Source organism: Schistocerca piceifrons, chromosome 6 (genome assembly GCF_021461385.2).
Source record: "Schistocerca piceifrons isolate TAMUIC-IGC-003096 chromosome 6, iqSchPice1.1, whole genome shotgun sequence".
NCBI lineage: Eukaryota > Metazoa > Arthropoda > Insecta > Orthoptera > Acrididae > Schistocerca > Schistocerca piceifrons.
Window position 1 is genome coordinate 541,078,393 of NC_060143.1, and position 72,089 is coordinate 541,150,481.

Below are 72,089 nucleotides of genomic sequence, written 5' to 3' on the forward strand. Positions count from 1 at the left end.
ACATTAAGTATCCCGTTCCGCCCCGAGTTCCCCTATACAGCACATAAACGTGAACATTGCGCGTCACGCCCAGCCACTTGTTATTCCTACCACCGAACTGGACACGTACAAAGTGACTGCTTAAAAAGACAAAATTCCCCGGGTCACAATGTGAAACAATTGCGCACTGTTGCGCAAGTGCATGTTGTAAATTCAGAAGTGGTTGCTCCCTCAGAACAATAGTGTGTAGTTGGCTGGCTCTGAGCACTATGGGACTTAACATCTATGGTCATCAGTCCCCTAGAACTTAGAACTACTTAAACCTAACTAACCTAAGGACATCACACAACACCCAGCCATCACGAGACAGAGAAAATCCCTGACCCCGATGGGAATCGAACCCGGGAACCCGGGCGTGGGAAGCGAGAACGCTACCGTACGACCACGAGCTGCGGGCAGTGTGCAGTTATTCAGAAACCTAGTTTCCCTGTGCAACGTCTCTCTAGTAAATTGTATGATTGCAGGCCATACAGTAAAACTTCAATTAGATACAGGTGTATCAGTGTTCTTGTTAAACTATGAAACTTACGAATTGTTAGGCAAACCAAAACTGTCAATCTACAAATACACTTACAGCGTACAATGGGCGGGACATTCCAATGACAGAACACTTAACACTGCGGCCACGTATCAGAATCTGCAGAAGACAGTTTCCTTTCAAGTGCTACGCAGTAGACACTCCGTTAATATTTTTGGTCTTGACTTGTTCGACTTGTTGCGGCCAGTGTGCTAGCTGTATCACATTTCAATTCCAGTGACAGTGATGCCAAGCTCTGTGACGAATTTCAGGAATTGTTTGTTCATGGCGTAGGTAAAGCCAATAACTTTGAAGCGTACGTTGTGCTTAAAGACAACGCGCAGCCTCGCTTTTTCAAAGCACGTGCAGTGTCTATTGCACTCCGTGAACAGGTTGCAAAAGAACTGGCTCACTGGCAAGAAAATAGCATAATTGCCCTAATCTCTGCAAGTCAGTGGTCTTCCCCAGTGGTTTATGTTCGCAGACCTCAGGAAAAATTAGGATTTTTGCTGATTTCAAAGCCACTGTCATTCCTCAGACGGTTGTGGATACTTATCCATTGCCTCGCCCTGACAATCTCATGGATCGCTTAGGCGCAGTGTGGTGATATATAAATACACACACACACACACACATATATATATATATATATATATATATATATGTGTGTGTGTGTGTGTGTGTGTGTGTGTGGTTCAAATGGCTCTGAGCACTATTTTTTTTAACCTAAGGACATCACACACATCCATGCCCGAGGCAGGATTCGAACCTGCGACCGTAGCGGTCGTGCGGTTCCAGACTGTAGCGCCTTTAACCGCTCGGCCACTCTGGCCGGCATGTGTGTGTGTATTTATATATCACCACACTGCGCCTAAGCGATCCATGAGATTGTCAGGGCGAGGCAATGGATAAGTATCCATATATATATATATATATATATATATATATATATGGTGGGTGATAATATTACGTAAAATTGTAATTCACTTTTTCTGTTGTGGTACTTGATTTAAAGAGAAATGGTTGTCATTAGCATATCCAGCGTACAATGGCGCCTATCATCCATACAAGTATCGAAGACAAGAGCCCGAGTAACATGATGCAATGTCTTTTGTCTATTTCATTGACCAACACATATAAAATAAAGAAGGTTCGATATCATTATCTTTAGTTCTCTAGAAATAATTTCTTTATTTTTTTCAAATGTTAATGTTCGTTGCACAAAACACATCGCACTTTAACACTTCTAGCGTCACAAACGAATTATTCATCAGAATACAAAAACTCCATTTGCTTCTTTTAATAAATACATGTGGCATTCCGCCACAGCAGGTCGCTATTTTTCAAAAATTGACCTTTACGATGCCTACCTTGAGATTCCTCTTAACGAATCTTCGCAAAATGTGTTTGTCATCAATACGCATTTAGGACATGCTCCTCATACCACGATTGTACTGTCCTGGCTGTGTGAATGGGTGCATTATCGTCCTGAAATATGGCATCATTTGAATCATGGGATGCACCTGATCACCTAAAATGTTCGCATCATCGTTGGCTGCAACAAGGCCTTTGAGAGTAATGATGGGACCAGCAGAATACCGTGATATGGCCGCCCAACCATCATACTCCCACCTCCATGCTTAACTGTTATGCAGTCAGCATTGTAGGCTTCTTTTGGCGTTCTCGAGAAGTGAGCTACGGCCAATGTTGGAAATAACGAAAACATTGACTCGTCGGACCATATGACGTGTTTTCACTGATCAGCCGAACAGGATTTATGCTTCTGACACCATGTTTTACGCTTCTTTGCGATGGTTGTCACTAATAGTTTCGGTGTAGCAGCTCGTCCGTGAATATTCGCTTTATGGACTTCTCGGCGGACAGTGTCGATAGATATGGGGTCTCGAAGATGGCTATTGAGCTTTGCAGTCACTTTATCCGCTTTAGTTTTGTGTTGTTTTGACACAATTCGTGTTAGCGCACGACTATGTCTGTCATTTAGTTTTTATTTGCGCCCACTATTACGTTAACACGATGATGTCTTTCCATTTTTTGTGTAGGCTGTCGTTATTTTTGAAACAGTTGCTCTTGAAACGTTCAATAGGTTGGTCGTCTTGGTTACTGATGCTCCAGCTAATCGAGCCCCCACAATCTGCTGTCTTTGGAACTCTGTTAGGCCTTTCACTGCACGTTGACCTCGGCCTCTGAATGCGAATACGAAGTGTGCACTACTCGTAAACAACCTGCACTGATGCCTAGTCCGTACTGAACACGCACAGTCCAGCGCGACACGTGCCTTACCTGCGTTGTTGACCGTCAAACACAACAATTCCATTACTTCCACTGTTCACATTATTTTGCCTATCGCCTGTATGTTCACAGATTCCTGGCCTTCCCGGGCGACGCAACCAGAGAGCCGTGCATCAAGAGTGGGGTCAGGCGACGCTGTTGCCGGACCTCGAGCCGATGGACATCGATGCGACGCCGCATCCGTCCACTAGCGGACCTCCGGCGGCGCCTGCCATGCCACCCACCACCGCTGGTCAATCCCGCGCCGGAGCCTGCCGGAGGGCCTCCAGTCAGGAAGATCCCGTTGCTGATTCCGGCCATCAAGAAGATCTACATCTACATACATCCTCCGCAACCCACCATACGGTGCGTCGCGGAGGGTACCTCGTACCACAACTAGCATCTTCTCTCCCTGTTCCACTGCCAAACAGAACGAGGGAAAAATGACTGCCTATATGCCCTAATCTCTCTTATCTTATCTTTGTGGTCTTTCCGCGAAATGTAAGTTGGCGGCAGTAAAATTGTACTGCAGTCAGCCTCAAATGCTGGTTCTCTAAATTTCCTCAGTAGCGATTCACGAAAAGAACACCTCCTTTCCTCTAGAGACTCCCACCCGAGTTCCTGAAGCATTTCCGTAACACTCGCGTGATGAGCAAACCTACCAGTAACAAATCTAGCAGCCCGCCTCTGAATTGCCTCTATGTCCTCCCTCAATCCGATCTGATAGGGATCCCAAACGCTCGAGCAGTACTCAAGAATAGGTCGTATTATTGTTTTATAAGCGGTCTCCTTTACAGATTAACCACATCTTCCCGAAATTCTACCAATGAACTGAAGACGACTATCCGCCTTCCTCACAACTGCCATTACATGCTTGTCACACTTCATATCGCTCTGCAATGTTACGCCCAAATATTTAATCGATGTGACTATGTCAAGCGCTACACTACTAACGGAGTATTCAAACATTATAGGATTTTTTTTCCTATTCATCTGCATTAATTTACATTTATCTATATTTAGTTAGCTGCCATTCTTTACACCAATCACAAATCCTGTCCAAGTCATCTTGTATCCTCCTACAGTCACTCAACGGCGACACCTTACCGTACACCACAGCATCATCAGCAAACAGCCGCACATTGCTATCCACCCTATCCAAAAGATCATTTATGTAGATAGAAAACAACAGCGGACCTACCACACTTCCCTGGGGCACTCCAGATGATACCCTCACCTCCGATGAACACTCACCATCGAGGACAACGTAGTGGGTTCCATTACTTAAGAAGTCTTCGAGCCACTCACATAGTTGGGAACCAATCCCATATGCTCGTACTTTAGTTAGGAGTCTGCAGTGGGGCACCGAGTCAAACGCTTTCCGGAAGTCAAGGAATATGGCATCCGTCTGATACCCTTCATCCATGGTTCGCAAGATATCATGTGAAAAAAGGGCGAGTTGCGTTTCGCAGGAGCGTTGCTTTCTAAAGCCGTGCTGATGCATGGAAATTCATTATATTCGAGCTGAGAATATGTTCGAGAACCCTTGAACAAACCGATGTTAAGGATATTGGTCTGTAACTTTGAGGATCCGTCCTTCTACCCTTCTTATATACAGGCGTCACCTGCGCTTTTTTCCAGTCGCTCGGCACTTTACGTTGGGCAAGAGATTCGCGATAAATGCAAGCTAAGTAAGAAGCCAATGCAGTAGAGTACTCTCTGTAAAACCGAATTGGGATCCCATCAGGACCTGGCGATTTATTTATTTATGGGTTCTGGGACACACCTTCGGCGTCGTTTTTGGGTCGGTGTTTCCTCGCTGTCTCCTAACGGATGTCGGGGTGCGAGCGGCGACTCTGCATCGGCTACAACAACGGTCGCCTCTCCAACACTGATTCCAACACCGACGCCTCTCCCTCACCGACGGTATGGTGCTCGGCCGTACGTGATGACGTTGCGGCGGTTTGGAGGAGGGGGGGGGGGTGGCGGGGGGACGCGAAGAGTGCCGTGTCATCCGAACAAGATACAGCCAGGGCTCATAGGCGCCGACGTTTTTCGATACTGGCTTCCGGCACACTGCTCAGTACTTACAACCGAGCTCATTGAGCTGTATCAGGCCACGGAGTACATTCGGCGACACAGACTTTTCAATTGTGTCCTCTGCTCTGACTCTCTTAGCGTCCTTCAAAGTCTCTGTGCTCTGTACATGGCCCGTCCCTTAGTGCAATGGGTTCAGGAAAACTGTCACTCGATCAGTCTTGGTGGAGCCACTGTGATGTTTCTGTGGGTTCCTGGTCATGCCAGGAAACGAGGCTGCTGACGCTGCTTCCAAGGCTGCAGTCCTCGTACCTCAGCCCAGCAGTTCCTATGTTCCCTCCGGTGGTCTCTGTGTTGCCGTCTGTCAGGAGGTGGTGTCCCTTAGGCATCTCCATTGGTCCTCCCTTCAAGGGAACAAGCTCCGGATTATTAAGCCTCTCCCAGCGGCTTGGAAGACCTCCTCTCGGACCTCCCGCCGGGAGGAAGTCATTTTAAGTAGGCTGCGTATTGGGCACTGCCTCTTTAGCCATCGTCATTTGTTAAGTGACGCTCCCCCACCACTTTGTACACATTGCGCCCAAGTTTTAACTGTCAGACTCTTCCTGACGAAATGCCCATTTTTTAACCTTTTACGTTCCCACTTGGGCTTTCCGTCTGAGTTATGGGCCGTTTTCGGAAACGACGCGTGGGCTGTCGATCGCGTTTTATTTTTTAACCGTCAAAGCAATATGGCGAAGGCCATTAAATTTTTAGTTCTGGACCTCCGTTTCGGTATGGTGTCTTCTGCAGCACTTTCTCCACTTCCTTGTTTTTAGCTGTGGGATTGACGTATAGTCCTCCCCTCTGTCTTCGTGTTCTAAAGTTTTGGCTTGGTCGCATATGGCCCCAGTTGTTTTTGCGCCCTAAAACAAACAAACAAAAAGAAAGCCAGGGCAAAAGCACCACAGGCGCCAAGATGCTAGCTGGTTCCGGTGCCATAGAGACTCGCGCGCCTTCCACCAGCACCAAGGGCGGCGCTGAGGATGAAGGTGACTTCGCCTCGGCCAGTTGACGGCCGAGTGCAGTCCGCCAATGACCCGACGACAAAGGACAGAAGCCTACTCGGAAGACAGGAGAGCAGCTCTCTCCCACTTTGTTACAGACCATCGTCCAGGGCTGACTTACAAGGGGGAGCCACGACGTTTGGAACGCGGATTTACTGTAAACTTCTTACATTCGTAGTACTCCATGACGGCAACAAAATGTGTAAGCAGTAGCGCGTACTTCTCAAGCATTACTGAGAAAATCGCAAGATAATTTCTGTGCGTGGCCATTTTTACCATGAAGCGGCGGCAGCCGAGTGGTCGCCGGCACGGTAGCTCAGCGTGTTCGGTCAGAGGGTTTAACTGCCCTCTGTAATAAAAAACTGAGTTAATCGATTAACAACGAACTTAAACGGATGTCTTACGACGTCCGACCCGAGCAGAAGCAACGAACAAAATGAGATTAAAAAAAAAAAAAAGAAAGTGGTTAGCGTTCAACCCCCTTAATCACTGGATCGAGTCCGGTCCGTCTGTTCTTTTTTTTTATTTTCAACGCAATCATTTTCTTTAATATTTATATTAGAATTGATATAATGGCGAAAATACGTGAAATCGAATGAACTATTATTAAATTTACAATGTGGTTTGGCAGTCTACTAATTTTTACTATCACAAATAATGTAATATTCATAACTATCGACTAGTAAACGACCAAACGAATAAAGTGACACTGAAAATGTATGCTTGTCCGTGGTTTGAGAAATCCTTTATACCTGGAAGGAGCCCGAAACGACTTGTTACCTCCAAGTTTTGACCGGCGCAGACTGCTTTCGAAAGATGTACAACTAATTGTCGCTTTCGACATTACAAGTTACAGGATGGTATTTTTTGTAAAAAACATGGAAAACATAAACTTAAACGGCACCAGTAATACAAATAGTAAAGAAAATTACTGCGTTGCAAAAAAAGGTGACAAACGGAACTCGATCCAGCGGCTTGAACGCCAACTACTAAAAAAAAAAAAAAAAAAAAAAAAAAAATAATCGTTATCTATTGCTCATTGAATTTGTTCAGCGGCGCGGACGTCCGATGTCACCCATTCACTTTGTTCGTTGATTCGTTCGCTCAGTTTTTTTTTTTTTTGTTGTTGTTGTTGAAAAGGGTAGCTCACGCACTGACCGAACATGCTGAGCTACAGTGCCGGCCGGCATCACTCGGCTGCAGCCACTTCATGGTTAAAATGGCCACGCACAGATATGTATTTAACGACCGCAATTATCTTGCGATTTTCTCAGTAACGCTTGAGATGTACGCGCTACTGCTTACACATTTTGTTGTCCTCATGGAGTACTACGAATGTACGAAGTTTACTGTAAATCCTCGTTCCAAACGTTGTGGCCTCCCCTTGTTAGACGGGGAACGTCATTTAGTGGACTCTTAGAAGTGAACAGACAGTTGTTGTAAATGGCATTTGCTATGTTTACCTACGATTATTTGCACGTAGCCATTGAGGGCCTTTCTTGTGTTATATTACAAGCAGTGTTGCAGACTTCAATATCCAACTAGTCACAAAGATAAATAAACGTTTTACCTCGTTTGTGTGACTTCGTTACTAATTTGTTGGAGTGTTGTAGAACCTTCGTTCTACTATCGTGTCACCCGACCCAGGGGCATAGTTGTGTAATAGTGGCAGGGAAAAATTGTGTTAGCGGTGTACTGCACCAGAAGGCGTTTCACGAACTCACAAATTCGGCCTACCGTGACACCAGTGGCAACTCGGCATCCATAGGAGTACCGACGAGGCCTTTACGAAACTGGCGACGAGGGTTTACAAAAGAATGGACGTACAAAATTATATCATTTTACGACACATATTTCGGAAGGTATAAGGGAACGAGAAGATGAGAAGAGAGAGAGGGGAGGGGGCGAGAAGGGGGGAGGAGGAGGTGGACTAACGGAACTAAAATACGCACCAGGGCAACACGGTAATTGGGTAGTTAACATGATCGCTACATATAATGCTCGAGGTGTCGCCCACAATGTCAGTATTGGCTCTTGAGCAAAAAAGTTTGAAGACTTTAGTTATTGACCACCGATAATGCGGATTTGAATAGACAAAGCATGTTGGGTTACAAACAAGTAAAACATTGATATGTAGAAGACGGCATTTTTCTCATCTGCAGGGTGATGCAAATATTTTTATATGTTATTCCACAAATGAAACTAAAAATGTTCATATACACATAGGTCCGCAAATGTTTAGTTACGTAGTTAAGGCTAACAGAAGATTTCACCTGAAATTTAGCAACTTCGTTAATATGAAGCGACCGCAAAACTGTACGAGGTTGACGAAAGCACGATTTGCATGTATTTTGTTGTTAATCTAATAAAACATGTACCAGACGTATACATCCAGAGAAGCAAAGATTATTATACAAGTAAATTTGAGTACTTTCCGTTAAGAATGTAGAAACGTTTACGTCATTGTTGGCAACCGTCAATTACTTGTTTCAGTCGTTTCTTAACCTTGAAACGAATTAGTTTTCTGTATTGTTCAGTGAAGGGCCGGCCGCGATGGCCGAGGGGCTCTAATCGCTTCAGTCCGGAACCGCGCGACTGCTACGGTCGTAGGTTCGAATCCTGCCTTGGGCATGGATGTGTGTGATGCCCTTAGGTTAGTTAGGTTTAAGTAGTTCTAAGTTCTAGGGGACTGATGACCTCAGATGTGAAGTCCCATAGTGCTCAGAGCCATTTTTTGTTCAGCGAAAGAACATAATAACAACAGCACGTTTGAGTGAAGCCACATAGTAACTGTTGTAGATAATTTATGAAATAGGGATGCCTTTCAAATTTACGACACAGGAATACGCCGATGTGCTGTTTATTTATGGCCAATGTGATGGTAATGCTACGGCTGCAGTTAACGAATATCGCGTAAGTTATCCAACTCGGAGGATTCCGAATGCACGAACCATTAGCGGAGTACTTCGAATGTTACGGGAGACAGGTTCTCTACCTAGCGTTCATAATCAGTACGAGAGCTTGATACATGAAGACGAGGATATTATGGATGCTGAAACTTCCTGGCAGATTAAAACCGTGTGCCGGACCGAGACTCGAACTTGGGACCTTTGCCTTCCGCGGGCAAGTGCTCTACTGAGCTACCCATGCACGACTCACGCCCCGTCCTCAGAGCTTTACTTCTGCCAGTACCAAGGCAAAGGTCCCAAGTTCGAGTCTCGGTCCGGCACACAGTTTTAGTCTGCCAGGAAGTTTCATATCAGCGCAAACTCCGCTGCAGAGTGAAAGTCTCATTCTGGAAACTTCCCCCAGGCTGTGGCTAAGCCATGTCTCCGCAATATCCTGTCTTTCAGGAGTGCTAGTTCTGCGAGGTTCACAGGAGAGCTTCTGTAAAGTTTGGAAGGTAGGAGACGGGTACTGGCAGAAGTAAAGCTGTGAGGAGGGGACGTGAGTCGTGCTTGGGAAGCTCAGTTGGCAGAGCACTTGCCCGCAGAAGGCAAAGGTCCCAAGTTCGAGTCTCGGTGTGGCACACAGTTTTAATCTGCCAGGAAGTTTCATATCAGCGCACACTCTGCTGCAGAGTGAAAGTCTCATTATGGTTGCTATCTAACGTAGCCCGGGTATGGTCTGAAGCAAACCCACATCAACACTGCAACGTAGTTTCCAGGAGCGATTTAGCATAAATGTGTGGTGTAGTATAATCAAAACACATTTAATTGGACGATTCGTTTTCGCAGGACATCTAACTGGCGAGACGTACTTACAACTCCTTCAAGAAGAAATGTTCAAATGTGTGTGAAATCTTATGGGACTTAGGTGCTAAGGTCATCAGTCCCTAAGCTTACACACTACTTAACCTAAATTATCCTAAGGACAAACACGCACACCGACGCCCGAGGGAGGACTCGAACCTCCGCCGGGACCAGCAGCACAGTCGATGACTGCAGCGCCTGAGACCGCTCGGCTAATCCCGCGCGGCTTCAGGAAGAAATGCCCCGCTTTCTCGAAGATGTTCCAATTGCTACGCGACTTCAAATGTATTTTCAACATGACGGTGCGCCTACACATTTGACCAACGCCGTTAATACACATTTAAATGAACATTTTTCTCAGAATTGGATTGATCATGGTGCTACACGTCTGTGGCCACCCAGATCGTCCGATTTAACACCAATGGATTTTTGTGTTTGAGGATGGAAAATGCATAGTTTATGACGTGAGGCTTTACTTATTCGCATTATGAATGCAATAGACGAAATTAAGAACAATCCTGTGAAACTGAAAAGAGGAACAAAATCTGTTCATACACGTGTAGCTGAATGCATTTAACTCGGTGGAGGCATTTTTCAACATTTATTGTGAACGTACTGTATTCCTTAACACTGAGCTTTGTTTTTTCCGGTTTAACAAAAATTCACGTGTGCTATGGTATTAATACAAGCAGATTATCTGACACATTCATATAGTTTCACTAAACGTTGTTACTATCATTTTTTCAAAATTAAATTCTCTACAACTTCCGTTGAAAACTTTGTGCAATTGTCTGGAATTTAAAAAACAAATTGGGCCAAGTTGTTAGTAAATTAAAAATTTTATAGGATTACGTCTTTGCTTCTCTGGATGTTCTGGAAAACTACTGCAGATACACGTCTGGGTCATGTTTTATTAGATTCACCAGATCAATAACAACCAAATGAATGGAAATCGTGCTTTACTTTATCCTCGTACAGTTTTGCGATGGCTTCATATTAGCGAAGTTGCTAAATTCCAGGCAAAATGTTTCGTTAGCCGTAACTCCGTAACTAAACATTTGCGGACCTTTGTTTATATGAACTTTTTTCTTTGGTTTTACTTGTAGAATAACATATTAAAGTATTTGCATATCTCCTTGAATCGCCCTGTACATGATAAACATGGCTGCCATTGTTTCGATGTGAGCAGGGGCGATCGTCGCCGTTTCCGCTTTGGTCTCCAACGACCGTAACGCTCGCGTGACGGGGACAGCATTTTTCTATTGTTCGGAGGACCTCAGGAGCACCTTTAAAGCAGCGTCGAAAAAACCGCGAGCAATTTCGAAATGTCTCTATTTGTTCCGAGTTGGAAACAAGGCAGTACTTGCAAGGGCAGCAGCAATTCCGTCAGCGAGAGTGTTTCTACTGGAGGTCGCAGAGTGTGTATTATTTGCGGACAGGAAAAGTAAGATGACGAAACGCACGCGAACGGCAACCTGTGGGATAATTACTCGCGGAGAACATATGTGGGCGCAAAACCTGCCGGCAGTGTGTTGTCCGTCGTCCGGCGGAGAACTCGTCCGCTGCCTCCGTTGGAGCGACTCTTGAGGTCCCGAACAGCCCGGCGCCAGAGCAACCGTAAGCACCCCTCTCGTTCAGTAATATTCCTATACTTTTTTGGTGTTATTTTGCAGCACGTTTCATCACGCGTACCTTTAGTAACAGCAAAGCAAACCAACTTTTATTAACTGGTGTACTACTTTTCAAAGTGACAGACAGATGTCACTATGTTTGAACAGTCATCAAGTCACTGTGAACAGCAGCGGGAGCAACTACCAATCGTTCAGTACCTCGACAATAGAAACACGCTCCTCGATCGCGGAGCCGTTCGAGGACCGCTGTGTGAACTTCCTCACTGCCGGAAAATCGTCGCCTGCTGTGAATCAGTTCCTCGATCGCCTCGACATAGTCGTCTCTGGTTGAGATACCGATAGCTTTCCTTCCCGATCAGCGTCAAACACGGCTGTTTGGCCTCGCTCAAATTGTTGATACCAGTACACTACGGTTCGACGCGACACTGCATTTGGTCCGTATGCCGTTAGAATTTGATGGTGAATCTGTGCGCGTTTTAGACGTTTTCCGCCCAATAATCGCACTGTCCAGCATAGTTCGGAGTACGTTTCCGGTTGCCACTCCATTTCAGTCGCTCACAGTAATGCACCTACCGTCTATACCACAGCAGAACTATCTGCAGGAAACGATGAATGACATATGTAATTTGCTCTCTGAAGCTCCTAAGTAGCTAAATTACACAAGGAAATATTTTATTAGCCGGCCGGGGTGGCCGAGCGGTTCTCAAAATGTTCAAATCTGTGTGAAATCTTATGGGACTTAACTGTTAAGGTCATCAGGCCCTAAGCTTACACACTACTTAACCTGAATTATCCTAAGGACAAACACACACACCCATGCCCGAGGGAGGACTCGAATCTCAGCCGAGACCAGCCGCACAGTCCATGACTGCAGCGCCTGAGACCGCTCGGCTAATCCCGCGCAGCCCGAGAGGCTCTAGAAGCTACAGTCTGGAACCGCGCGACCGCTACGGTCGCAGGTTCGAATCCTTCCTCAGGCATGGATGTGTGTGATGTTCTTAGGTTAGTTAGGTTCAAGTAGTTCAAAGTTCTTGGGGACTGATGACCTCAGAAGTTAAGTCCCATAGTGCTCAGAGCCATTTGAACCAAATATTTTATTATCATAATATAATGTTGTCCATTAAAATACCATGTAGGCGGTATTTGACAAACGTCATATTGATGAAGAGTGAACTAGATGCATGGGTAGGCAAATGATTAACATTTCAGCACCAACGCACAGAGCAGATACAAATAACCCCATCTACGTTCTACAGGGCGTCCCACTCCAAAGAGGCCCCACAAACGAACATTTGCTTAAATTGTACTTAAAGGCTTTGCATAAAAATCACGGGATGGAATGAAATGAGCATGTCATACCTTGTTCCTGAGGGAATAAAGGTGAACCACAAAAGGTGCTGGAAGTGACTGCCCCCGACTTGTAAACACAGTCGAACACGACGCCGCAGATTCTCGAATGTTGCTGCCAGAACCTCTGGTGTCACCGACTGGACTTCACGGATGATTTTCTCTCGTAAATCTTCCAAGTTGTGTGGCTTGTTCCTGTAGATATTGCCTTCTAGGACACCCGAGAGAAAAACGTAAAGTGGCTTTAAATCAGGTGCCCCCAGGGAGCCACAGTCCTTTCGAAATCACTCTACCAGGGAAAGATAAATCTTCCTCGGCCACGGTCACTCGAGACTTGGTGCTTATGACGCCATCCTGTCGGTACCAGCTGACGGTAAGTTCTTCATCGTCCAACTGGTTCACAAGTTCCCGATACATTTCGATGTAAATTGCGCTTGTCACAGTATACTCGAAAAAAATCGGTCCGAAGATGTGACGCTCTGATATTGCACTGAAAATGCCAATCTTTTGTGAATGAAGGGGTTGCCCAACCAGCACATGCGGCATTTCATTACACCACAAACGTGGTTTCTGACAGTTTACGTAGTCAGAGAAGTGTAACTACGGCTCATCACTCAACGACGTGTACTGGCCTCTGAGCAATAAATTGCTGAAACCGACGGGAAAATGTAATGTGTTTGTCTTTGTCATTGACATTCAGTTCCTAAACAATTGTAAAGCTGTACGGATACGTGCCGGCTTTCTTCGCAGCTCTGTGAATGTGCTCCGTGACATTCCACAGTCGTGAGATAACCGTCGAACAGCCTTTGCAGGAGGGGCCAACAATTGTTTCATGTCAGTCAGTTTTTCTTCCAATAATGACGGCCGCCCCCCGCTGTGGAGATCCGTTACCGATCCACATCTCTCCATCTTGTTCGCTAACATTTACATGCAGCATTTACACTGAAGCGCTAAAGAAACAGAAATTGGCATGCATATTATAATACAGAGATATGTAAACAGCCTAAATAAGACAGCAAATGTCTGGCGTAGTTGTTAGATCGGTTAGTGCTCCTACAATGGCAGGGTATCAAGATTTAAGTGAGACTGAACGTAGTGTTGTAGTCGGCGCGCGAGCCTTGGGACACAGCATCTGCGAGGTAGCGATGAAATGGGGATTTTCCCGTACGACCATTTCACCAGTGTTCTGTGAATATCATAAATCCGGTAAAGCATCAAATCTTCGACATCACTACGGCCACAAAAAGATTCTGCAAGAACGGTACCTACGACGACTGAAGAGAATCGTTCAACACGAAAGAAGTGCAACCGTTCAGCAAATTGCTGCAGATTTCAACACTGGGTCATCAACAAGTGTCAGGGCGCGAACCATTCAACGAAACATCATCGACATGGGCTTTTGGAGCCGAAGGCGCATTCGTGTCCCATTGAAGACTGCGCTACACAAAGCTTTAACCTCGCCTGGCCCGTCAACAACGACATTGGACTGTTGATAATTGGAAACATGTTGCCTGGTCGGACGAGTCTCCATCCAGAGGATGGACGTGTATGGGTATGGAGACAACCTCATGAATCCGTGCAGCCTGCACGTCAGCAAGGGACTTATCAAGCTGGTTGAGGATCTCTAATGGTGTGGGGCGTGTGCGGTTGGAGTGATGTGGGACTCCTGATACGTCTAGATACGACTCTGACAGGTGACACGTACGTAAGCATCTTGTCTGATTACCTGCATCCATTCATGCCCATTGTGCATTCCAACGGACTTGGGCAATTCCAGCAGGACAATGCGACACCCCACACGTCCAGAATTGCTACAGAGTGGCTCCAGGAACACTCTTCTAAGTTTAAACAGTTCCGCTGGCCACCAAACTCCACAGATGTGAACATTATTGAGCATATCTGGGATGCCTTGCAACGTGCTGTTCAGAAGAGATCTCCACTCCTCGTACTCTTACGGATTTATGGACAGCCCTGCAGGATTCATTGTTTCAGTTTCCTCCCGCATTACTTGAGACATTAGTCGAGTTCATGCCACGTTGTGTTGCTGCACTTCTGTGTGCTCGCGGGGGCCGTACAAGATACTAGGCAGGTGTACCAGTTTCTTTGGCTCGTCAGTGTAGAAGGCATGTGCTGGTCACCACACAGATCAACAAATATTCGCTGACATGTCTTAATGGAACCGGTAATCCAATGTTGTTGTTGTTGTGGTCCTGAGACTGGTTTGATGCAGCTCTCCATGCTACTCTATCCTGTGCAAGCTTCTTCATCTCACAGTACCTACTGCAACCTACATCCTTCTGAATCTGCTTAGTGTATTCATCTCTTGGTCTCTCTCTACGATTTTTACCCTCCACGCTGCCCTCCAATGCTAAATTTGTGATCCCTTGATGCCTCAAAACATGTCCTACCAACCGATCCCTTCTTCTAGTCAAGTTGTGCCACAAACTTCTCTTCTCCCCAATCCTATTCAATACCTCCTCATTAATTACGTGATCTACCCACCTCATCTTCAGCATTCTTCTGTAGCACCACATTTCGAAAGCTTCTATTCTCTTCTTGTCCATACTAGTTATCGTCCATGTTTCACTTCCATACATGGGTACACTCCATACAAATACTTTCAGAAACGACTTCCTGACACTTAAATCTATACTCGATGTTAACAAATTTCTCTTCTTCAGAAACGATTTCCTTGCCATTGCCAGTCTACATTTTATATCCTCTCTACTTCGACCATCATCAGTTGTTTTACTCCCTAAATAGCAAAACTCCTTTACTACTTTAAGTGTCTCATTTCCTAATCTAATTCCCTCAGCATCACTCGATTTAATTTGACTACATTCCATTATCCTCGTTTTGCTTTTGTTGATGTTCATCTTATATCCTCCTTTCAAGACACTGTCCATTCCGTTCAACTGCTCTTCCAAGTCCTTTGCTGTCTCTGACAGAATTACAATGTCATCGGCGAACCTCAAAGTTTTTACTTCTTCTCCATGAATTTTAATACCTACTCCGAATTTTTCTTTTGTTTCCTTTACTGCTTGCTCAATATGCAGATTGAATAACATCGGGGAGAGGCTACAACCCTGTCTCACTCCTTTCCCAACCACTGCTTCCCTTTCATGCCCCTCGACTCTTATAACTGCCATCTGGTTTCTGTACAAATTGTAAATAGCCTTTCGCTCCCTGTATTTTACCCCTGCCACCTTCAGAATTTGAAAGAGAGTATTCCAGTCAACATTGTCAAAAGCTTTCTCTAAGTCTACAAATGCTAGAAACGTAGGTTTGCCTTTTCTTAAGTTTCTCAAAAAACACTTCCCCTTCGACAGAATAGCGATACATTATCACTTAACACTGAACACTTACCTCCAGCCACAGTGATGCGCGGAAACACACTGTTGCATCAAACGATGTTGCAGAGTGCAGTGTTGCCACGTGAAGCGTCACAAATTACAAGGTACAATTTCAGCGGAATTACTACACATCTTGTGAGGCCTCTTTCGATTTGTGACGACACTAATTAAGCAACTTCGAGCGCATATAATCCGTGGGATACAGAACATCAGAAGAAACACCAAATGATGGTATACATAAGGAGTGATTACGCAGTGAGTTTCTCTTTCAGAAATGACATTTGAATATTGCTTGTTTATGACAAGACGGTGGCACGTGTCCGAATTCTACAGCGGCGGGATTGTGGGCTGTGGAAAAGTGCTGTTTCACATTCCATGACATGCTGCTCGCGTTGTCCGCTCACGCAGATATGCAGTCGTCAGGTTTAGCAGACCACTGTCAACGCAATGCAGGGTCTTAATGAGTGCACGCGAGTGGAGCCTGAAACGACAGATCCCTCGTCGGACCCGACCAATGCAGGCACCTATATGGCGGAACGATAAACCGCACTTCGGATAGCCCGCTCTCCAGGTGACCAAATTCGGACACGTGCTTGTAGATGGTTCTCCTTCTCACACGAGGGACAACCACTCTGAAATGCGACTTCTGATTGAGAAACCCTGGCAGAATCTTCTTTTACTCAGGGTGTAAACGATAACTGTTTACAACGTACCACCGTAGATTGGATGAGGTCTTGACGAACAGCTTGATACGGGACAATTGCCGCCTATCAAGCGGGGGAGCGGCGTCACGTGGGCCTAGAAAAACCACCTAAGTTACAGAGCATGGCTCCGCGCGATATTTTGGTCAAGAGCTTCCTTTATTATCATTGTAAATCCCTTGTCCTTGCACTCACGAAATGCAAAATTCGACGTGTGTATGTAAGTTTTACGTCAAAATATTGTAAATTATAACAATATAAAATAACAATTAAACCGTTTTGTTTGTGTGGCCTTCTCACTACGAAACTGCTGTTTTGTAAGTTTAGATCGAATTGTGTACGTAATTTTTTTGGCACGACGTTTACAGAAGTCTTTTTCTCTTACGTTATCATCACAGGAAACTTTAAACTGGAAATGTTAACGAAACAGCCGAGTAAGCCGGTTATGTAAGAGAGCGACAGGACACTGAAAACCTCTCGCCGCACGCGTGTGCCGTAGCTTAGGGCCGGTGTTGAGGCTGTCTGCCGGCTTGACACTCGGCAAGTGTTCCGTGTCAAATGTCCCTCTCGCCTTCCCACGCGCCACTGCGACAATGTAAAATGGTGCAAGATGTTCGAAATTCTGAGAAAAATAGGAAGAGATGGGTAATATACAATATGCGCAAGAACCAAGAGGGAATAATGAGAGTAGACGACCAAGAACGAAGTGCTCGGATTAAAAAGGGTGTAAGACAGAGCAGATTAACACTGGCAAAAAGGGCATTCCTGGCCAAAAGAAGTCTACTCGTATCAAACATATACCTTAATTTGAGGAAGATATTTCTGAGAATGTAAGTTTGGAGGACAGCATTGTATGGCAGTGAAACATGGACTGTAGGAAAACCAGAACAGAACAGAATTGAAGCATTTGAGATGTGGCGAAACATGCGGTGAAACATGGACTGCGGAAAAACCAGAACAGAAGAGAATCGAAGCAATAGAAACGTGGTGCTACTGACGAATGTTGAAAATTAGGTGGACTGATAAGGTAAGTAATGAGGAGGTTCTGTGCAGTATCGGAGAGGAAGGCAATATGTGGAAAACACTGATCAGGAGAAGGGACAAACGTTAAGACATCAGGGAATGACTTTCACGGTACTAGAGGAGGCTGTACAGGGCAAAAACGTAGAAGGAGACAGAGATTGGAACACATCCAGCAAATAATTGAAAATGTAGGTTGCAAGTACCACTCTAAGATGAAGAAGTTGGCACAGGAGAGGAATTCGTGGCGGGGTGCATCAAACCAGTCAGAAGAGTGATGACTCAAAATAAAAAAATTAAAGAAACTGAGCTTTGAGCACTTTTTCATCTTCCATACTTCTCCTGCAAGCTGTCTGTATTCTAAATTTTGGGAGGAGGTGGTATGGACCGAAACAAGAGAACCTTGTCTAGTAAACATGGGCTGTAAAGGGCAAACATTAAGAGCTTTGAGCACTTGTTCAGAAGAAGAAATGTGTTTCACAGTAGTAAAGATGAACAAGTGCCCGTAGCTCGTAAGGCATGCATTTTAGGGCACACGTTAACTAGACTGTTTTGCTTCGACTGATCGTTGCTGCCATATCTCTGAATACTGACCATTCTTCTCGGGACGTCCTGTATGAGCGGAGCAGCAACAGATGAGGAAGCAGTCTGGTGACGACACGAACCTCAAACGCGTGAATCCACTGACATAAGCGACCGTGACACAAAAGCGAAGCGCCTCGGGATGCGCATCTCTAAAAGAGCGAAACTGGTCGTCTATTCGCGTGCTGCCGCCGTGAACATTTATGGAAAGTGCTTGCGCACTCTGTGAAGCATTATAGGTGACAATCTGTGGCACATCTGGCGACAGAGTACACCGATTGTGGAGCGTCAAGTGTTTCTGACACCCAAACCTACACATGTTAGACACTCAGATCGGTACCAAACCTTGTATGTCGGTAGAGTATCGAGCAAAACTCCGATCTAGTTTGTGCTGTGAGCTGTCATCCATCCGAACTGGCATAAATGATAATTACAAGTAACACCAGGACTACGGAGCGTAGAAAAAGTATAACTGTGAGGAACTGATTTGTATAGCTACCGTGGGGGAAATTGGTAGAGTGTTAGATCGTCGTACCAAGGGTCCTGGGTTCATACCCCAATGATAATAATTTTTTACAGTATTACGCGTGAAAGTGTTATACTGGACTATTAATACTTCCGCACCTGTGATGGAATTGTTTCTTTATCCTACTGTTCCGATTGTTTGTGTTTGTTCTCTGAAACTACAAATGGTCTAGCTGCTTCATCACGAGTAATGTCTGTTCTGTAGCACAAGTCCGACAGAACACCACACCTATCTATGCGCATGTACTCTATAGGTTTGCTACTTTCAACTAACGAAGCGAAAGCAGAATGCCGAACTCCGAAAAGTCCTTTTACATGCCAGGAAAATGTTCTCAAATATATCAGGTTCACGGCTGCAGAGTTAAATGAAATTGTAACCTGAAGGGTTTGAACGCGGGACCTTCGTCACAACGACCTCACGGTCTAGCAACTCAACCAAGCGAGATCTACGAAACTATCAGTCACAGATACGCCTTTCGTCTCTGCCGCGCGGTGTAGCCGCGAGGTCTAGGGCGCCTTGCCACCGTTGCAGGGCTCCCCCCGTCGGAGGTCCGAGTCCGCCCTCGGGCATCGCTGTCTCTGCTCTCCTTAGCGTAAGTTTAAGTTAGATTAAGTAGTTTGTAAATCTAGGGACTGATGAGCTCAGCAGTTTGGTCCCATACAAACTTACTACTACTACTACTACCACCATTCACCGGCCCCGGTAGCCGAGCGGTTCTAGGCGTTTCAGTCCGGAACCGCGCGACTGCTACGGTCGCAGGTTCGAATCCTGCTTCGGGCTTGGATGTGTGTGATGTCCTTAGGTTAGTTAGGTTTAAGTAGTTCTAAGTTCTAGGGAACTGATGACCACAGAAGCTAAGTCCCATAGTGCTCAGAGCCATTTGAACCATTTGAACTACCACCATTCGTCTCTGTCCCACTTAGAGGGTGTCCAGCGAAGGAGTCCCTAACTTAAAAATTAAATATCTCGGAAACTAAAGTCGATAGTCGAGCGCTACGAAGATATGTTTATTGCGAAAAGCGTCAAAATTTTGTACAAAACTTTCGAAACAGTTCGAAAAGGTAGTAAAAGATGGCGATGTACATTGTGAAGCTCGCACAGTGTCAGCATGCGAATTAAACTCGTCTTCTACGCGCAGTCTCGAAACTTGGTTAGGTTAGGTTAGGTTCAGCAGTACACCTCTTCGTGATGCACAACGCCTCTCTTGTTGCGTCTTCCAGTGGACTTAGTTGGGCATCCCTGTAACGCTCTCGCGTCGACTAAATGATCCCGTGGCGAAACGCGCCGCTCTTTGTTGGCTCTTCTCTATCTTCCCTATCAATCGTACGTGGTAAGCGTCCCATACTAAACGAACAATACTCAAGAATCGGTCGAATAAGCGACTTGTAAGTCACTTCTTTAGTGGATGAATTACATTTTCTTAAGATTCTTTCTACGAATCTCAGTCTACGCTCTGTTCATCGTAAGAGTAAACCTGATATAAGCATTACACCATGTTTTCTTCCACTTTTGCTTTAATCTCATTGGATTTCGGTTCACGTGTAACGGAAGCCGAGCTGTGACCAGTACACTCAAGTACGATCATAGGAATACGTTTTATGCTGTGTTACCCGCACATACACTACTGGCCATTAAAACTGCTACACCAAGAAGAAATGCAGATGATAAACGGGTATTCATTGGACAAATATATTATACTAGAACTGACATGTGATTACATTTTCACGCAATTTGGGTGCATAGATCCTCAGAAATCAGTACCCAGAACAACCACCTCTGGCCGTAATAACGGCCTTGATACGCCTGGGCATTGAGTCAAACACAGCTTGGATGGTGTACAGGTACAGCTGCCCATGCAGATTCAACACGATACCACGGTTCATCAAGAGTAGTGACTGGCGTATTGTGACGAGCCAGTTGCTCGGCCACCATTGACCAAACGTTTTCAGTTGGCGAGAGATCTGGAGAATCTGCTGGCCAGGGCAGCATTCGAACATTTTCTGTATCCAGAAAGGCCCGTACAGGACCTGCAACATGCGGTCGTGCATTATCCTGCTGAAATGTAGGTTTTCGCAGGGATCGAATGAAGTGTAGAGCCACGGGTCGTAACACATCTGAAATGTAACGTCCACTGTTCAAAGTGCCGTCAATGCGAACAAGAGGTGACCGACACGTGTAACCAATGGCACCCCATACCATCACGCTGGGTGATATGCCAGTATGGCGATGACGAATACACGCTTCCAATGTGCGTTCACCGCGATGACGCCAAACACGGATGCGACCATCATGATGCTGTAAACAGAACCTAGATTAATCCGAAAAAATGACGTTTTGCTATTCGTGCACCCAGGTTCGTCGCTGAGTACACCATCGCAGGCGCTCCTGTCTGTGATGCAGCGTCAAGGGTAACCGCAGCCATCGTCTCTGAGCTGATAGTCCATGCTGCTGCAAACGTCGTCGAACTGTTTGTGCAGTTGGTTTTATCTTGCAAACGTCCCCATCTGTTGATTCAGGGATCCAGACGTGGCTGCACGATCCGTTACAGCCATGTCATCTCTACTGCTAGTAATACGAGGCCGTTGGGATCCAGCACGGCGTACTGTATTACCCTTCTGAACCCACCGATTCCATATTCTGCTAAAAGTCATTGGATCTGGACCAACGCGAGCAGCAATGTCGCGATACGATAAACCGCAATCGCGATAGGCTACAATCCGACCTTTATCAAAGTCGGAAACGTGATGGTACGCATTTCTCCTTCTTACACGAGGCATCACAACAACGTTTCACCAGGCAACGCCGGTCAACTGCTGTTTGTGTATGAGAAATTGGTTGGAAACTTTCCTCATGTCAGCACGTTGTAGGTGTCGCCACCAGTGCCAACCTTGTGTGAATGCTCTGAAAAGCTAATCATTTGCATATCACAGCATCTTCTTCCTGTCGGTTAAATTTCGCGTCTGTAGCACGTCATCTTCATGGTGTAGGAATTTTAATGACCTGTAGTGTAGATTGAGCGATAATGAGCGGGACAATAGCTTTATCGGCCCATTAAACTTGGACTGCACTGGCCAACCAGCCGTCCATCCAACCTGCAATAATGTGAGCAGTTGCAGTTCAGACGTGAAAAGAGACGGGCAAAGAAACAATATAACCTCGGATGTCATTTAACTTTTAATGAGAATGAAATAATATTCGGCAAAACTCCAGCACTACAGAGCCCTTCTTAGGTAACGAGACGGAAAGCATAAAATGCTCTCGTGCTCATCTGACATAGTATTCCATTTACAAACAAGAGTGATGAAAATTCCTGACTTAAACATAGGGTAATTTTTCTGAGCCACCTATGTGTGATGCAAAAGCACACTGCAGGGATGTCAGCGTACTGTCAAATACTGAAGCCACCGAAGATATTAATTACAGTCAGTCTTCTGGTAATCTCTTACCTCTTTTCTTATCCGAATCCGAGAAATACATTTCAGTTCTGGAACTACCATCAGCTACGTTGATAACGAGACGATCAACAACAGAATCCACGATGCCACCCAGGCGCCGCATTTAATCCTCTTCTTTTATGACATGCCGTTCTATATCTTGCCAGCGTTCAGCAGTGACATGTGAAAAAGCTGCGTGCGTTAGTGCCGGTATGTCTTGAGCCTAACGTCTTATTCCTTCTACAGATAAGTTCCGTTAGCCAGAATGCGATTTTTACTCTGCGGCGGAGTGTGTGCTGATATGAAACTTCTTGGCAGATTAAAACTGTGTGCCCGACCTAGACTCGAACTCGGGACCTTTGCCTTTCGCGGGCAAGTGCTCTACCATCTGAGCTACCGAAGCACGACTCACGCCCAGTACTCACAGCTTTACTTCTGCCAGTATCTCGTCTCCTACCTTCCAAACTTTACAGAAGCTTCTGTAAAGCTTCTCACAGGAGACGAGATACTGGCAGAAGTAAAGCTGTGAGTACCGGACGTGAGTCGTGCTTCGGTAGCTCAGATGACAGTCTGCGTTCGGCAGGGCAGCAGTGCGCACCGCGCTCGGCCGTCCACGCCGCTGCGCGCGCGGAGTGTTTTGTTTACTTCCTCGTCACCGCGCTTCTCAGTCGAACAAGCTGTAATGGCCAACTCTTACAGGAAGAACACTCTTAAGTTCACCTTCTCAAACGAATACGCACGACCCAAAGCACTGGCCGTCGAACGCTTCCTACGCGAAGACGTGAAGATCCCGCGTGACGAACTCATCGGCATACACCTATCGATCATTAGCAGCGTCGTTTATGTTAAGATGACTTCCGACGCTGCCTGCAACGAGATCATTCAAAGGACGCGACATGGACTAAAATTTCGGCATTCCGACGGAAACGTCGGGCCTGTGGATGTCGACCATGCAGGACTTGGCCTTCGGACGATCCGTGTATTCGAACTGCCTTTCGAGGTGGCTGAAGATGAAGTCATCGCGGCGCTAAGTCCGTTCGGAAAAGTCCAGAGCCACGTAGCCGAGACATGGGCACAGTTTACGACGTATCCGGTGCTTAATGGTGTGAGACAAGTCCGAATCGATCTCAAACGGCACGTTCCATCGTACATTTCTATCGGCGGCTGCCGTGCGGTAGTCATTTACGACGGACAACCTCGAACATGTTCCGGTTGTGGCCAAGAAGGCCACGTCCGTAATGAATGCCTGCAACGCCGCATCACACAACTAAGGCCCGACGATACGAACACCGACAGAACCACGACCACCCTTCCAGTCACCTATGCGGCGACACTGCACGTCCAGCCCTCACAAGGCGCCGTTCACGAGCGTCTCTCTGGTCCGATACACCCGGAGGCGTCCCAGCACCTTGACACCGGCGATGCCGCCCGTGAACACGTCCAACAGCCGGACACACCCACGCTAGAAGATCACAAGGATACCAATGAGAGTGTTCTGGAGAATGAAGACCGCATCATAGCACCCGCGGCTTTTGTACCGGAACGACGTGAATCTCTTCCTTCCTCAGACACCGAAACTCATTGCCGAAAGCAGAAGTCGCCCAAACGACGAAAAAAACGCCGCAAGACATCAGAATCGACCATTGAGCCCCCTCTGCAGGACGAAGAAATGCCACATCACTCCGACGGAGAACACGATAACACTTTCTCCTCTGCCACGGAGACGCGTCATCCACAAGACGGTGAACCGTCCGACAGAGATCGTGCGCAAGCCCCGCGCCCAGAAGCCATGGAACATAGCACGCCTGTTGTCACCGACGCCATTGAGCCGACTCGGCCAGCGCTGCCACCTCTCGCCGATGTCAAACCTGTCGGACACCTTTCATGGGCGGATGACACGGATTTCCCACCTCCATCTGATGCGGAAATGAGATCTGTTTCTCCGTTCGACCAAAACTAAAATGGGGGAAGTTTCTACGGCGAATCCTGCGACTTCTATGGACTTCCAGCATCCACAACAACAATCTTCACCAGCTACGACCTTATCAACAGCACGGATCTCCCATCAGGCGTACCGAATAGCTACTATCAATACTAATAATATCGGCTCCCATGCTAAACTTCAACTGCTCCGTGACACGCTAAGAGCAGCGGACATCGACATCGCCCTGTTACAAGAACTGAGGACAGCGACTTGGACTGGGTGTTATGGATATGAGACGTACGCCGCCCCTGTAGCTATGGAACACACAGGCGCAGCCATCCTCCTCCGAGAGGGAATAGCAGTTTCCGATGTCGCATACCTCCCAACAGCGCGAGGGGTGGCCATAACAGTTGAAGGACTCAAAATCATAAATCTCTACGCCCCATCGGGCACTGATAAACGGAGGGATCGCTCCCAGTTCTACGCAGAAGATATCACGCCTTTATTCCTCGGTCGATACGATCATCTCATCGTAGGTGGAGATTTCAACTGTGTTCTCGAGCGCACAGACCAATACCCCCATTTCACCACATGTCCCGAACTTCGCTTCCTCGTCCGCCGCCTTCGTCTCCTCGACACTTGGCGAGTGATACACGGCGACCGCCCGGGGTATACACACATCACGAGCCACTCCGCCAGCCGACTTGATAGAATATACATCTCTAACGCTCTAAAATCAGTACTCCTCGACGCGGAACGTTGGCCGTCTGCCTTTTCGGATCATGACATCTATATCTGTACCATGAACCTACGTCGACAATCTATATGGCGCAGTGCAGGACCCTGGAAACTCAATGTGGCGCTACTGCGGGACCCTGAATGTCGACAACAGGTCACCGACACGTGGCACACCTGTGTTCAACGCATTATGCGTTACGAGACCACACTGCAGTGGTGGTTGCTGTGCGCCAAACCGGCCATCCGACGCACATTGACACACTATGGCAGAGCAAAAGCCAGGTGGAATCACCATACAACTGATTTCTGCTATAGCGCTCTACGTGAACTCATGGATCATCCTCCATCCCCGGATCGCCTCAAAGAAGCTCAACGCATCAAGGCAAAGATTCTGTCCTTGACCAGATGCCGTCTAGAGGGAGCCATTGTACGAGCCCGCAGCCAAGACAGGATTAATGGTGAAGAACCTTCTATGCATCATATTGTTCAAAATGTTCGTCGACGCCGACAGGCTTTAATGACAACTTTAGACTTACCTGATGGACGACGGCTGACTTCGCAAGCTACCATTGCGGATGCATTCACAACGCACTATAGACTTTTCTATCAAGAAGTACCTGCCGGTGCAGAGGCCATTGCTGAGGTTGCCCATGAGACACTTGGTACTCTAAACGCAGCAGCTGCAACCCTCCTGACTGCTGAAGTGACCACCGACGACGTCCAGGGCGCTGTGGCCAAGGGGTCTCTGAATCGATCTCCCGGCCCGGACGGTTTACCTCTCGAATTTTACAGAACCTTCCAAGATTTGATGATGCCACGATGGAGGGACATGTACTGGGAACTTTTGTCCGGCGCGGCGAACCCGCCACCAATGTTCATGGAAGGCTTACTTGTACCAGTCCCGAAACCCGCAGGAGGAACACGACTCGACAGTTATCGGCCGATCACGTTACTCAATTCGGACTTCAAGATTTTCACACGCCTTCTGGCAGTGCGACTCAAACATGTATTACGGGACATTGTCTCCCACGAACAAACATCCTTAGGCGGCGATCGTAATATACAGACGGCCCTCAGTGAATATCGAGATGTGATCGCTGTGGCAACACACTCGCGACTGCCAGGCGCTTTAATCTCCATCGACTTCAAACAAGCGTTTGACCGCGTCAATCATGCATTCCTCAACGCAGTGATGGACCGAATGGCAATTCCCCCGACGTTCACGCAAGTGATTATGCGGCTCCTTCGTGGAGCAACGTCCAGACTTCTCGTCAACGGCAGACTTACAGAACCTATACGGATTGAACGCTCAGTTCGGCAGGGTTGCCCTTTGTCGACGGTACTTTATGCCATTGCGATGGAACCACTCATTTGCGGATTACGGCGACGTTTGACAGGTATTCCACTCCGGGATCATATGTTCCGCTGCCGAGCTTACGCGGACGACTTGGCCCTCGTCGTACGATCAGCGGCTGAAGTACAAGCTGCGATGCAGTGGATTACCCGTTACAGTGCAGGGGCAGGGAGCGCTATTAACGTGGCAAAATCATGCGCCATGAAGATCGGCCGCGGCCTTCCCGCAGACAGCGTAGCTCCATTTCAACTGGTAGACACCATTCGTTGTCTCGGATTGGTGTACACGCGAGACATTCGCCGCACCTCGGCGATCAATTTTCGTGCGCTACTGCAACGCATCCGGGCCAACATACAAAATCACATACTACGCCCGCTGAATATGTGCCAGAGAGTCACCTTCGTCAATACCCATCTGGCAGCTCGGATACCCCATATAGCGCAGATTCTGCCCATCACTGCGACAATGGCGGCCAGGTTACAGGCGGCATTCGGCTATTTCATTTGTTCTGGACACATCTTCAAAGTCCAGTATGAAGCTCTCACCTTACCGAAGCGGGACGGTGGCCTCGATCTGGTTAATGTGAGAGCCAGGACAACGGCACTGTACACCAATACTATGCTCCGGTTATGGAAAAGCCAAAATGCTAGTTTTACTGGAATGTTGACCACCGAGCTCGCACCTGTTTCGAGACGCCCACCGACGTCTTTGGCACACATCCCACCTCCGATGTCACATATCGGCCGTTTCTTTTTGGAGTACAGCTACATATGCACCGAGCTCCCCAGGACCAGGAAGACGACCACCCGCGACATCTACCGCCTTCTCCGAAAGTCTCCACCCCGCAACCCCGTCGAAACACGTCACCCCCAGGTTTCATGGCCTACAGTTTGGAAAACGATCCACCAACCATATCACACCACTGACACCACCTCTATGTGGTACCTTCTCGTCAACGGCAAGTATACTACAAGACAGAAACTGCATCGCATCGCACTGGTGGACTCACCCCTGTGCCTCAAGTGCAATGTCGAAGATACAGATTTACATCGTTTTGAGTGTGGGCCAGCAGCAGTTGTCTGGACCCTCGTACAGAAGATTGTGGCTTTCTACCTCCGAGTACCACCACATCACGTTTCTCCCACTATGATGATATATCCCGACACGACCTACTTTCCATCGGCTAAGTGGCACGCCATCACATGGATCAGTGGCATGGCTGTCGACTACCTCTTCCGAGACGACATCGTCGATCCGGCGGACTTTTGGACACGCCTCCAAGTGTATCACCACACCCTTCGCCGGCATCGACACTATCGGGCCACTTTCGCGAACTATTTACAGAGCATTTTCACCAACCCGCCTCAAAGCTGGAATCTCAACGAACCGTGCCAGCCAAGGCTGGACGATCCCACTTTCCCTTTCAATGGTCAATGATAGAATGCATTTTGTTCTGCTGGCGCGCCAAAGTGGAGCATGGCGCGGAAAGTATTCCTATTTTATTTCAGTTCTCTTTCCTCCTCCTCTTCTAAGTTTTTTTTTCTCCTTACACATGTTTATCCCTTTCACAACTAGCTCTCTACCTGCAGCCTATTTGTTTTCTTTCTCTTGTGCTCCAAAAAAAAAAAAAAAAAAAAAAAAAAAAAAAAAAAAAAAATAAAAATAAAAACAAAAAAAATAAAAAAAGAAATGCTGCTGATGGTGAGACTGTACACTCATTTATGTTACCAAAAAAACATACAAATACAAAAGAAGGCCGTTGCGGAAATATAGCTACCTTTTATGTTTTACGTTTTCCAAGGATATTGTGTTATTTATGAAGAACGTCGTCTTTAAAAATAAAAATAAAATAAAAAAAAAAAAAAAATAAAAAAAAAATGGTAGAGCACTTGCCCGCGAAAGGCAAAGGTCCCGAGTTCGAGTCTCGGTCGGGCACACAGTTTTAATCTGCCAGGAAGTTTCAAGTTCAGTTAGGTTCATATTGTAATGGTACAGTGGCAAATGTAAAAGTGCAGCATTAGTATGGTGTGCTCGATGCTGTGAAAATAGTGATTTTTCATGCTTCAACTACACATATCAGGATCTATGGCATGAAACAATGGACATGGTCCAAATAAAGAATATTCGGTTTTCATTTTTACCCTATCCATTAAATTGTATATGGAGTGGCCGAGCGGTTCTAGGCGCTTCAGTCTCGAACAGCGAGAGCGCTATGGTCGCAGGTTCGAATCCTGCCTCGGGCATGGATGTGTGTGATGTCCTTAGGTTAGTTACGTTTAAGTAGTTCTAGGTACTCAGAGCCATTTGAACCATTTTTTTCGATAACTGAGAATATGTATTTGAAATGAAAACAGGAATTTCACGTGTAGTATGTAATTAAAAACAAGAAGACTTGCATTATTCATAAAAAATGATTATTAATTTTTCAATTATGAGATGTAGGTATTTCAAATTGAACGAGAAAAAAAATTGGACACAGGCGAGGCTTGATCCTGTGAACCATAAAATGTAATAAGTTACGTAGTTGTTCCGCTACCGACTTCGCTACAGATCAAATGTTGGACGCGCGTAATTGTATCTAATACATGAGGCAGAAAACTTCAAAGCCGATTATCTTTCTAAATGTATGACAGACATTAAGAACAACCTATTCCTCGGCACTTTTTAACCGTGTTCCACACGCATATTTCACTACGAAACAGGATGCAGCCTCAGCATTTTCATACTGCCGTATTAACAGCGCAACAATCAGAGCACAACAGTGCAGAGGCTGTGACTGTACACAATTTTTGAAATAAAAACTACGTAGCTAAAGCATGATTAAGAAAAATGTTGATGGCTGCTAATACATTTGTTGTGTACATAGTTCCGCGTACTCAGCGCGTACACAACTTTCCCAATAGAGCACGCTCCACTAAGCACAACAGCGCAGGCGCAGCACTCGTCCATCTCCGCGTCCGCACTATGAGATGGCGCTGTCATAGAGACGGACCAAATTCTGCTTCCGCCGATCCGCGTATTAATATGTAACGCAGCCAATGAGATTGCTGTTAACGTAGAACCTTTTCTCCTCGCGGATCACACTCGCGCAGTGGTACCTGAACGCGCGAGGTATTATAACAATTGTACAGACCTCCAATTAGTCAGTCTGCATTTGTCTGCATTAGTCTGTACCAGTCTATAGTCAAGTTTCAGTCTGCGCCTAATAAGATTATCATATTCCTGTACATAGATTAACATACCAAGACCAAAGGAACTTCAGATTGTCAATTGTAAATAGCCTCCAGAATCAAGTTAAGTAAGGTTTATGATTGTTATTATTTTAATAAATGTGCGTGAAAATTAATCAAGTTCTGTTTAAAGTTGGTCACCGTCAATCTGCTACTCTAAGCGTGCAAGTGGCATTTCTATCGTCTGACATAACGGCAGAAGATAAACACGCCACGATAAGACCACGAGACATATTGCTGACACTCGCTTACTGCGTTAGTGACAAGTCAAATAATCTGATGGTGTGTGTACCGAAGGTCTTACAGTGCACACACCACAACATTTGAATATCTTAAAGTTTCATTTAACGTAACTTAGCAATAATATATCTAATCATAAGTAGGACATACTTCCAAGAGCATAACAACACCAATGTAGGTGTGCTACAGCTTCTGAAAAATCATCGCGTTTGTGTTTGTCTACATCAGGTTTATTCTTATGATGAACAGCTCCTGTTTTTCCTACTATTTGCTTTACGTGGTAATTTAACTTATGGTCGCTCCACATAGGTTCTCCTAGACGTTTTACGGAGGTTACTGTTTCCAGTAATTTGTTATCAATTATGTAGTTGTACGGACCTATTCACTACTACCTTCCAGGGTTTCAGAAGATGACTGAGCAGAAACTACAAGACAAATAGAAAACAGACACACGTCAGTGAGTGTCTCTCTATAACTTCGTAACTCACATTACAGATGCTCAAAATGGACGCCGTTTGTGACGCAACAGACACCACTACGTTCGTGCAGTCCTCTGAAGTCGCTGCTACAGGAAGGGGTCATGTAGCCTGCTGCGGACATTTGTACATTGGATTGCCTATCTGCAGACGTGAACTTCCAGTCACACCGCTCATCCATCACAGTACCCAAGTACATCAACGAGGATACTTGTTCAGTCTTATTTGTTTTTATTGACAATACTGTCTGGATTCCTCTCTTAGAGAAGACTACAACTTTGGTGTTGGAATTGTTGACAAACAGGCCAAATTCTTCACTGTGCTGGACTAAATTGTCTGTGGATGCAAAAGCTGGACCCTTGACGAATATCTAGAGAAAAGACTTGATGCTTTTGAAATGTACACCAACAGTAAAAATCGCAACACCGATAAATAATTAATGTACAGTAATGACATTTCGGGAATATTTAAGTGATCAACATTCCAAGATTACAAGTTAATGTAAGTGTGAGATAAGCCATTAGCAAATGTGAAATGCTAAAGTGCGCGTCATTTATGACGGCGGCCGAGTTTAGGTTCGTTCTGCGCATCTGACGTCACAAAACACAGTCTGCCAATGAACAGAGAACGACGTTGCCAGAGCTCGACTGCAGTACAGAGCACGGACGAGTGTCTTCAGTTTTAGAAACGTTCAGTCATAAATAAAGTAACTGAACGAAAGCAATGTCTTGATAGTAGAATTTCTTTTATAGAAAGTTTGGAAAAAGCATTCTTTATACCAATTGCTTCATATTCTATTAATTAATTAAACCAAACAAGCAACAAACCTCCTAATTCAGGCGATAGCAAGGAAAGATGTTTGTATCATTCTCACTAACCGCTTTTTCGCAATAAAGAACAGCGGTAATTGTTTGTTTCCTATTGTACTTCGACGAAACGTGAGTATTTCATAGTGTTAACGTAATGGCTAAAGTGTTTCTCTGCTTAATATTTTCTTTATTTAAAAACAATATCGAAGTGTCTTACTTCATGAATTTTATTCGTTTGAATGTAATTTTTTGAAATTTCTAGTGGCAACTGAAATCAACCATACGGAAAGTATACGCTATGGACTTTTACCTCTGTAAACTCTTCAAAATTTCGTGCAGTGGTTTACTATATTTAATGCTGCACAATAACTGCGTTGAACATCGAAGCAAAATTAAGTCATTTATGGGGGGAAGGTATCAGTCAAGAAGATGGGTAAAAATCAAATTTTTGGGCCAAATAGTTTTTGTGAAATCGAATGATAAGTGTGTCAAAGCAGTCGGAACACTATGTGTCTGCGCAGGCGAGCAGTGCAGTGATGGCAAAATCGCGCACAGCGCGGAATGCGGGGAGCATGTCTCTGTGGCAGCGAAAGGGTTAATGCAGCCGTGGTGGCTTTACTTTATAAACTGCGCGCTCTCCCCTAAACGTAAGTTTGCTTGGCGCGTGGAACTGGCAATGCAGCAACCTCCCGCGCCTGGGCGGGCATGCGCGAACCGCCAAGATAAAAGAATTGAACTATAGTGCATTAACAACCGGTGCAGCCGCCAGGAGGCTGAATGGAAGCATGCAAACGTGCATGCATTGTGTTGTGTAGGTACCGGATGTCAGTTTGTGGAATGGAGTTCCTTGCTTGTTGCACTTGATCGGTCAGTACAGTGACCCTTAATGCTGTTTGTGGGTGACGTTAGAGCTGTTGTCCGATAATGTTCTATAGGTACTCGACTGGAGACAGATCTGGTGATCGAGCGGGGCGAGGCAACGTGTGGACACTCTGTAGAGAATGTTGGCTTACAACAGCGGTATGTGGGCGAGCATTATCCCGTTGGAAAACACCCCTTGGAATGCTGATTATGAATGGCAGCACAACAGTTCGAATTACCAGACTGACGTACAAATTTACACCCAGGGTGCATGGCGTAATCACGACAGTGCTCCTGCTGTCATAGGAAATCGCACTCCAGATAATAATTCCAGGTGAAGATCCAGTATGTCTAGCATGCAGACAGGTTGGTTGCAGGCCCTCAATTGGCCACCTTCTATCCAACACACAGCCACCACTATCACCTAAACACAATCAGCTTTCATCAGAAAATACAACCAATCTCCACCCTGCCCTCCAATGCGCTGTCCCTTGACACCACTGAAGTTGCAGACGGTGGTGGTCGGGGGTCAATGGATTGCATCCTACAGGCCATCTGTCTCGGAACTGTCCTTGAAGTAATCGATTTGGAACAGTTGCCAACTGCTGCTCGAATTGCTATTACCGATGTACTGCAATGCGCCAGTGCCATACACCGAACATGATGGTCTTCCTTCTCAGTAGTGCCATATGGCCATCCGGAGTCCGGTCTTCTTGCGACCGTACATCCTGGTGAGCAAGACTGCCAGCAATCATGTACAGTGACTACATTCCTGCAAAGTATTGCTGCAGTATCGTGAAGGAATAACCAGCTTCCCGTATCCCTATTGAACGACCTCATTCAAACTCAGTGAGATGCTGAAAATGGTGTCTTCGTCACTGTAAAGACATTCTTGATTAATATCAACTCCCCACGTTCAATCTCTGGACTCGCATTCGAGAGGACGACGGTTCAATCCCGCGTCTGACCATCCCGATTTAGGTTTTCCGTGATTTCGCTAAATCGCTCCAGGCAAATTCCGGGATGGTTCCTTTGAAAGGGCACGGCCGACTTCCTTCCCTAATCCGATGAGATGCTGTCTGGTCTCCTCCCCCCAAAACAACCCAACCCAACGTTCAATCTCAAATGTGACTAACGCCCGCAACAGTTACAGTGAGTATTTAAAGCAAACCTGACTTGCACCCTCATAGTGGCGCTGCTGGCCTTCTCCTTATGTCGCACAACTCCTTCTTGGTGTTTCAGTTTTTTCCCATCAGTGTTTCAGTATTGCTGTCTCTAATGCATACCTTGGGTGCTGAAAACTTGAAACGAAGAAGTCCTCCATCGGATCAAAAGGCAAAGAGAACCACTGCTCACTGTAAAACAAATGAAAACTCCAGTATCTAGGGTGCATCGTAAGAGACGAAAGATACCAGATATACACATAACTGAAGGGAAAATACAAGGGCAAAGGTCTGTTGGCAGGCAAAGGAACTCGTGGCTGAAGGATATTTGGATACGTTATAATTACAGGTAAGAAAATATCATCCATGCTGCAATGTCAGGTCCAGAGCTGACCATGAGAACCACCAATCTCTGTCAGAATATGCGCTGAGAAAAAGAAGAGGAAGAAGAAGAAGAAGAAGAAGAGAACTAGTAACAACAGAATGAATCAGTCAGGAGAGCTCACTGCCTTCAGGATGTAACTTGAGTAACAAATCCATCAGGAACGTTTCAGCCCCTCCAAGGCCGTCCAGGACGACTTTTGGTGATGTGACTGTGAAGTAATGATGGCGGTTATCGCTGAAGCAACCGGTTTTCAGTTATATCCTTTTTTCACCTCCAGTTTAACTTGACTATTAAATCTGCTAACATGACAGGTATCTGAAATATGCGATTTTCGTTTTTTTGGTATTTCATGTAATAAACGTAGAATTTTTCAGTCTTAATTGAATGTCTAAGACTCCCTCAGATTTTTGTATCGTACGTTACAAGGTATTTAGAATCAAAATATCAAGTAAAATAGGTAAATAAAAGAAAACTTAGTCTGTCCACCATTCGCTGCTTTTCTCAAAAAGTAGCCTAACGCAGTGACGGATACATATGGGGGGGCGCCCCCTCCCCCCCCCCCCTTACTGGGCTACCCGCATTGTCGCCCACTCCGTTCCCACCAGTCGGCCCGCACGCTATTCGCTCGTTTCTTTCGTCAGTCGACTTGACTGAATCGAGTTATCGATTAGTTGTACTTTCCTATGTAGCACACACGTCCACGTCATCGTATTTTATACGCTTCTGTCTGGCACACAGATAGCTAACACAGACCTACGAGAAAAGTTGCGGCCGTTCTAGTGATCTCAAATAGGCTCTTAGAATTCATCATTTAAGGAAGAGAACCAAAATTGTAACTTTTTTTATATCATAAGATGGCATTGTCTTGTATATGTGCATAATCAGGTTAAACAAAACTTTCTTAAACTTTGCATGTGACTTGATTATTTTTTATTGCAGTAAAAGTAAAGGTAGCTCAAGATATCCTTAGCGCCCTGTCCTTGAGGCTTTCCTGTATCCGCCGCTGACCTAACGAAGGACAGAAGAATACTACACAATGTTATGAGTACCTGTGTTCTGTTATTGATCCCAATTTTTTGAAACTCTGCTTAAAAATGGTTGTAATCGAGTATCATAGCACTACTTTGGTGTTACAAATAGCCAGTGCTAAATAGTGAGACTGAGGTTGGACAACTATGAGGACTGAATGAAAAGTAGTGCCTCCACCTTCATTAATGGGGTTTGGATGGGAATATTTTAATAAATCAAACGCAGAAATAATCCTTAGAATGTGATCTTTAATTAGCAATATTCACTTTTCCACATAATCACCAACCAGTTGGATACATTTCTGCCAACGATGAACAAGTTTTATGAAGCCGTCACGGAAGAAGTCGTCACTCCATTTCCACAACCACAGTCTCACAGTTCTCTCAACGTCTTCATCAGAAGCATAATGATGTCCTCTCATATTGTCTTTCACTATCGAGAACAGATGGAAATTTGGACTGTATGGAGCATGCTGTATGGTGGTGAGATTCAGTCTCTGAAGTTCTGCTGTGGTGGCACGTGAAGTGTGCACAGATCTTCAAATAGCTAAGCAAAGCAATAATGTGATCCACGGGTTCTTGTGAAATGCCGATTGTGCTTGCAATTTCTCTGAGTGATACGATGATTGTCCTGAATCAATCTGTCAACATTTTCCTTGTGAAACTCGGTGGTTGCTGTCACAGGACGTGCAATTCTTTGTTTGTCACGCAGGTCAGATGGTCCCACCTCAACATCTTTAAACTTACTCGCCCAACGATGCACAGTACTCACATCAACACCATAAACTGCTTTCATTCTCTGCAGAGAAATCTCACGAAATTTCAGTCACTAACTTCCTCCTGCAAATGCGAAAATATGTTGTTGACGGCGACCTATGTAGGGAGAAATGATCAACATGATAAATTAAGGGAAATCAGAGCTCGCACGGACAGATATATGTGTTCGTTCTCTCCACGCTCTGTACAAGATTGGAATAACAGAGAATTGTGAAGGTGGTTTGATGAACCCTCTGCCGGGCACTTAAATGTGATTTGCAAAGTATCCATGTAGATGTAGATGCATAGAGGTATTTTTCGTGGTTAGGGCATGGTCGCCTTATTGTGCTTCAGAGAACGCTATGTGTGGAAGGAAATAAACACATTTTACAGTACTATTTACTACGTACAGTGGAGGAACAGTTCGGAGGTGATGGTTATTTGTATGAGCCTGACAATGCACTCTTTCATAAAGCAGCATCTTTGTGGACAACAACGTCCCTGAAGTGGACAGGCCTGCCAAGATCCCCTTCCTGAACCTAATGGAACACCTTTGCGATGAGAAAGAATTTAAACTCCATTGCAGATCGCAGCCTCCATCACTGCCTCCCTAGTTTTGGTTCTTGAGGAAGTATGGGATGCCAGCCCTCTAGACATTCAGAGAAATAAAGAAATAATCAGTAAATTGGAAGAGGGAAAAAGCGTAGTTGGGATAAATCTAGATCTGTCAACGCCTTTGACACTGTTGACCACAGCATACCTTTGGAAAAGCTTGAACCTATAGGTATCAGAGGACCGGTAAAAAAGTGGATGCAGGTGGTTGAAATTACAGCACCAGATATTAACCAAAAAATTAAACTAAGATCAAATTCAAAGGAGGTCACAGCAGGAGCACCCCAACGAAATGTATTAGACCCCTTGCTGCTCCTCATTTACATTAATGATGTACTGTGGACCATGTCCTACAACATATACAAAAATGGTTTAGTGCAAACAAGCTAACACTGAATGCAAAAAAAAAAACTAATTATGTGCAATATGGAAAAATAAGAGAACATGACGACCTAAATCCCACCATGGAGGGCAAAGAGTACAGAGGGCAATATTCCTGGGTATGCACATTGATGAGAAGATAAATTGGAAGGACCATGTGGTGGGCTTAGCACTAAAACTAAATTCAGCATTGTTGTGTCGGGAGCTGGGCCGACACCGTGAAGTTGAGATGGCTGAAAAGGCAAGCTAGACTAACGCAGACGGGCGTGATGTACTGGAACAGGATACGTAATTAATGTTAGGAAGAAAAGTACGGAACAGGTTTAATACTTAACTTTACTCAATCATGGTAGTACATCGATCTTGATGATACACAGGAGACTTTAAGTACAATCACTGTATGGCTAATGGCGCCTTGCTAGTTCGTAGCCATTAACTTAGCTGATGGCTATTCTGTCTCTCGGCTAATGAGAGAGAAAGGCTTCGTACATCTGGTCGGTAGCTAGGTTCTCGTACAACTGGGGCGAGTGCTCTCTCGTATCACGAGACCTGCCTTGGTGGTGGCGCTAGGTCTGCGATTACACAGTGGCGACACGCGGGTCCGACATGTACTAAATGGACCGCGGCCGATTTAAGCTACCACCTAGCAAGTGTGGTGTCTGGCGGTGACACCACAAGCATGTTTTGTACTTAGAAGAATTTCAAGAGTTTGTAGTCATGACTGTACCAGATTAGTATATTTTCGCTATTTTCAGTCCATTGCATCCTATGGGATAGTATTCTGGGGAAAAACAAATTGTCGTCTAAATGAGATTTTCAAATTACAAAAACGTGCTATTCAGATAATGACCCAGAGCCCACCTCAAACACATTGTAGGTCCCTTTTTAAAGCACTGAAAATTTTAACAATTTCATCATTATACATTCAGAAATGTCTGTTTGTGATCAAAAGAAATCAGGACAAAATGAAAACCAATACAGACTACCAAAATTACAATACACGGCAATGTAAAGATCTCCACTTATAAGTATGACAAGGACTCGAAGTCAGAAACATGTACGTAATCAAGGCAAAACATATCGAAGAGCTGGAAAATGAGGATAAATTAAAATGTGACAATTGAAATTACGTCAATGAATATGTCTGTCAAGCACATAAGAAGATTAAGAACCACATGCTTAACACATGTCACTACAGTATAAGTGAATAGCTCTGCTCAACTGCATAAGAATATATGATATCATAAATGTGACAAATGAAATCACAACATGAAGGAATAGGTCTGTCAAGCACATAAGAAATTATGTTATAAAAACACTTATTAGTTGTATATTGTATTAAATATAAGATAGATTCATATGAAATTAGCACAGAAAAAAATTTTGTAAAGATATTATATAGTTGTTGAAATGTATCCTGACAAGTCCTATATCACAAATGTGATCATTGGGATGATAATAAATAAATAAATAAATAAATGAAAGCCCTTACTGAGTGTCCCCAATGGAGTTCAAGCCTTCATAAAGGTGAAGAACGAAGGCCGGCTGTTCCTCCTAATGTCCACTAATAGTTACGTGGATACCTTCAATCACATAGTGTATAAGTCATTTTTCTGAAAGTATTGCAGTTTTCACAAAGTCATCTTCTGAAATCCTGGTGGTACTTACAAATAACCATGTATTTATGCTTATAAAGTTTATCTCAGTCAGTGCTCACAGAAAGTTTGTTTATGGGCTGAAGTGGTTTCATCACTTTGGTTGCTTTTAATAGCCCATAATGCCTCTTAGCTGATGGTTGTTTTTGAACATTGTAAGAGAGAACATCTATTCAAGGGTCCAACTAGAGGACTGAGTGGGTCTAGCCAGCAGAAGACTTTATACACAGTGTAGTTACATGTGTCTCAATAAGCTAATATGATGTGATTTATTGATCTGATGGAACCTGGAGAGGTGTGAGTCTCAAACTTTATCAAACAATTTGATTTGTTTGTGTAGTAGGAGCTTTGAAGAGATGCTCACACATACTATGTTCTGACATATCCATTCACAAAAGAAGCATTATGGCCTATTGAAAATGAGTAAAGTGTCGAATCTGTCTAACCCAATAAACAAAATTTCTGTGATCATTGACTGATAACTTTCGTAGTAAAATTTATAGAGACTGGAGATTCCATGCTCCAAAGACATTGTAAATATGGTAGCAAATTTACACTGTAGTTCTTCACCATTGAAAGCAGAACCAATTGTAAAAAGATGTCTTTTGTTTTTGTTCTTATCAGGTCATGTCTGCAGATGCTGCTGCCACAGTTCCTGTATGGCTGGATGATGACTTCATCAAGCAGTCACTGAAGAATGTCAGCAACTTTGAAGACTGCTCTATTGTCTCAGCGAGTGTCAAGGGTGCCACAGTTGGAAAGGAGAATTACTTGAGCGATACTTTCCGAATGACCGTGACACTTAAACACCGAATTAAGTGTTACACAATGACTCTATCATTCTTCATTAAATGTCTTCCAGATGGAAAAACAGTCCGCGAAGTTGCTCAGAACATGGGTGCTTTCGAAAGAGAAATTTCAGTTTTCACAAAGACGCTTCCAGTGATGACCCAGTTATTGCAAAGTGCCGACCCTAAGAAATACTCGCAGCTAGCAGCAGTATGTTTTCGTTCTGGTAGTGAGCCAGTTGACTATTTGATGCTGGAAGACTTGAGAGATAGTGGGTATGTCATGGCTAAAAGAAGCCAGGGGCTAGACTTGGCACACTCTAGAGCTGTTGTCAGAAAATTAGCTGAGCTCCACGCAGCATCCATAGGTATCTTCATGAAGGATCGCACATGTATGGATAATTACAAGACTTTTGCTATATTCAATGGTGACGCAGCACCACAGATGAAAAATTTCTTTAAAAACGCATGTCTCTTGTTAGCTAGGGAGCTCGAGAGAGCAGGTGGCCACTACTCCACATATGCTTCCAAACTTCGAGCTATTTCCGAAACAGCATTTGAAAATATTTCCGAGCTCACAAAGTGGAAGAAAAGAAGGTTCCAAGCATTAATTCATGCAGACTGTTGGACTAACAACATGATGTTCAAATATTTGGGTGGCTCTGTTAACGATGTTGTTCTTATTGATTTCCAGATGGCACATTTCTCATCACCGTCACTAGATCTACAATATTTCCTACATACTAGTCTGAAGGAAGAAGTTTATGTTTCCCATGTAGAGGATCTCTTAGAGGAGTACTACTTCCACTTGATTGAAACCTTGGATGATATTGGTGTCATACAAGGAAATCATCTATCTTACAACGATTTTCGGCAAGACTACGAAGATCATTCGTGGTTCTCTTTGTACGGAGCTATTGCAATACAGCCTCTTGTGCGCTCTGATGAAAGAAAGGGCTTTGACATTGAGGCAGCAATTAATGGATGTGACACTGCAGTAAACAGTGAGGCTTATGCTAATAATTCATTCTTGAGATGTATTAGACAAATGTTACCTGTGTTTGAAAGAAAGGGACTGCTGTAGAATGTAGACTGCTTAAGTTCCTGCTTCCAGTAACATAAACCCATCTGTAGCCAATACTGTGGAAAAATATTAAATGAATCATCGATAATGAATCATGTTGCCAAGAAAACCCAGTTTCTCTTAACACTCCTTAATCAAAAATAGATATTATAGTAAGGAGACACAAGGAGACGCCTTTTATATATTTTCCATGAGAGACGTGTGCTGGCTTCTCTTTACAAACTAAGCAATCATTCAACGCCAAAAGGAAAGAAAAGTAAGAAACAGCTTTGACACTGCAGCAGATTGGTGTGACGTATGATTATACCTATTTTATTTTCAGGCAGACTGAAGCACACTTTGTGTGGTTCTGAATGCTGTTAATCCATGGTGACTATTGTAGTAAAACTTTTGAAATGGCCTTGCATTACAGACTGACAACAAAATTAAATAATTAGGCTACAACTTTATTCATAATTCACATCCATACCAACTGTTTCTAAATAAAAAAATTACCTCAGACATTTACAATTCAATTCATTTCTTGTATCAGAAACAGAAGGATATGTAATCATTGTGACCAATGTTCTTACCAGTGCATGTAATTTTTTTGTACTCAGTGATGTCATGTTTTTATCAAAGTCCTACATGTACTTAATCAATATGTCTTATTTTGCGCCAGTTTGTGCAACATTATGTTTTCATAAACGATAATGTAAAAGTGTTAATCAAGTAACCTGGAAATAAAGATTGATAAAACATTTTTTCACTGGCTCCTAAATTTTTTGTTTCTGTTTCAGTCACAATGATTAGTAGTATTTCTTAATCTAACCATATTTCCTACACAATTTTAAGCAACTCCATTATTTCATACATAGTTCAACACACTGAAATATGGGTTTGGTAAGTGATAGTTCACAAAGGAGTGAGTGTTTTGGCATACAATTAATACTTGACCTTTTTTCTACAGATGCAGCAATAATTATTGATAGAGAAGATACCTTTTAAAAGAAATTTGAGAGCTCTTGGAAATAAGAGTACATTATGCAATGTCAGAATCATTCAGTGTGAAATTTCTCTTAAAACACTTTGCAAACATTATAAACTGGTCTTAGCCTCCTTGTGAACATAAAGTGACAAGGTGATAAGACTTGTCTGACATCAGGATACAGTAGGGCTGAAATCCCTGTCTGCCTATCTGGATATAGGTTATTTATGGTCTTCTCTAATCACTTAAAGAGGGAAGCAGCAGGATTACAAGATAGCAGTGATAGAAATGTCAAAAACAATTGCGGGAGCTAATTTGAGGATTCTTCATTACACAAATGAAAACACATCTGTGCTTTGTTCTACAGATACCGGTCATTTTCCTCATTCTGATTTAGTCATGCCAATCACTTCTTGGTGAAAGGAATGTATAAATTTTAGTTATTACTTACTTGTACCAAATATTTTCTTTGACATACAGTATATAAAAAGTTCTGCATACTGATCGGAAGAAGACACAGGCACAAACATAAAGGCAGGTGAAGACTAGTTTTGCAACCAGAAGTACATTCATCTGATCAGAGAGGGTGGGGTGGGGGGACTGGACTAAACTGGGATTTTATTAGCAAATCATTCAGAAGGTCACATCAAAGGAGACATAACAAGACAGTGTGAAAGGAAAGTTAGCAATGAAATCAATACATTGAAGATAAGCGATGGAATGATTGCAAGTGGAAACATAGCTGCAACAAAAATTGGCAACATCACAGAAAAAAATAATATGAAAGTAGTGGAGAACAACAAGGCAAGGAAACAAAAAATAAGAAAGCTAGAGAAAAGATACAAATTATAAAAATTAGAAGTAAATGAATTTATAGTTAGAACAATATTTTTAGCGGAAAGGGGGAGGGGAGTGATGGTGGGATTGATGGGTAAGAGCTAGATGTCAGGATATAGGTTATTCATGGTCTTCTTTAATCACTTAAGAAGGGAAGCAGCGCAGTTATTGTATAGCAATGTTGAAGGGAGAGGTAGTAAGTGCACAGGAAACAAATGTGACAGGGGTGCTGGCATCAATGACTTTGTGGTGTGCACAACGATCATATGGAGTAACATGGAAGAATGGATTGGGAGGGAGTGACGAAGGAAAGTGGGACTGTGAGGAAGATGGTGTGGGTACAGGGTGAGTGAAGTTATAGCCCCAGGACAGTGTAAAGATGGGTGGGTGGCAGGAAGCTAGCAGAGATTGAGGCCAGCAGAATTATGGAAACATCTAAGTAACTCAGAGAAGCTGATGTTGGGAGGGGGAAGGTGGAGGAGGGGGTAATCAGGTGGGGAAGAATTAATATGGCACACACTGTGAAGTAGCTACTGAAATTGAGCATGTTGCACTCAACATTTTGTTCTGCCACTGGATAATCAGCCCTGTGCTTGGTCAAAGTTTGGCGGTGGCCATTCATTCAGGTGGACAGTGGATTAGTGGCCATGCTCACATAAAATATTGTGCAGAAATTGCGACAGAGCCAATATATGGCATGACTGCATTCACAGGTATTCCTGCCTCTGACGGGATAGGATAAACCTGTTGAGGAGGTGGAGTAGGATGTGCGCAGGGGTGTAGCAAACAGTTCTTTCATCTGGGTCTCCCACATTAATATGACCCATGTGGAAAGGGGATGGGGGTGAGTGTGAGTTGAGGATGTAACAAGTTATTGTGTATGGGTGCTTCTTTGCAGCCGGTTACTGAGGATTGTAGGTGCTCTGTCCTGCAATTCAAAATTGATGCATGCATTAATGTTTGCATGGTCCCACCAATGGTGACACAAAAATGTGTTTACACCTTGAGCGACACTAGAAACAATAAAAATGCTTCCCAGCACCATGTAGGATCATGAGACAAATCAACTTCTTCCAACTCACAATAAAGGTGCCAAAATGTTTAGTGGAGGACTGCTTGCACGTTGTTCTCACCTGTATACTGAGACCTTAGATCCAGCTGTTGTTCATATGACTACCACAGCAATGGAGTTGCACTTTGCAAGGTATATTGTGCAGGCAGGATTCTCAACTGCAACTCATAGCTCAACTACAGCTGGACCTGGTTTTGGGTATTTTACTCGTTTTCTGTTTAGTCAATGGATTGTGCTTAATAGACAAGCTATGTGCCATGGCTCAATGTGCCAGGCATGGGATGTGTTAGTATATGGCACTGGAAATCTGTCTGTGGATTAGGTTTGAGGAATAGCATCTATCTGTGATGGCCTTAGTGAGATCTTCCTGGGCAAGAGAATTTTCATCGCCACAGACACACCGCACACAGGTGGGAAACCTGTACAGGACCTGATAACCATATGACAGTTAAACAAATTGTTACATTTAATTCCATACAGATCCATCCTTCCTCTGCATATTGTTCTCTTCATCATTTTATGTCAGTTACTTATTTTCCTACATGTGACAATCACAAACTCATGAAGAATATCTCCACATCACTGAACCATCGTACAGCTTGCAGTATAGTTTCCTCCTGCATTATTTTTTTATAAAACCTTCAGATTGTTATCTATAATTCCCTTACAATTATGTAACACTCTGATTTGACCATTTCCTGTGTTTATTTCACATTTTTATTTCGGTTTTTATGTTCTTTCCCCGCCAAATACCACCCAGTTTTACCTCCAATGTTCCTCTAGTGTTTACCCGTTTACATCCCTTTTGCCTCCCTACCAACATTCCATCCCAAATGGTCCCCTGTTCCATCTATCTAAGTCAATTCAGACAAGCATCTCTATCCCTAGCTAATATCTAGTCCTACATTCTGTTCATGAAAGGTTGCCCAATCCTAGGAACCCATCCCCCCCCCCCCCCCCCCCCACTTCCTGATTCCCTCTCAATCACTTGACTATAAAAATTTCTGTTACTGGGCATCACCCCTGTTTTCATCACAATCTATAAATTTTGAGATTCCTTCACTAAGCTGATACTACAGAGACACTGTTTTCAATCTATCAACCAAACCCCTCAATCCGAAATTCCAGTCCTATCTAACAGCCTCACCTTCAGATACACAGCCAAGTTCAGTCATACTGTACTTTTTGACGTACTCTCCTTCTTGCAATCCCTACAGTGGGAATGCACCTAACCATCCCCTGGTTACCTTCCATGAAATCCTTACCTCCAGTATGCTTTCACCAATCTTCTACAGGTAATTTCCTTGGAAAATAAACCTTTAACACCAGGAACAGCAGCCATCAACAACATCAAGATGGACCCTAATTTAATCACCTTACTAGCAGAAATAGATTCCACCACTGTCATGATGAACTGTAGTGATTACCTCACAGAAGGCCTCCACCAACTGTCTGACTTCTTCACATACAAGCCCTGCCATAGTAATCCCATCCCAGAAGTTGGAAATGTGGAAGTGTCTGATCCCGCCCATCTGCTTTGACCCATGACATCACAAATATGGCAGAAACGACCAAAAACCATGATTCCAATATGGCACATATAAAGTCGTTACGTACACATTATGAGGACGAAAATAAATCAAAAAACAAACACACACACATTCCACAAAAAGCCTAATGACACTAATGGGACAAGAGTGGGAAATAGGGGGTTTTTGGGTGGGGGCAAACTAAATATAAACAAATTTAGACACCCACCCCCATACAAAACCACGTACAACGGCGAAAAAAACCGACATCACAAAACTCCCCAAATACCACTAAACACAATATCATCTGGAATCGAATACTTCCCTTGACCTATATAGCTCAACAGCAGCTCCCGATCCCATAAATTGGGATCAAACACTTCCCTTGACCTATATAGCTCAACAGCAGCTCCCAATCTCATAAATTGGGATCGAACACTTCCCTTGACCTATATAGCTCAACAGCAGCTCCCAATCTCATAAATTGGGATCGAACACTTCCCTTGACCTATATAGCTCAACAGCGGCTCCAGATCACATAAATTAGGACCCAACACTTCCCTTGACCTATATAGCTCAAAAATATCTCCCGATATCAACATCCACAACCACACATTGGGATCGAACACTCCCCTTGACTTGTTATCCTTACGACATCTCCACATACAGCCGTCCCTGGCCCAAGACGCCAGAACTTTAAGTAAGCCTCATTTCTTCACGACATACTGAACACTTCATGACTTCATCCAAAAATCCGAAGTTGAAAAAATTTTATTAGAGACAACGCACTGTCCCCCATCATAGCTGACAACTGAAAACTGTTGACCCTGTCAGTCATATCCATACCTACCAAAGACATAAAAAAAGCAATTTACCAAAATTCACACATGACGCCACACTCACAAACTAAACCAAAAACATCACCTAACACACCACCAGAGAGCACCACCAATCGCATCAAAATGACACCTACAAACACACCACTCTCACAAACTAAATTCCGCGCCGTCGTGACATCACACACCACAACAGCCTTACGTCATGGGTCAAAGCCGACGGGTGGGATCTGACGCTTCGGTCGACCCCTATAATAGGTTCTGGATTAATTGTAGCTACGCTAGGTTCTTCTAGTAGCAACCATTCTTTTGTTGGTACTTTATGTGTAAATGAAACATACTCATTATGAGGTAGGCCTGTTAATGTATTTCTACGACCTGGGTCCAGATGGCCCTACGTTTTCCTCACTATTTGTAATTACTGGCTGGTTACTAAACCTTGATATGACGTTTCCAGTTTGAGCCCTATTACTGCTAGGTAAAAATTCTTGTGTAGTTACTGGGCCTATATTAGAAGGTGGATGCCCTCTTTGGTAATTTCCATTACCCCTATTCTGCTTATATCGGTGTACTCTAGCCAGATTTGTCTCATGTCTTTTGAAATTACTAGAGTTATTATTATTACTCCTCGTGTAATTTTGATTCTCATTCTGATGCACATTTTCATTTCGGTCTTTATTTATCACATCAAGTGCATCTACAAAGTATAATAGCTCTTCTACTGTCTTCCATGTATAATATACATAATATACCTTTTCTAATGTAAGTGGGTAATCGCCTTATCAAAATTCGTACCACCCCACTTCTTCCACCAGTTAATCAAAATATTTTGATATTGTTAAATGCCAGTTGAAATGTTTTCTCACTGTAGCCCACGTACTATTGTAATACTTTGGGCCCCATAAATCCAATATAAATTTCTCCTGGGCACTAGGTGAGCAATATTTCTCCTTAAGCTTTCTCTGAAAGTCCGCCCAAGACGAGAAATTTTCTATATTCACAGTGCCCTATCCAGAAGCCTCTCCTAAAAGGTAACCTACAGCAAACTCTATCTTTTTTGCATCTTCCCAATTTTTTGGTAAGGCCTGGTTATATCGCTCCGTGCCGCCGTTGGATAAGCAGCTGCAGCAGCAAGTCGTATACTCCTAGCTCACTCATTTGTTACATAGTTTAATTCTTAATTTCTTTGCGTGTTTTTGGTACTTGCATTGTTTAATTCATAAATTTTGGGCGTATTATAGTATTTGAGAGTTGTAGCATCCCGTTTTAGTACCTGAATAGTGTAAAATCGCGTAGTCCCCTTCCGCCGCCGAGCAGTGTGTCAGCAGTGTGCAAGTAGCAGCATTACTGCATTTACTAGGGAATCTTGTATTTTAATAACCGTTTAAATTTTGTGTTGATTTGTTTGCGCTCTGTGTAGATTAGTTCAGACGTTCTTTGCACAACAGTTTTAGCTTGGATAGGGACTGCAACTGCTGTGTTCGGATGCAGGCTGAGTTGGCATCCCTTCGCTCCCAGCTTCAGGCGGTGTTGGCTTCGGTCACACAGCTTGAGGCTGTTGTCAATGGGCATCACTGTGGGGTTCCGGATGGGGGTTTGTCGGGGACAGCCAGCTCGTCCCACGCATCCCCTGATCGGACTACGACTGTGGTTGCCCGGGATACTGCCCACATTGAGGCTGATCCCTCACCTGTGGTAGAGTGGGAGGTCGTCTCAAGGTGTGGCAGGGGGCGAAAGACATTCCGGAGGGCTGAACGGAAGGCCTCTCCAGTTTGTCTGACGAACCGGTTTCAGGCTCTGTCTCAGGCTGATACTGATCTTCGGCCTGACATGGCTGCTTGTCCTGTTCCAGAGGTTGCCCCTCAGTCTGCAAGATCTGGGTGATCGCAGTGGGTGGGCTTACTGGTAGTTGGGAGCTCCAACGTCAGGCGCGTAATGGGGCCCCATAGGGATATGGCAGCAAGAGAGGGGAAGAAAACCAATGTGCACTCCGTGTGCATACTGGGGGGAGTCATTCCAGATGTGGAAAGGGCCCTTCTGGATGCCATGAAGGGTACAGGGTGCACCCATCTGCAGGTGGTCGCTCATGTCAGCACCAATGACGTGTGTCGCTATGGATCCTAGGAAATCCTCTCTGGCTTCCGGCGGCTATCTGATTTGGTGAAGACCGCCAGTCTCGCTAGCGGGATGAAAGCAGAGCTCACCATCTGCAGCATCGTCGACAGGACTGACTGCGGACCTTTGGTACAGAGCCGAGTGGAGGGTCTGAATCAGAGGCTGAGACGGTTCTGCGACCGTGTGGGCTGCAGATTCCTCGACTTGCGCCATAGGGTGGTGGGGTTTCAGATTCCGCTGTATAGGTCAGGAGTCCACTACACGCAACAAGCGGCTACACGGGTAGCAGGGGTTGTGTGGCGTGGGCTGGGTGGTTTTTTAGGTTAGATGGCCTTGGGCAAGTACAGAAAGGGCAACAGCCTCAACGGGTGCAGGGCAAAGTCAGGACATGTGGGGACCAAGCAGCAATCGGTATTGTAATTGTAAACTGTCGAAGCTGCGTTGGTAAAGTACCAGAACTTCAAGCGCTGATAGAAAGCACCGAAGCCGAAATCGTTATAGGTACAGAAAGCTGGTTGAAGCCAGAGATAAATTCTGCCAAAATTTTTACAAAGGTACAGATGGTGTTTAGAAAGGATAGATTGCACGCAACCAGTGGTGGACTGTTCGTCGCTGTTAGTAGTAGTTTATCCTGTAGTGAAATAGAAGTGGATAGTTCCTGTGAATTATTATGGGTGGAGGTTACACTCAACAACCGAGCTAGGTTAATAATTGGCTCCTTATACCGACCTCCCAACTCAGCAGCATTAGTGGCAGAACAACTGAGAGAAAATTTGGAATACATTTCACAGAAATTTTCTCAGCATGTTATAGTCTTAGGTGGAGTTTTCAATTTACCAGATATAGACTGGGACACTCAGATGCTTAGGACGGGTGGTAGGGACAGAGCATCGAGTGACATTATACTGAGTGAACTATCCGAAAACTACCTCGAGCAATTAAACAGAGAACCGACTCGTGGAGATAACATCTTGGACCTACTGATAACAAACAGACCCGAACTTTTCGACTCTGTATGTACAGAACAGGGAATCAGTGATCATAAGGCCGTTGCAGCATCCCTGAATATGGAAGTTAGTAGGAATATAAAAAAAGGGAGGAAGGTTTATCTGTTTAGCAAGAGTGATAGAAGGCAGATTTCAGACTACCTAACAGATCAAAACGAAAATTTCTGTTCCGACACAGACAATGTTGAGTGTTTATGGAAAAAGTTCAAGTCAATCTTAAAATGCGTTTTAGACAGGTACGTAAAACTGTGAGGGACGGAAAAACCCACCGTGGTACAACAACAAAGTTAGGAAACTACTGCGAAAGCAAAGAGATCTTCACTCTAAGTTTAAACGCAGCCAAAACCTCTCAGACAAACAGATGCTAAACGATGTCAAAGTTAGCATAAGGAAGGCTATGCGTGAAGCGTTCATTGAATTCGAAAGTAAAATTCTATGTACCGGCTTGACAGAAAATCCTAGGAAGTTCTGGTCTTACGTTAAATCAGTAAGTGGCTCGAAACAGCATATCCAGACACTCCGGGATGAAGATGGCATTGAAACAGAGGATGACACGCGTAAAGCTGAAATACTAAACACCTTTTTCCAAAGCTGTTTCACAGAGGAAGACCGCACTGCAGTTCCTTCTCTAAATCCTCGCACAAACGAAAAAATGGCTGACATCAAAATAAGTGTCCAAGGAATAGAAAAGCGACTGGAATCACTCAACACGGGAAAGTCCACTGGACCTGACGGGATACCAATTTGATTCTACACAGAGTACGCGAAAGAACTTGCCCCCCTTCTAACAGCCGTGTACCGCAAGTCTCTAGAGGAACGGAAGGTTCCAAATGATTGGAAAAGAGCACAGGTAGTCCCAGTCTTCAAGAAGGGTCGTCGAGCAGATGCGCAAAACTATAGACTTATATCTCTGACGTCGATCTGTTGTAGAATTTTAGAACATGTTTTTTGCTCAAGTATCATGTCGTTTTTGGAAACCCAGAATCTACAATGTAGGAATCAACATGGATTCCGGAAACAGCGATCGTGTGAGACCCAACTCGCTTTATTTGTTCATGAGACCCAGAAAATATTAGATACAGGTTCCCAGGTAGATGCTATTTTTCTTGACTTCCAGAAGGCGTCCGATACAGTTCCGCACTGTCGCCTGATAAACAAAGTAAGAGCCTATGGAATATCAGACCAGCTGTGTGGCTGGATTGAAGAGTTTTTGGCAAACAGAACACAGCATGTTGTTATCAATGGAGAGACGTCTACAGACGTTAAGTAACCTCTGACATGCCACAGGGGAGTGTTATGGGACCATTGCTTTTCACAATATATATAAATGACCTAGTTGATAGTGTCGGAAGTCCCATGTGGCTTTTCGCGGATGATGCTGTAGTATACAGAGAAGTTGCAGCATTAGAAAATTGTAGCGAAATGCAGGAAGATCTGCAGCGGATAGGCACTTGGTGCAGGGAGTGGCAACTGACCCTTAACATAGACAAATGTAATGTATTGTGAATACATAGAAAGAAGGATCCTTTACTGTATGATTATATGCTAGCGGAACAAACACTGGTAGCAGTTACTTCTGTAAAATATCTGGGAGTATGCGTGCGGAACGATTTGAAGTGGAACGATCATATAAAATTAATTGTTGGTAAGGCGGGTACCAGGTTGAGATTCATTGGGAGAGTCTTTAGAAAATGTAGTCCATCAACAAAGGAGGTGGCTTACAAAACACTCGTTCGACCTATACTTGAGTATTGCTCATCAGTGTGGGATCCATACCAGATCGGGCTGACGGAGGAGATACAAAAGATCCAAAGAAGAGCGGCGCGTTTCGTCACAGGGTTATTTGGTAACCGTGATAGCGTTACGGAGATGTTTATCAAACTCAAGTGGCAGACTCTGCAAGAGAGGCGCTCTGCATCGCGGTGTAGCTTGCTCGCCAGGTTTCGAGAGGTGGCGTTTCTGGATGAGATATCGAATATATTGCTTCCCCCTACTTATACCTCCCGAGGAGATCACGAATGTAAAATTACAGAGATTAGAGCACGCACGGAGGCTTTCAGACAGTCGTTCTTCCCGCGAAGCATACGCGACTGGAACAGGAAAGGGAGGTAATGACAGTGGCACGTAAAGTGCCCTCCGCCACACACCATTGGGTGGCTTGCGGAGTATAAATGTAGATGTAGAAATGGGTTGGGTGCACACCTCCATCTGATTTAAATTTGGGTAATTGTCTGGCGAGTCCAGAATTCACTCTCCATTGTAAATCTGTTACTACCTCACTAGCCAACACTACATTCTGTGAAGCTACCCCTTTCTCTGCTTTATTCTGGATAAGTTTAAATTCCTTCTAAAATTGTCTATGCCTTTCTTAGTATCGTCAAGTTCAGATGCTAAGCGTGATGGAACGTTATCTTTGTTTACCCTTTCGGCCACTTTTCGGTCAATTAATTCTCCTACTTGTTCCTCCAGACTGCTTATATTTATGGTGCCTGAGGTTGCTAGCTTTTCCTTAAAATTTCTCTCTACCACATCTACACGAGTGTTGACCCCCGCAATTTGCTATTGGACAATAGGAATCAGTTTGTCCTGTCTTTCAATGGAATCATTTAAAGTATGTAACCATTGTTTCACTGCGTTGAATGTAATGTTACACACATTTTGAAGTGATCCTAATTTTTCATTAAACTCCGCCTCTACACTACTACACTTGTCTTCAATGTCAAATTCTAGTTTCTTGGTCAAATTCTGTAATTGTTACTCCTGTATTTGGTTAAAGTTCGTAAACATTTGATTCATTTGTACTGTTAAAGAATTACTTAATTCATTCATTAAATCTACTGGTAAATTTTCCACTTTATCATTTAACACATCAAATATAGAATTTAAAACTTCACCCTGTGCTTTGAGTTTTTCATTTAACGAAGCATTCTGAGCAGTTCCAGAATTTAATTGAATACTCAGAGCTTTGATTAAGTTTATTACATCAAACAAATCTGGCATGTCTTTGTTCACCATCATGGCCATGGCTAGTCCTGTAGTTTCTGTAGGTTGTTGTTCATTCTCCATAGTCCTAACCTTTCGCAATCTTGTGATCATTAAAATAAAATCACCTCTGCAAATAACGACCACCCTAGTTTACATTCAAATGGTTATTATCTTGAGCTCACCTGGCATAGGATTGTAGGCTGCGTCAGTGAGGTGTAGAAATGGCACCGGTGAACCATACGGGCGCCGGCAGCATCACACATTGGTCGCGGCATTGGCGGGCGCGAAGTCAGCAACTCAAACAGCAATCAGCAACGATGGCGTGTTACTGCGACTGCATCGGCGTCAGCTGGTTACTGCACCCCACAACCATATCTTCTTGATCGGATCTTGCAGATCAGTTTCTTCGTCTCATTATGTGTTGCTATGGCAACTCTCAACTTTTTCTTATCTCAATCTTATTCAAAAAAATGCCTCCTTTTCGTGTGCTGCTCACTTTGGTCACCACGTTCTGGCGGTTTCTGGTGATTAAGGGTACAGTTGCACACCAGTACCACCTTCCCCCTCTTAATCACCAGAAACAGCCAGGGTGTGTGTGAGTTGTGTTTGCGTGGTGTGTATATGCACGTTTGTTGTCCAATTTTGACCAAGGGCTTACTGGCCGAAAGCTATATTTGTGATAGTCTTTTTGTTGTGCCTATCTGCGACTCATGATCTCATTTATATGGTGAGTAGCAGCTTTCTTTTCACAATATTGTTACATTCCATCCTGCATTTCCCATTGTTTAATCAGTTCTGATAAAATTAGCACTCAAGAATTCCCCATATCTGGATAAGAAGCTGTTGAAAGCATTTTTTGGTCTCTGTTCTTTCTTTCACTCATTCCAGATGAATTCCTAAATAGCACAGCACTACTAGCATTACTTAAGAAACACTTTACGGCTTTGGACACAGATAGGTATCAATGATTTTTATGCAATCAAAGAAGCTTTAGTTAATTCCAATATCTAGTATCATCCTGAAATGAGCAAAGATTCTTCTGTTGCTACAGATGTCTTGTACACAGGTTAGGGTTCATATCTGTTTAAAACTGATGAAGAACAAGGTAAGTACGAGGTAAAATGACTAACTCTGCAAGTAGAGCACTCAGTGAATGCCATAGGCCTCATTCAGTAACAGAATTAGAAACATTATCAATTGTATGCAGATTCAAAAAATTCAGTTACTACATTTATGGTAGAAACGTAAAGGTATATACTGGTCACCAAGCTTTGAGGTTTTTGATGTGATGCAGATTATCACACCCATGTCTAGTACATTGGGCATTGTCCTCGCAAGAAAATTCATTTGAAATAACCCATGTAGCAGAAAAGCAAAACATTGTAGCTTGCATACTGGCTAGACAGCCACAAGGTCTGACTGAAAATGTAGAAACACTAGAACAAGTAACAGACTGTCGCATCTTACTGATGAAAGGGAAACACTACTGACAATACTATATTAATAAGTACAGAAACATAAAAGAACTATGAGAAGAAGATCCATATTTGCACAAAGTGAGAACACAGCTGAAACAGGATAAAGCAAGCTGTTTGGAACAATATTACACCCTACACAATAACATATTGTTATGCACAAGGCATCCAACATTAAGTCTTGGTGTGTATGCATACCATCTGGAGGAATAGATAAACTTTTTTCATATATACATCATGCCTGCAGACATTACAGTACGACAAAGTGTGTAAAGAAACATAACCTATTTTACTACTTTCCCAGTATGTGATGAAAAGTACAACAATTACTAGGGACTTGTGTCATCTGCTAGACAGCAAAAGCCACCAATAAAACCAGTAAGACTGAGCTGAACTCTATTTTGCCTATCATACCACTTGAAATAATAGCTATTGATAATAACAGTATACACCAGACTGCCCATGGAGGTATCAAATGTGTTATTGCCTTATATGCTAAGTTTGTAATGCTACATGTTGCTAAGTCAGTTACAGTGGAAGTACTTATGAAAAGAGTTTCCCACCACAGGAAAACCCAAGGCAGTACTAAAGGAAAGGCATCTTACTTCACTGGCTATAAACAGAGAGAGCTTTTGCAAGGAACTGGCATACAAATAATTGTAATATCACAATTTAATCTACAAGCAGATCCTTGGTACTGATTGTTCTGTGACCTACATGCTCAATGCAATGCATAATGACCACACTCGCTGTTGTAGTATCTTGATCTTTTTAAGCACATAGCAAACTATCTTTTTATTTATGACACATGAAGCTCTTTTGCATACTTCATGTTCAATGTCAAAGAAAGCAACAAGTGGGTAGAGCTTCTACATTTATTCAGTTCAAGGAAAGTAAACAAAGAACACATCCGGCAACACTGCCTCTGGCAGGTTGGTTGAATTTGCAATGTGATGACCCATCATGCTAAATTGCTGAGAAACAGCACAAACTAATGAATTTTTTTCTGAACAATTGTTTCTCAGCACAACCTCCTCTGCAACACTCAAATTTATCAGTCTATTTCTGACCACACTCTATATGTTCAAACTCCATGACAGGTAATCAAATTCACTATGTAGCAGCTAAAGTTAACTTATGTCAACACACTCTAGTTGTCATAAAACCTAATTCATTTTTTGTTTTTAGTTTTCTAGGCTCTCTTGTGCAAGAAAACTCAGTGGAAAAAAATATTAGAGTTACCATGAAACATTTGCGATTTTCCTTTCCAGAAATGCCAGAGTGTGAGTTCAGTTGGTGCTATGTAAAGTTGGGTTAGAATGCAGATTTTTGTGACAAGTAAGCAGAGAAATGGAGTGATGGAGTTCCTGTTACTAGTAACTGATTATTTAGTTACTGATTGTCTGATAGGCATAGATCTTTTGGAGAGATAGATGTAATAATCGATTTCTCCTTAAGAAAATGTTTCTTGTAGCACAATGGTGAAAAAACTGAAGTAATTCTGGACAGATGAAAGTTAAATCATGGAAATTACTGCCAGAGCTATCATATACAAATCTTAAGCAACAATGCCAGCCACAATCTTAGCCACACCATAGCAAAAGATGAGATATCAGTCTTAAGAAAACTCATAGGTGATAAATTTACATCAACTACAAAGGAAGTACAAGGAAATTAAGACTTAGGTATTTACAAGAAAACCAGGTGTTATTAAAATCTACATTTAAAATAAAGAACTTCGCCCCATGATGTATTTTGCTGCAATACATAACGATCTTCTAGTCAAAGGGAGAAGTATTGAGGAATGAGATCAAGCAAATGCTAGAATGGAATATGATAGAACAATCTGTATCCCCACACTGTAGTCCATTGTTAGCAGTGACCAAACCTAATGGAAGTATTCATCTCAGGTTAGACACATGAACCATAAATAATACCTGAAAACCTCAATGAGCAATTACAAAAATTTCATGCTATCAAGTGTTGTGTCAGCTACTATGGGAGACAGCACTCCCACAAACAGGGTAGATGGCTGGTGGCAGGAATCCAATATGATCTGTATATAACACTTTCAAATTAATAGAATTCTTTATTTCTAAAAAGGCAAGGAACATAACTTAACTTACTGTTATGAAGTGGCTTCCTGTGCCTCCTACATGCAACTACTGTTATACGCTATTACTACTCGCAGAAAGCAGGTTAAGTATCATTACTCAGTGCTGATGCTCTTGATGTCTGCTATGGATGGCTGGTTAAATCAGGATTGACAGGGGGGGTACTGAACTCTTTCTTCCTGGAGGAGTGGCACTGGCCACTCTTTCCACTGGTCACTGGTCAGTGTGCAGTCAACACTTTAGGACTTTTAGGACTGCACATTCCCCCCCCCCCAATCTCCCCGCTCCTGCAAAATGCCACACTGTTGTGATATAAGGAGCCATCTGCCATCTTATGACAAGGGGGGAGGGGGGGGGGAGGATAGGAAGCTGGGTGGTGTGAGGAGCCAGGAGCCACAGCTGGGACTGACACTGATGCCCCAGGCACACCCCAAAATCTGTCCTGTACTCTGGGGGTGGGGGAATGACGGCTGGATAACCCCTAAAAGGGCGCCTATCCTCTTCCTGAGCCTCTCTGATGAAAAACAGAGAGGACGGCAATGCTGATGGCAGCAGCAGTGGTGACGATGATGGATAATGGCATCAGGACCACGGCAGGATCGGGAATTTGAGCTTCTGTGGCAGCAAAGGCAATGGGTCCAGCTCCATCAGTTCCACAGGCGATGCTGAACATTCACTTGGGTGCAGTCCCATCAGCTGCAGGATCCCAGTAGGATGCAAATCTGGGGACAGAAAATCTGTGGAAGAATCTTGAAACACATACGCATGGATCTGGTTCTGGTAGCAGTGCAGCAGCCCTGCAGGAACTTGAATTAGATACTTACAAGCACCTAAATTTCGAAGAATCATTCCTCTCTCCCAGTGCTTGGTGTGACCAAACACTGTGAAAAGAATAGAATCATTAGGCAGAAAGTGATACTTGCAGAGCGTGGGAGGCACCATGCATTGCGACGGGTGCAGCAACTGGAGCAGCCTGTGGTGACACTGGCCATGTAGAAGCTCCACCGACAGTGGACTGTCGCAGGGCTGGAAGTGGTACATTGCAGGCAAGAGAAACAGAGCTTTCTCCCATATGTGAGAGGCACATAGTTTGTTCATTTGTGGCTTGAACATATGCACAAATCATTCAGCTTCTCCATTCACTTGAGCATGTAATGGAGCACTGGTAATGTGAATGATACCACTGGCTGTACAAAAACTGTTCAAAGTCCTGAGTTGTAAACTGGGGTCCATTGTTTGTAACCAACACTTCAGGCAAACCTTCCACATAAAAAACAAATGACAAAGCCTGAGTGGTTTTATGTGATGTAGTTTGGTTCATGATCACAGAAAATGGATATTTCTGAAAGAGTCCATAACAATAAGCCAACGAATGTTCCAAAAGGGATCAGAAAACTCAATATGTACTTGTTGCCATGGCAATTGAGACTTGGTCAAGCTGGAAACCTTTGTGGCAAGGCAGATTGAGTTTTAACACAAGCACAACATTGTGACACCACCTGTTCGACATGAGTGTCCATGTGTGGCCAAGTACAGTGCCAACACACTAACTGTTTTGTGCATAAAATTCCCCAATGTCCTTGATAGAGTAGTTGCTGCACTTCTTTTTGCAACACTTTAGCAAATAAGTACATGTGATTGTCCAGAGTCATTTTGCAGTACAATAACACCATGCTGGATGAAGACGCTAAGCCAACTAACAAAATCTCAGCCCACAAAAGAATTCCGAAAGTTTTTCACTGAACAACACCAAACAGTATGGATGTAATGCAACAAAAGGTTCAAGTCTGTATCTGCTTCTCTGGCTTGAGCAATTTTCCTACAGTGCAGTGGAAAAGTCTGTATACATTTAGTGTACTGTGCATTGATCTGACAACAAGATGTGGCAGTAGCCTCGAATTCAGAATCAGGACCAACAGGAAGGCAAGAGAGGGTGTCAACTTTTGCATGCTTCAGCATGGGCTGTTACAATATTTTTCCTGCTGATACTGTAACAGTAATAAAGCCCATTGTTGCAGCTTCTGAGCCGTGCATGGTGTAACAGGTTTGGACAGATGAAAGAAAGACTGAAGTGGCTTATGATCTGTCACTAGGTAAAATTTCTGACCTAACAGGTAATGGTGAAACTTTGTCACATCATAGATAATAGTGAGAGTTTTTTTCTTGAGTTCAGAATAGTTTCATTGAGTCTTGCTCAATAACTTGGAAGCAAAATCATTCAGCCTGTCCTGTGAACCAAATCTGTGTGAGAACACATCCCCAACCCCACATGCAGAAGCAGCCACTGCCAAAATTGTAGGCTTCACAAGACCGAAATGAACAAGGCAGTCACTCAACAAGGCATTTTTAAGTTTCTGGAATGCATCCTGACACTCTTTGATCCAAATAAAAGGAACATTCTTCTGGTGCAAATAATGCAACAGATCTGTGCTGAATTGCATATAAACTGGATATAATATGTCATCTTCCAAAGAAGTGACTGCAATTCCGTCATGTTCTGTGGGGCAGAGAGTCCATGATGGCCAGAAAATGTAGGTGAATGGGCTATTAAGAACAAGTACTGACTTTCAGTCTGAAAAAGGCACATTTGTCTAGGTGACATTTCAAACCTGCAGCTGCAAGTACTTGAAGAAGCATATAAGATTACTGATATGTTCCTCTGGTGTGCATCCTGACACCATAATATTCAAGAAATTTTGGCAGAGTGGAACTTTTGCAGACAGTTGTTCTAAGTAGCACTGGAATGTGGTAGGTGCAGAAATGGTTAAATTGCAAAAATTTGAGCAACCCTAAATGTGTATATCATCCAAGCAATTTTGACAGAGTGGAACTTTTGCAGATAGTTGTTCTAAGTAGTACTGGAATGTGGTAGGTGCAGAAATGGTTAAAGTGCAAAAATTTGAGCAACCCTAAATATGTGTTGATCACATACACTTTCTGAGACTCATCATCTAGCAGAATTTCCAAATATACAGGGTGTTACAAAAAGGTACGGCCAAACTTTCAGGAAACATTCCTCGCACACAAAGAAAGAAAATATGTTATGTGGACATGTGTCCGGAAACACTTACTTTCCACATTAGAGCTCGTTTCATTACTTCTCTTCAAATCACATTAATCATGGAATGGAAACAAACAGCAACAGAATGTTCCAGCGTGACTTCAAACACTTTGTTACAGGTAATGTTCAAAATGTCCTCCGTTAGCGAGGATACATGCATCCACACTCCATCGCATGGAATCCCTGATGCGCTGATGCAGCCCTGGAGAATGGCGTATTGTATCACAGCTGTCCACAAAACGAGCATGAAGAGTCTCTACATTTGGTACCGGAGTTGCGTAGACAAGAGCTTTCAAATGCCCCCATAAATGAAAGTCAAGAGGGTTGAGGTCAGGAGAGCTTCGAGGCCATGGAATTGGTCCGCCACTACCAATCCATCGGTCACTGAAGCTGTTGTTGAGAAGCGTACGAACACTTCGACTGAAATGTGCAGAAACTCCATCGTGCATGAACCACATACTGTGTCGTACTTGTAAAGGCACATGTTCTAGCAGCACAGGTAGAGTATCCCGTATGAAATCATGGCGGTGAATCGAGGAAGTACAGTACACTCTGACAAAACTAAAATGAGCTCTAACATGGAAATTAAGCATTTCCGGACACATGTCCACATAACATCTTTTCTTTATTTGTGTGTGAGGAATGTTTCCTGAAAGTTTGGCCGTACCTTTTTGTAACACCCTGTATATTATGTAAGTCAATTTTTGAAAAATAGTAGGCTGCACCAAGCCTACCCATTAAGTCTTCAGTATGAGGCAATAGATAAGTATAAATTATTGTTTGTGGATTCACAGTGAGTTTAAAGCCAACACAATGGCGATGTCTTCCAGAAGGCTTAGGTAAGATTACTAAGGGAGAAGCCCATTCACTACCCTGGACAGGAGCAATAACACTATTGTCTTGCCATTCTTCAAGTTGCCTTGCAACTTTGTCTCTAAGTGCACGAGGGATGAGACACACCTGAAAAAACTTAGGTTGCATACTATCCTTCATTGTAATGTGTACCACAAAATTATTTGCTAAGCCAAGTCCTTCAGAAAATAAATCAGGAAACTCTGCAATCAATTGAGTAACACCATCTTTTGGGATGAAAGCAAAAACAGAAAGTTCATTGTCCTGAATACAAAGATCAAATAAATCAAACGAATCTAGCCCAAACATATTTTCACAGTCTCATGAACACAAAATTGTAAATATCACTGTTCTGGTGTGAGACTGGAATATGGCAGGCAAACTATAAGTATCAAGCATTGGAAGGTCCTAACTGTTACACACAATAAGTTGTGTGCAAGATTTTGTCAACTGTGGTGAGTCCAGCTTCTCATAAGAGGCATGATTAAGCAAGGTAACAGAAGTGCCAGTGTCTATAATACTGAAGTCACACACAGTATCTGGCAATGACTAAGTTCACAAATAGTTTGTTTGTCATTGCACAGCACTTGGGCAGGGTGAAGAAACATTTTGAATTTGGTCAGTATTAGTACCATAGCCGATTTGGAAAAAAACTACAATCACTGAGTAATAAGATGCTACGCACTTAAGAGAGTGAACATAGGTAGAGTTCTTTTTCTGTTGCAAGCACCAGACTGTACATGACCTGGCTTTCCACAAGCAAAGTAAGTCATGTTTTGCAAAGGGAAGTTTTGTTTTTTATATGTGAAAAAGCAGTGGGGACATGATTTCACAGCAGAAACATGTGTTGAGACTTGTTGACTCTGTCCACAGTGCCGTGGTCTGTTTGCACATGGTGGTCAGTCGTAAGGCTGTACCTGTTTCTCACAGGCTGTAGATAAGCAAAATCTCCATAATATCCTTTCTTCCAAGAGTACTAGTCTTCCAAGACTTGCAGGAGAGCTCTGTGAAATTTGGAAGGTAGGAGACAAGGTACTGACAGAAGTGAAGCTGTGAGGATGGGTCGTGAGTCATGCTTGGTTAGCTCAGTCAGTAGATCAGTTGCGCACAAAAGGCAAAGGTCCCATGTCAAGTCTTGGTCTGCCACACCATTTTCATCTGCCAGAAAGTTTCATGTCAGCAACACAGTCCTCTACAGAGTGAAAATTTCATTCTGGAAACATCCCCTAGTCTTTGACTTAAGCTATGTCTGTGCAATATCCTTTCTTCCAGGAGTGCTAATTTTGCAAGGTTTGAAGGAGAGCTTTTGTGAAGTTTGGAAGGTAGGAGATGAGGTAATGGTGGAAGTAAAGCTGTGGAATGGGTTGTAAGTCATGCCTCAGTAGCACTTGCCCATGAAAGGCAAAGGTCCTGAGTTTGGGTACGGCACACAGGTTTAATCTGCAAAGATTTTTGTGTCACTACAGATATCTTGTACACGGGTTTGGGCTCATATCTGTTTAAAATTGATTAAGGACAAGGTAAGTATGAAGAAAAAATGACTAACTTTGCAAGTAGAACACTCACTGAAAGCCAGCGTCCTTATTCAGTGACAGAGTTAGGAACATTAGCAATTGTATGTGCATTCAAAAACATCAATTACTACATTAATAGTAGAAACATAAAGGTATATACCGATTACCAAGCTTTGATTTTTTTGATGTGGTGCAGATTGTTCCACCTGTGCCTAGCATGTAGTGCATTGTCCTACAAGAATATTCATTTGAAATAATTCACATAGCAGAAGAACAAAACATTGTAGCTTATGTGCTGGCTAGACTGCTGCAAGGTCTAACTGAAAATGCAGAAACACTAGAACAAGTAACAGACTGTCACATCTTACTGATGGAAGAGAAATGCTGCTGACAATGCTATATTGATATAGACAGAAACATGAAGGAAGTACAAGAAGAAGATCCATGTCAGCACAAAGTGAGAACAAGGCTGAAGCAGGGTAATGCAAGCTGTTTGAAACAATACTATATTCTACACAATAACATGTTGTTCTGTAGAAGGCATCCAAACACAAACTCATGGTGTGTATGCATACCATCTGAAGGAATAGATAAACTTTTTTCATATACACATCATGCCTGCAGACATTACAGTACCACAAAGTGTGTAAAGACACGTAACCTATTTTGCTACTTCCCCAGTATGTGATGAAAAGTACAGCAGTCACTAAGTACTTGGGTGAACTGTTAGAATGCAAAATCCACCAATAAAACTAGTAAGACTAAACTGTACCCTATTTTACCTATAAAACCACTTGAAGTAATAGCTGTTGATAATGAAAGTACACATGAGACTGCCCGTGGAGGTATCAAATGTGTTATTGCATTATACAACATTTTTGATAAGTTTGTAATGCTACATGTTACTAAGTCAGTTGTAGTTTATGTACTGTCTAGACTGCCACAAGGTCAAATGAAAATGCAGAAACACTAGAACAAGAAACAGAACATTTAATCTTACTCATGAAAGACAAACACTCTAACAATAGCTATTTATATGTACACAGACATGAAAGAACTACAAGAAGAAGATCCATGTTGACAAAAATAGATAAACTTATTTCTTACATACATCGTGCTTGCAGACACAACAGTACCATAAAGTGTGTAAAGAAGCTTAACGTGTTTTGCTACTTTTCCAGTATATGACAAAAAGTATAGTGATTACTAGGTGGTGAACCGGCCAAGTGAAGGCACCCGCGGCCATGAGGTGGAAGGCTGCAGAAGATGAAGTAGCGTGCGGGGCTGTCGGCCATGTAAGAGCTCAGCCGGGCTGTGTCGCCCATGGGGGTGAAACGGTAAGACGCCAGAAACTGGAGAAGCACATCATCAGCAGCAGAAGAAGTCATAAGTTTCCGCATCTGAGCCTTAAATGTGTGGACCAGTTGTTCAGCCTCACCGTTGGATTGTGGATGGAACGGCGGGGCCGTGACATGCATAACGCCGTGACGAGCACAAAAATCCACAAATTCGGAAGAGGCAAATTGCGGACCATTATCAGTAACAAGAGTAGAGGGGAGGCCTTCCAAAGAAAAAATGCAGGCGAGAGCACTGGTGGTTGCCACGGTGGTAGACAACGTGCAACGGACAATGAAAGGAAAGTTAGAGTAGACATCAATTACAAAGAGCCAATGTACCTAAAAAGGGTCTCGCAAAGTTAGCATGAATGCGCTCCCCGGGCTTCTCAGGCGAAGGCCACGGTGACAAAGATGACTTCGGGGCAGCAGCCTGTGACGCACGAGGGCCGCAGGCAGCGACCATGTGTGCTATTTCAGAGTCGATGCCAGGCCAGTACACATGACGGCACGCCAGAGATTTTGTGCGAAACACACTCCAGTGCCCTTGGTGAAGGAGGCGCAAGACCGAAGCATGCAAAGACGCAGGTACCACAACACGCGGCAAAGCATTGTCAGTGGAAAGGAGGATAACACCATCCCTAGCCGTGAGGCGGTAGCGCAAAGTGTAGTAGTTCCGCAACGGATCAGAAGTCTTAGCAGACAGGCGATCTGGCCAACCCTTCTGAATACAGCGTAGAACCTGGGAGAGGGTAGGGTCAGAACCTGTAACAGCCGCCAGCCTGTCCCCAGTGATGGGGAACCCGTCCACAACCCGCTGCTCGGCAACATCCAGGTGGAAACACAAAAGTTCGTCCCTATCGAATGCCTGATCATGACCAATGGGAAGGCGAGACAGAGCATCAGCATTTGCATGTTGAGCAGTTGGCCGGAAATGAATCTCATAATTGAAACAAGACAAGTAAAGAGCCCAACGCTGGAGGTGGTGTGCAGCCTTGTCGGGAAGTGACATTGATGGATGAAACAAGGAAACAAGTGGTTTGTGATCCGTAACAAGATGAAATTTTGAGCCATAGAGAAAAACACCAAACTTATGAAGAGCATAAATAATGGCCAAAGCTTCTTTCTCAATTTGAGAATACTTTTGTTGGGCATCCGTGAGCGTTTTGGAGGCATAAGCAATGGGTTGTTCCGAACCGTCAGAAAAATGTTGCTGAAGGACTGCACCGACCCTGTATTGAGAGGCGTCTGTGGCAAGAACAAGATGTTGGCCAGATCGATAAGTAGCCAGGCACGGGGCCTGTTTCAGCATAGTCTTCAATTTCTGGAAAGCCGCATCACATGACGTGGACCAGTGAAAAGGCATGTTTTTATGCAACAGGCGATGCAACGGCTGAGCCACCGAAGCTGCAGATGGTAAAAACTTGTGATAGTATGCTATTTTCCCCAAGAAGGCCTGCAGTTCCTTAACAGATGTAGGGCGAGGAAGGGCATCGATCACAGCGACAGTTTGCTGAAGCAGACGAATACCATCCTGAGAGAGTTGAAACCCCAAGTACGTGATAGATGCCTGAAAAAATTGTAATTTCTGAAGATTACACTTAAGACCGGCAGTCTGTAAGACATGAAAAAGTGTGCAGAGATTTTGAAGATGTTCTTCAGTGGTGGAGCCAGTGACAACAATGTCGTCCATGTAATTGATACACCCAGGGACAGGGAGCAATAATTGTTCCAAGAATCGCTGAAAGAGAGCAGGGGCGCTAGCAACCCCAAATGGCAAGCGTTGGTATTGATAGAGGCCGAAAGGCGTGTTAAGGACCAGAAACTGCCAGGAAGCAGCGTCAAGAGGAAGTTGATGATAAGCTTATGACAGGTCAATTTTATTAAAAATACTGGCCTCCAGCAAGTTTAGTGAACAGTTCTTCAGGACGGGGCATAGGGTAAGTGTCGATGAGGCATTGAGCATTTACAATCCTCACGTGAATGTTTCGCAAAACTCCGCGGACGTGAAGTTGCTGGGGTTTTGTGCAGTTTCTTAGCGGGTTGTTTACGATTAGGCCGAGGCTGCGCGTTGGAGCGCACTGCGGCCACGTCGGCCGGTGGGGACGCGCCGCACGCATTGTCAACAGCGCACAGAGGTTGTATTTCCCCGACATCACCCCATGCCTCTATTTGTGCCCCAGCGGCGTGAGAAATTTCAAAAGACTGCGCAATGGAGAGAACTTCATCTGGAGTCGGATTCGCTAACTGAAGGGCACGTTGCCGAACTTCTTTGTCGGGCGCCGACCAGATAATAGCATCCTGTACCATGGAATCGGCATAGGATTCTTTGTGAACGTCAGTAACAAATTGACACTTTCGACTGAGGCCATGAAGTTCAGCAGCCCAAGAGCGATATGATTGATGTGGCTGTTTTTGACAACGATAAAAGGCAACACGAGAGGCTACCACATGCGTTTGCTTTTGAAAATAGACAGACAGAAGTGAGCACATTTCAGCAAAGAACAAAGATGCAGGATCCTTCAAAGGAGCCAATTGCAACAACAACCGATACATTTGAGGTGAAATCCAGGAAAGGAACAGAGACTTACATGGTTGTTTGTCTGTGACATGAAATGCCAAGAAGTGCTGTCAAAGATGTTTTTCATAATCAGACCAGTCTTCCGCCGTCTCATCCTAAGGAGGAAAAGGAGGTATAGCCAATGACAAGAAACGCCCCGCATTTGACACTGCGATGAAATCGTGAATCGCCACTGTTAGAAGCATTTGCTGTTCAAGGAGATTTTGCAATAGTTGCTCAACAGTAGCCACGGAAACCTGTGGGTCAACGGTGAAAAGGAAAAATCCCATCCTCGTCACCAATTGTTATAACGTCAAGTTTAACACATATATTTCAGAATGACACAACACATATAAGTCACAGAGTAAGTTGACAAGCAAGACATGTGTACACGTTAGCATTCGAATGAGCACTGAGTCCCAGTCTAGCGGCCGCTGCTCGGCTGGCCGCATAGGTGGCGCAGCTGCTGCATGGCTGGCAGACAGCGCCGCATGTAGAGGACGTGCATAATTGCGCGGCGGCACTTTGAATGATCAGCGAGTCACAACAGACCCTCTACATTTATTCAGTTCTGGAAATCAAACGAAGAACACACTCTGGCAGGCTGCTTGAATTTGTGCATTTGATGACCTGACTGGCTAACTTCAATGCTGCATAACTCAGAAATGGCACAATCTACCGATTTTTTTCTGAACAGTTGTTTCTCAGAAAAACCTCCCCAGCAGCAACACACTTACAAGCTTTTCAGACTGTTTCTGTCCACCCTATCTATGCCCTGAATCCATGACAGGAATACAAATTCATTGTGCAGTAGTTAAGTTTGACTGATGTCAACACATTGTCAGGTGTTATCACTGTCAAATTGTGATGTATTTACAGTAGATGGAAAGTCAACATGATGTCTCTTTACTTATCCCAGCAGTGTATAGTGAAAGTGAGGTTATGTGATACCATGTGTCATACAAAAAGTTTGAATATAGATTCAGATTTGTACATAGTGATGATAATGTTTGTTAATGACAAAGAAAATTTTACAATTGATGTTTTCCATATGGTTTGCATAGTAAACTGCAGAGAACTGTAACAACCGGAAAAGTATCATTAAAACATTTCAAAACATCAATATTTACTTGCTAACTTAATACATACATACAAACAGATAAAATAATGTTCATACCACAACATACACTGTCTGTTTACTTCATCCAATGTGCTTTTCTTCCAAGTACCAATTTACATCAAAAATAACTATACTCAGCATCTCTGCATTATGGTGAGTGGCAACTTTCCTTTTCATAATGTTATAACTATACCTTTCTCCTTTAATACAGCTGACGTTGTACTGTTAAAAAAGTTACTTCATGAAAATTCATTCATCAATTTATATTCTTATTTATACTCAGTTTAGAGTATTTCTCTGTCCAGGTGTCATAAAACCTAATTTTTTTTGTTTTCAGTTTTCTGGTTGCTCTTGTGTAAGAACACTCAGTGGAAAAAAAAAAACAAAGTCACCATGAAACATTTGTAATGTGTTACAAAAACAAAACATACACATGTAACAGAGATACTGAATAAGTCTCAACCAACAAATGATGGCCCATCAAAATAGATTCAGTCTCATATTACCCCCAGATGACTGCGGCTCACAATGTGGGCAACAACCTGTTACGAGCTATATCAAGAACCAGAATAAACAAGATAGTAATCAGACAGATTTTGCATTCTTACTGAGGTACAACAAAAACTAACATCTTTGTGACAAGTTAATCAAAGAATATGAAATGTAATGGCCCGAGGAATGAAGTTATATAGGCCAAAAGGGAAATTGAGTGATTCTTAGTAATTGAATATTTGGTTACTCGTTGTCTGATAGCTGTAGACAGGTAGTCAATGTATCTTACTTCAATGACTGTAAATGGAGATAGTTTTTGCAAGCAACTATTGTAGACACGCTTTTAATATCACAATTTAACCCACAAGAAAATCCTTGCAATCAATTGTCCTGCGAACTAAACTTGTTCCTATGCAACACTTAATCATCACATTCACTGGTGCAGTGCCTTGATTTGTTTAAGCTCATAGTGAACCATCTGTTTATTTATGAAACAGAACACACTCTTGCAGGCTTGATATTGAATGTCAAAGAAAGCATCAGGTGGGCAGACCATCTATGTTTATTCAGTTGTAAAAACCAAACATAGAACACATTTGGTAACACCACCTCTGGCAGGCTGCTTGAATCTGTGCATGTGATGACCTGACTGGCAAACTTCAGTGCTATTTAATTTCAAAATAGCACAGTCTACATCCTGGATGGAACATAAACATGATATCACTTTACTTAGCCATGCAGAGAATAGTGAAAGTGAGGTTATGTGATACCATCTGTCATACAAAAAGTTTGTATATAGACTCAGATATGTACATAGCAGTGATAATGTTTTTAATGGACAAAGAAAATTTCACAATGGGTGCTCTTCATGTGGTTTGTGTAGTAAACTACTGAGAAATGAAACAACTGGAAAGCACTCATTAAAACATTTCGAAACATTGACATTTATTTGCTAATGTAAATATGTAAACACAAACAGATGAAACTGTATTTATAGCACAACATACTCCACCTGTTTACTTTATCCAATGTGTTTTTTCCATAAGTATTATTTCACATCAAAAATAACTGTACTTTTCTCCTTAAATACAGCTGATTTTTTACTGTTAAAAAAAGTTATTTGATGAGAATTGATTCATCAGCTTATATTCTTACTTATACAGAGTTTAGGGTATTTCTCTGTCCAGGTGTCATAAAATCTAAATCATTTTTTTGTTTACAGTCTTCTGGTCTCTCTTGTGGAAAAAAAGCAGTGGAAAATAATATCAGAGTCACCATAAAACATATGTGATGCATTACAAAACCAAAACATATAAATGTAGAACTAGTGAAAAAGCCTCAACCATTAAATAATGACCCATCAAACTGGATTCAATCTCATCTTAATCCCAGATGATGACCAAGGCTCATAATGAGGGCAACAACCTGTCACAAGTTAACATCAAGAACTAGAATACACAAGATAGTGGTAAGACAGACCCTATTCTTCTTGAGGTACAACAAAAATATACAGGGTGTCCGAAAATAATGTATACACTCTTTGAAACAGAATATCTCTTCAATTAAAGGAGACAGAAACACAATTTTTATGGGTAATAATTTAGAAGGCAGTGAAAAACATAACAATGCTTTCTTTTGTTTCAGGATTGTCAGCAAACATGGTGTTATAGTTTGAACAATGGAAATGGGTGCTAAGTGTTACTGGAAAATAGAGAATGAGTGCGGTATGCCAACGTTGGAGAGTTGAATTTGGAACACCACCACGTACAAGAGTAACAATTACAAGAATCAGAGATAAGTTTGAAGTTAATGGAATGGTGCACTACATGAAGAAGTGACATAGTGGACGAAAGAGAAATTCAACAGACAATGAGAGTGTTGATGCAGTAATCTAGGCATACACATGATCCCCGATGAAATCTGTGAGACAATGCTCTCGTGAGACTGGAATCTGCAGAAGCAGTGTTCATGCAATTTTGCAGTCTCAGAACGTTAAGCCTTATATTCCAAGACTTCTCCATGCTCTTAACGAGGATGATCCTAATAGGCAAAGCGAATTTTGTGAGTGGTTTATTAACGGGTGTGAAGAAGAACAACATTTGCAAGATTGAATTATTTGGTCAGATGGAGTGACGTTTAAACTTAATGGAACAATTAACTACCATAATTGCATGTACTGGGCCAGGGAGAATTGATATGTAACCAATCAAAGGCATGTTAATCTACCAGGAGTAACAGTCTGGTGTGGTCTGTCTTCTAGAGGGTTAATCGGGCCGTACTTCTTTGACAACACTGCCACGGGCGACTTGGAAATATTGGAAATGATAACTCCTGGTCTTAGCGTTGTGTTTGGAAATGAATATTATTACTTTCAACAAGATGGGGCCCCACCTCACTTTCACCTGGATGTGAGGGCATTTCTTGATCATCCATTCCCTGCCAGATGGAAAGGACAAAAGGGAGTGTGGAGTATCCTGCTCGATCTCCAGATTTAGCTCCTCTAGACTTCTTTCTGTGGGGTACTCTCAAGAACAAGATGGGGCACCACCTCACTTTCACCTGGATGTGAGGACATTTCTTGATCATACATTCCCTGCCAGATGGAAGGGACGAAGAGGGAGTGTGGAGTATCCTGCTCGATCTCCAGAGTTAACTCCTCTAGACTTCTTTCTGTGGGGTACTCTCAAGAACACAGTTTCTGCTGCAAGACCACACACACTAGATGATCTTAGAGATCAAATCGAGCAAGCCTTGGAAACAATAAATTTGGCATGTTGCTCAGTCGTAAATCATTGTTGGTGGTGTATTGTGATAGACGGACACCAGTTTGAACATTTGACACCTTAAGTCAGACCATGATGCACCTAACACCACTAAAATTGTATTTCTAACCCCTTTCATTCAGTTTCAAAGAGTGTATACATTATTTTGGGATACCCTGCACATCATTGTGATGAGTTAACTGAAGAATATGAAATGTAATGGTCCAAAGAATGGCCATACAGGTTACAGCACAAGCTATCATAGGTGGTGTAACAACAAAATTGTTATAGATATGGGGGCAGCAATGTATCATACAATTTGTATCAGTAGATGATGGCATTAGGCCTCATTCCAGATTTTCCTGTACTGAAATGCCAAATTGTTAATGCAGCTTCTGTTAAGTCAAGTGGGATTAGGAAGCAGGTTTTTGCGACAGTTAAGCTGGGAAATGGAGTGATGGAATGCCTGTTCTTAGTAATTGATTATTAGGTTACTGATTGTCCGATAGCTGTAGATCTTTTGGGACAAATAGATGTAATAATCGGTTTCTCCTTAGGAAAATGTTTCTTGATGCAGAGTGATAAAAAAACTGAAGTAATTCTGGACAGACAAAAGTTAAATCACAACAGTTACTACCAGAGCTATCATATACAATTTTTAAGCAGCGATGACAGCCGTAATGTTAGCTAACCCATAGGAAAAGATGAGGTATCAGACTTAAGAAAACTCATAGGTGATAAAATGTTTGTATATACAGCAACTACAAAGGAACTACAAGATAAGTTATATGATTTATTGCTGTGCTATTTGCAGGTATTTACACAAAATTAGGTGTTATTAAAACCTATATTTAAAATAAAGAATTTCACCCCATGGTATATTTTGCTGCAACACATAATGATTTCCTAGTCAAAAGGAGAAGCAGTGAGAGATGAGATCAATAAAATGCTAGAATGGGATATAATAGAACAATCTGTATCCCCATATCATAATCCATTGTTAGCAGTGACCAAACCTAATGGAATTATTTGTCTCAGGTTAGATGCAAGAATCATAAATAAAACAATTGTACCTTTATGCTCAAGACCTGGAAACCTCAATGAACAGTTGCAAGAATTTCATGGTTTCAAATAATTTACACTTATTGATATAAAAAGTTCATATTGGAAGGTAAAACTAATGCCAGAATAGGGAAACTACAAAGCCTTCATTTCTGATGGCAGGAGTTACCGGTTTTGCATTCTACCTGTAGGATTTAATGTCAGTTCTGGAGTATCTGTTACTGCTTCAGTCACAGTACTAGGTCTGGAACTCTAGAAAGTGAAACCCTATACGTTGAAGACATTCTCAAAGCAACAAATTCATGGGAAGAACACCTACACATTCTAGAAAGAAAACTAGAGAATATTTCACAAGCAGAAGTAATTCCTAATTTACAATATCTAAGTTTGAAAGAGATGAGATAAAATTTTTATTTCATTTAATTTACAAGGAATATGATCCAAACCACAACAAGAATTTCCAACATTCAGTCACCAAGAAACAGTTAAATGCATTTTTTGATTTCTGCTCCTTCCTTGGACGTTTCACTCCAGACTAATTACTAAATAGCACAGTATTACTAGGATTACGTCAGAAGAATTCTTTATGGCTGTGGACACTTGAATATACCAATGAACTCAAAGAAGCAGTAGTTAGTTCCAATATCTTTTGTCATCCTGATAGGTGCAGAGATTTTTGTACACAGGTTTTGGCTCATGTCTGTTTTAAATTGATCAAGAACACAGTTGTTATGAAGTAAAAATGACTAGCTTTGCAAGTAGAAGACTCTAAGAATGCCAACGTCCTTAATCAGTGACAGAATTAGAATCAATAGCAACTGTAAGTACTTTAAAAAAATTCAGTTACTGCATTTATGGTAGGAACATAACGGTATATACTGATCACCAAGCTTTGAGATTTTTGATGTGGTGCTGATTATTACACCCATGCCTAGCATGTTTGGCATTGTCCATACAAGAATATTCATTTGAAACAGTTCACATAGCTGGAAAACACAACATTGTAGTTTACACACTGTCTAGATTGCCCCAAGTCCTAACCAAAAATGTAGAAACACTAGAACAATAACAGACTATCACACCTCATATTCATCAAAAACAAACGCTGCTGACAGTGCTATATTGATATGTACAGAAACGTGAAAGAACTACAAGAAGCAGAGCTATGGTGGCACAAAGCGAGCAAACAGGCATTACACAATACACAATAACTTGTAGTTCTTTAGAAAGCATCCCAACACAAACAACTGGTGTGAATGCATACCATCTGCAGGCACAGATAAACTTATTTCATATATGTAACATGCCTGCAGACTCTACAGTACCACAAAGTGTGTAAAGAAGCTTAACCTATTTTGCTACTTTCCCAGTATGTGACAAAATGTACAGCAATTGCTGGACACTTGTGACAACTATTAGAAAGCAAAATCCATCAATAAAACTAGTAAGACTGAACTGTACTCTATTTTGCCTAGCAAACTACTTGAAATGGTAGCTCTTGATAATAACATTCCATAACCAACCTTCCATGGAGGTATCAAGTATGTAATTGGATTATATGACATTTTCTCTAAGTCTGTAAAGCTATACAACGTCTGTTCAAAAAATTCCAGATCTTTGACCACAAAATTTTTCTTCAAAATACTCTCATCACCAGTTAATACACTGCTCCCAACACTGTTTCCACTTCCTGAAACATTCTTGGTTCAACTCTCGGTTGATTGTGCAAAGTGTGCACTGTCTGTGAATTTTCTTTTCTCTTATCTATCATTGCAAATCTTTGTCCTTTGATTGGGGTTTTCAACTTTGGAAATAAAAAAAAGTCTGCAGGGGCCAGGTCTGGAGAGTACTGAGGATGTGGCAGCACAGTGATTTCATTTTTTGTGCAATAGTCACACACCAACAGGGATGAATATCCAGGTGCATTATCATAATGCAAAGGCCATGAATGATCTTGCCACATTTCAGACAACTTCCTTTTCACCTATTCTCACAGGTGTCTCAGAATGTCCCAATAGTACCATCAATTAATAGTTGTCACATTTAGCTTCCATCTAGCCATTTAAAAACTATGGAACCATTTGTGACACTGACAAGGGAACCTCCCCATCGCACCCCCCTCAGATTTAGTTATAAGTTGGCACAGTGGATAGGCCTTGAAAAACTGAACACAGATCAATTGAGAAAACAGGAAGAAGTTGTGTGGAACTATGAAAAAATAAGCAAAATATACAAACTGAGTAGTTCAAGGCAAGATAGGCAACATTAAGGACACTGGGACCACAGCAGTGCCGTGGTCTCGTGGTAACGAGAGCGGCTACGGAACAAAAGGTCCTTGGTTCAAATCTTCCATCGAGTGAAAACTTTAATTTTTTATTTTCAGTTTATGTGACAAACTCTTATGTTTTCATCACTTTTTTGGGAGTGATTATTACATCCACAAGAAAACCTAAATCGGGCAAGGTAGAAGAATCTTTTTATCCATTCGCCAAGTGTACAAGTTAGGTGGGTCGACAACATATTCCTGTCATATGACGCACATGCCGTCACCAGTGTCATATAGAATATATCAGATGTGTTTTCCTGTGGAGGAATCGGTTGACCTATGACCTTGCGATCAAATGTTTTCGGATCCGATTG

General features: G+C 43.2%; 1 protein-coding gene across 1 annotated transcript; it reads left to right on the forward strand.

Annotated features, from left to right (window-relative positions):
• Positions 1-11,211: 11,211 nt before the first annotated feature.
• On the forward strand, positions 11,212-40,375 carry LOC124802935. The gene is made up of 2 exons (XM_047264020.1): positions 11,212-11,294; positions 38,508-40,375. The coding sequence occupies exon 2, from the start codon at positions 38,511-38,513 to the stop codon at positions 39,753-39,755; it is 1,245 nt and encodes a 414-aa protein (XP_047119976.1). The 5' UTR covers positions 11,212-11,294; positions 38,508-38,510; the 3' UTR covers positions 39,756-40,375.
• The last annotated feature ends 31,714 nt before the right edge of the window (positions 40,376-72,089 follow it).

Coding starts and splice junctions, on each gene's coding strand:
- LOC124802935 (XM_047264020.1), top strand. CDS start 38,511: ATGTCTGCAGATGCTGCTGCCACAGTTCCTGTATGGCTGGATGATGAC.